The 67873-nt window shown below is 48.8% G+C and overlaps 21 protein-coding genes across 21 annotated transcripts; 13 read left to right on the top strand and 8 right to left on the bottom strand.

The window, feature by feature from the left end:
- Positions 1-211: 211 nt before the first annotated feature.
- On the top strand, positions 212-522 carry ABOM_009578 (uncharacterized protein; the record flags this gene model as incomplete). The annotated part of the gene is made up of 2 exons (XM_022536706.1): positions 212-289; positions 400-522. The coding sequence occupies 2 exons, from the start codon at positions 212-214 to the stop codon at positions 520-522; spliced, it is 201 nt and encodes a 66-aa protein (XP_022386306.1).
- Positions 523-1218: 696 nt separating this feature from the next.
- ABOM_009579 (putative RNA 3'-terminal phosphate cyclase) lies at positions 1219-2809 on the bottom strand (the record flags this gene model as incomplete). The annotated part of the gene is made up of 2 exons (XM_022536707.1): positions 1219-2641; positions 2694-2809. 2 exons carry the CDS (start codon positions 2807-2809, stop codon positions 1219-1221), a joined length of 1539 nt encoding a protein of 512 aa, XP_022386307.1.
- Positions 2810-3293: 484 nt separating this feature from the next.
- On the top strand, positions 3294-5900 carry ABOM_009580 (uncharacterized protein; the record flags this gene model as incomplete). Its single annotated transcript, XM_022536708.1, has 1 exon — positions 3294-5900. The coding sequence occupies one exon, from the start codon at positions 3294-3296 to the stop codon at positions 5898-5900; it is 2607 nt and encodes an 868-aa protein (XP_022386331.1).
- A 437-nt stretch (positions 5901-6337) lies between these two features.
- On the bottom strand, positions 6338-8000 carry ABOM_009581 (BAR and SH3 domain-containing protein; the record flags this gene model as incomplete). The annotated part of the gene is made up of 4 exons (XM_022536709.1): positions 6338-7258; positions 7325-7441; positions 7494-7811; positions 7890-8000. 4 exons carry the CDS (start codon positions 7998-8000, stop codon positions 6338-6340), a joined length of 1467 nt encoding a protein of 488 aa, XP_022386330.1.
- Positions 8001-9034: 1034 nt separating this feature from the next.
- On the top strand, positions 9035-10449 carry ABOM_009582 (uncharacterized protein; the record flags this gene model as incomplete). Its single annotated transcript, XM_022536710.1, has 2 exons — positions 9035-10038; positions 10089-10449. 2 exons carry the CDS (start codon positions 9035-9037, stop codon positions 10447-10449), a joined length of 1365 nt encoding a protein of 454 aa, XP_022386333.1.
- Positions 10450-12495: 2046 nt separating this feature from the next.
- Positions 12496-13521, top strand: ABOM_009583 (uncharacterized protein; the record flags this gene model as incomplete). The annotated part of the gene is made up of 1 exon (XM_022536711.1): positions 12496-13521. One exon carries the CDS (start codon positions 12496-12498, stop codon positions 13519-13521), a length of 1026 nt encoding a protein of 341 aa, XP_022386332.1.
- A 307-nt stretch (positions 13522-13828) lies between these two features.
- Positions 13829-14671, top strand: ABOM_009584 (aminoglycoside phosphotransferase family protein; the record flags this gene model as incomplete). Its single annotated transcript, XM_022536712.1, has 1 exon — positions 13829-14671. The coding sequence occupies one exon, from the start codon at positions 13829-13831 to the stop codon at positions 14669-14671; it is 843 nt and encodes a 280-aa protein (XP_022386335.1).
- A 986-nt stretch (positions 14672-15657) lies between these two features.
- Positions 15658-16671, bottom strand: ABOM_009585 (short-chain dehydrogenase; the record flags this gene model as incomplete). The annotated part of the gene is made up of 4 exons (XM_022536713.1): positions 15658-15699; positions 15779-16128; positions 16237-16448; positions 16517-16671. 4 exons carry the CDS (start codon positions 16669-16671, stop codon positions 15658-15660), a joined length of 759 nt encoding a protein of 252 aa, XP_022386334.1.
- A 1976-nt stretch (positions 16672-18647) lies between these two features.
- On the top strand, positions 18648-19991 carry ABOM_009586 (putative aminotransferase; the record flags this gene model as incomplete). The annotated part of the gene is made up of 3 exons (XM_022536714.1): positions 18648-18680; positions 18741-19213; positions 19274-19991. The coding sequence occupies 3 exons, from the start codon at positions 18648-18650 to the stop codon at positions 19989-19991; spliced, it is 1224 nt and encodes a 407-aa protein (XP_022386337.1).
- A 324-nt stretch (positions 19992-20315) lies between these two features.
- ABOM_009587 (uncharacterized protein) lies at positions 20316-21092 on the bottom strand (the record flags this gene model as incomplete). Its single annotated transcript, XM_022536715.1, has 1 exon — positions 20316-21092. The coding sequence occupies one exon, from the start codon at positions 21090-21092 to the stop codon at positions 20316-20318; it is 777 nt and encodes a 258-aa protein (XP_022386336.1).
- A 941-nt stretch (positions 21093-22033) lies between these two features.
- On the bottom strand, positions 22034-23152 carry ABOM_009588 (class I SAM-dependent methyltransferase; the record flags this gene model as incomplete). The annotated part of the gene is made up of 2 exons (XM_022536716.1): positions 22034-22920; positions 23068-23152. The coding sequence occupies 2 exons, from the start codon at positions 23150-23152 to the stop codon at positions 22034-22036; spliced, it is 972 nt and encodes a 323-aa protein (XP_022386320.1).
- Positions 23153-23990: 838 nt separating this feature from the next.
- On the bottom strand, positions 23991-29067 carry ABOM_009589 (putative nuclear migration protein (ApsA); the record flags this gene model as incomplete). The annotated part of the gene is made up of 3 exons (XM_022536717.1): positions 23991-24067; positions 24124-28612; positions 28666-29067. The coding sequence occupies 3 exons, from the start codon at positions 29065-29067 to the stop codon at positions 23991-23993; spliced, it is 4968 nt and encodes a 1655-aa protein (XP_022386319.1).
- Positions 29068-30964: 1897 nt separating this feature from the next.
- Positions 30965-32022, top strand: ABOM_009590 (U2-type spliceosomal complex subunit CWC24; the record flags this gene model as incomplete). Its single annotated transcript, XM_022536718.1, has 2 exons — positions 30965-31497; positions 31557-32022. The coding sequence occupies 2 exons, from the start codon at positions 30965-30967 to the stop codon at positions 32020-32022; spliced, it is 999 nt and encodes a 332-aa protein (XP_022386302.1).
- Positions 32023-35624: 3602 nt separating this feature from the next.
- Positions 35625-36680, top strand: ABOM_009591 (DUF3431 domain-containing protein; the record flags this gene model as incomplete). The annotated part of the gene is made up of 3 exons (XM_022536719.1): positions 35625-35872; positions 35929-36570; positions 36632-36680. The coding sequence occupies 3 exons, from the start codon at positions 35625-35627 to the stop codon at positions 36678-36680; spliced, it is 939 nt and encodes a 312-aa protein (XP_022386303.1).
- Positions 36681-37364: 684 nt separating this feature from the next.
- On the bottom strand, positions 37365-39613 carry akuA (putative DSB repair complex subunit Ku70; the record flags this gene model as incomplete). Its single annotated transcript, XM_022536720.1, has 6 exons — positions 37365-37472; positions 37540-37767; positions 37819-37922; positions 37981-38827; positions 38877-39485; positions 39545-39613. 6 exons carry the CDS (start codon positions 39611-39613, stop codon positions 37365-37367), a joined length of 1965 nt encoding a protein of 654 aa, XP_022386300.1.
- Positions 39614-40097: 484 nt separating this feature from the next.
- On the top strand, positions 40098-41482 carry ABOM_009593 (ferrochelatase HEM15; the record flags this gene model as incomplete). The annotated part of the gene is made up of 3 exons (XM_022536721.1): positions 40098-40319; positions 40387-40969; positions 41025-41482. 3 exons carry the CDS (start codon positions 40098-40100, stop codon positions 41480-41482), a joined length of 1263 nt encoding a protein of 420 aa, XP_022386301.1.
- A 637-nt stretch (positions 41483-42119) lies between these two features.
- ABOM_009594 (putative tetracycline-efflux transporter) lies at positions 42120-44023 on the top strand (the record flags this gene model as incomplete). The annotated part of the gene is made up of 3 exons (XM_022536722.1): positions 42120-42377; positions 42434-43802; positions 43938-44023. The coding sequence occupies 3 exons, from the start codon at positions 42120-42122 to the stop codon at positions 44021-44023; spliced, it is 1713 nt and encodes a 570-aa protein (XP_022386298.1).
- A 610-nt stretch (positions 44024-44633) lies between these two features.
- ABOM_009595 (pentatricopeptide repeat protein) lies at positions 44634-47426 on the top strand (the record flags this gene model as incomplete). The annotated part of the gene is made up of 1 exon (XM_022536723.1): positions 44634-47426. The coding sequence occupies one exon, from the start codon at positions 44634-44636 to the stop codon at positions 47424-47426; it is 2793 nt and encodes a 930-aa protein (XP_022386299.1).
- Positions 47427-47989: 563 nt separating this feature from the next.
- Positions 47990-49492, top strand: erg1 (squalene monooxygenase erg1; the record flags this gene model as incomplete). Its single annotated transcript, XM_022536724.1, has 2 exons — positions 47990-49163; positions 49224-49492. The coding sequence occupies 2 exons, from the start codon at positions 47990-47992 to the stop codon at positions 49490-49492; spliced, it is 1443 nt and encodes a 480-aa protein (XP_022386296.1).
- A 2565-nt stretch (positions 49493-52057) lies between these two features.
- Positions 52058-55539, bottom strand: ABOM_009597 (PAP/25A associated domain family; the record flags this gene model as incomplete). Its single annotated transcript, XM_022536725.1, has 4 exons — positions 52058-54450; positions 54528-54746; positions 54810-54881; positions 54930-55539. 4 exons carry the CDS (start codon positions 55537-55539, stop codon positions 52058-52060), a joined length of 3294 nt encoding a protein of 1097 aa, XP_022386297.1.
- Positions 55540-65527: 9988 nt separating this feature from the next.
- Positions 65528-67283, top strand: ABOM_009598 (uncharacterized protein; the record flags this gene model as incomplete). The annotated part of the gene is made up of 5 exons (XM_022536726.1): positions 65528-65612; positions 65685-65741; positions 65946-66050; positions 66107-66328; positions 66499-67283. 5 exons carry the CDS (start codon positions 65528-65530, stop codon positions 67281-67283), a joined length of 1254 nt encoding a protein of 417 aa, XP_022386294.1.
- Positions 67284-67873: the final 590 nt, after the last annotated feature.

The following is a 67873-nucleotide window of genomic DNA, read 5'->3' on the forward strand; positions in this document are numbered from 1 at the left end:
TTTTTTTTTCCTCTTTGACATTTTTCTTTTTTGGGAGTGAACCCCAGAAAAAAAAAGCAAAAAGAAAAAAAAAGACCAGCCCTAGAAAACCTCCCTTGACGGGATAGGGGATTTATTCTTCTTCGACGACCTAAATTGTGGTTATCAGCCAGCTATCAGCAATTTTCTTCTTTTCGGTGATCCAACTCGCTCTATAACCAACTACATCATCATGTATTCGTGCGCCAATTATCCTCGCGGTTGCCGTGGCCGCGTTAATATCCAAGGAGGAAAATGCGCCGATTGTGTGGTATGTCATTCGCTTCCAGATCTCCTATTTTAGACTCTCCGATCAGCATCTGAGATTGATTAATTCTCATGCAAACCTCCGAAATGACGCTAACTCCTGGCTTCATCTAGCAACTGAAACTCCGTCGACCATCTACGTCCCCCTTTGCCCAGCCACGAGATTACCGCAGAGCGTTGCCTTCGGAGATCTTGAATGACTCCCCTTACAGGGCGATTGCTCGGGAACTGCTGTAAACCTGCGATACTGTTTCTAAACCGAGATGGCACGAAAGACCTCCAGGATTCCGACCGGATATCCAGGGTCCTGCAGGTTGGGACTGAGTCCCAGGGACCTTTCACGCCAGTCTCAATCACGGCACCTCTCTTTCCTTAACCTATTCAATTATGCTCTGACTTGATGCATTGTTGGGAGTTGATCGATCATCGGATTCTTATACCATATACAAGGGCGGCTTTCTCGATTTTACTGGACCGGCGGTTCAGCACTGCGATTATCATTATTCATCTGTCTTATTTTCTTTTGTGTATATGCGAGGCAAACTGGGTACGGCATGAGTGATTTCCCTAATCAGCTGCTGGGAATGGCGATTTGGAAATTTCCATACAGTCATACCCCGTGGGAATAGAGCGCACAGCCATGAATCTGCTGCTGGCTGGCGGGTGGTGGCGCAGATGGATATCTTTTTCTTCTCTCCTTTAATATCTGCTTTACTTTTCTGTTCAGATATTTCACTTTCTTGTGTCTTGTGATGTGTACTCATTTTTTTAATATTGGTCGATTCTCATACCCTTTCGACTGTACGATTTACTGACAATCATACATTTACTATTATTTTTTCTTATTATCTGACTGGATGTTTCGTGTTGTCATTTCATTTCGATGTTCTTGACCTTAGGGCTTACTGTAAAGGCTTCATGTCATGTGCCCGGTTAACTCAGCATCTCTTCACAGACCCAACGCGCCGTTTGCATGTGAAGACTCCAATATCGTTCATCTTCATTCCCACGGCTGCTGTCATCGTTCGGTTGTGATATCGATCTTCCCAGTGCCTCGAACACCGCCAATTGATCTCTTAAATACCTATCCACACAAGGGGGATGCCCCTCTCTATTCACGGGGGTAGAACCTTGCCGCAGGCGAGGATCATACAATTCCTCTAAGAATCCGTTTACACATCGCTCCGCCAAATCCTTCACCACCATTACCACTTCCTCCGGACCGTTCCGTTGCTTATGTCGCGCTCGTCGCGCACCGGGATCACAGTTGACACCAAAGAGCGCATCGTGCCCCACCCTGAACCCTGTCGATGTATGTGCTACAATAAGTATGTATACGTGCGAGTAATGATGTGTGACCTCAGTCGTATGAATGTTGACAGGAATATCGTTGCTGTCACTCTCTGTGTGAGGATGCCAGACAGCGGCACTGGGGGTGAAAATGCACGACGGTAATTTCCTCAACCCCTTGCGGAGGCCCCGGAAGATTTCGTTTTCGACAAATTGACGAATTGTTCGAGTGACATTCGGTGAATCATCGTTGTCTCCTTCAGCCCTTGGCATATATCTCCGAAATTGCGTCCCACCAGGTCTTTGATTTCTTCCATTGCTGTGGACGCCTCTCTCTGTGCTCCTAGGGAACGGGTCGTCGGGGGCTAAAATGGTAATTTCAACCTGACTGATTGTCCCACGCTGATATTGAGAAAGGTCTATGGGCGGAAACCGAGGGCTCGACCCGGCTCTATTGCCATCTTCGCACAGCGTGAGCGGATCCGCAACAAGTGTCACCTTTCCCAAGCTAAAAGGGCCCGTCCCCCATCCCCGTTTGATTAGCTGCACAGAAAGGCGAGGCAATCCCACTCTGGCGAAATTAGGCACTAAAACCTGCGCCACGTAATCGTATGACGGCGAGAACGACACATTGGTCCCACCGACAATGGATAGAGTAATCTGGCGCTCGGGGATGGAAGAATTGGCTCCCGCGTGCAGCATATATGGATACAGTGCTTGGAACACTAGAAACACCGAACCTGCTGTTTTGAGAGCAATGTTGATATGTGATTCGATCGCTCCTCCCCGCTCATGGTCTCGATCTCTTGGCATCTGGACTACTCGAGGGGAGAAGCTCAACGATGTCGATCCTAGCTCTGCACCCACAACCGAGCTTCTGCTCACACATGCGAGGTATGTGATCGCGGCGAGATGTGAGCCTTTGAGCCCTTGCTTCCCTGATCGGTTGCCTCGAATATGGTCAATTTTGACGGGCCGGCCTGTCAACGCCGAGAGGGCGACGGCAATTCGCACCAGTTGGCCCCCTCCTTCGAGAGTCCTTCCATCCAGATGGATGGCTTGCGCTCTAGGATTCGTGCCATCCAACTGATCCATAATGGTGTGGCCTCAATTCTGACTGGCCCCCGTGCTGTGTGACGTCGAATAGAACAAAAAGACTCTGCTGCGTATGGGTGCTGGAACATCGAGTGCTATATTTAATAAACATCCAAAGGCGCGTGCCTAGGGTCTCCATTGTGTGGGATTTGTACTACTGACTCTTCGTATCGGAATGTGTCAGTGTGACATGGTCTGTACGAGCGGAGGAGAGCCATGACTCACAGCCACAGCCAGTCTTCGCCGATCACCATCTCGGACCTGAACTCCCGACTAGATTCAATTTTACACAATAATTAATATAACCAATATAACCAAAATAGGCAATCTCAGGTTGGATCCATAGATCCCGACTAAATTTATCTGTTAACACAACTTCCACCCTTGCCTCAGATTAGGAAGCGGCGTGAATGGTCAAGGCGTTGCAAGAACGACATGCAGCCTCTCATCGCACTTTCCTCGGATCCTAGTGGCCATGGGTTCTTCACCATGGATATCTCTCGTCCACCACAAAAGGGGTTTCGAGACTGCACTTTATCCGTCCGGGCAGTATCTATCCTCAACGTACCACTTTCATCGTTCTGTATCCGTACTTACGTGCTTTTGCTGTCATGTGCCCCAAAATGTCTCTCAGTGCGAGTGATCGTCTGAGGCGATCTAGATCAACTCGCTCCATCAGAAGGAGCCACCAAATGTCGGTATCCAATGAGCCATTTGATCCAGAAATCGCCAAACAACACGCAACCGTTGCGGCATCCCTGGCCATGCGGCGATCTACAGAGCGGTCATCTACGGACTCTCAACGCTCTTACGATCGCTTAGGTGGGCCTGGTAGCATGGCGGTGCCGCAGAGAAGAAACAGACCAAGCGGCGACACTGAAATCTCTGACACTGTTTTGACTGCTACTCTAACACAGTCCAGGAGTGACTCGGAAGAAAATAACAATTCTCAGCTTTCGCCTGCAGCGTTACCGCCAATTCGTGAATTCGGCGGTCTAGATGGTCGCAATTCTTCCTTACCTTCTTCATACCGCCGGCTGCGCAAGTCACGGTCAATGTTTGCAGGCGGACAACGTTATTCTCGCATGTCTTCTGGAGCACATTCTCGATTGTATGACTATGTGACTCTTGACAAAGCACAAGTACCCGAGGTGCCAAATCCAGGCGGGGCCTTAAAACGCTCACTTTCCTTCCTCCGGGGTAGCCATCCAACTGTCAATGCAACCCACCATATGAGGAGTCATGAGGCAGCAATTCAGCTAGCCCGTAGCCAGTTCCTGCAAAGCTCGGTGGATAGCACCGACCAGTGCAGAGCATCCTCCATCCACAGGCCCAAACGAGAGCATAAGCCATTCAGAAAAACCTTTCGAAGTAATAGCGGCGATAGCGCTTCCGGCATGGATGCATCTAGTACCCAATCTTCGGTGGACTCCTCTAGACATGCCATGTCCCAAGACAAAACGCGCTCATTATCTTCATCCATTAAGCGGGGTATCAAAAAGGTCCTCGGGCTATCAAAGCCTGTTGCAGATACTAGCCTAGTACAGGCGCCACCCGTTGGCCAGGCACAGAGCCAGGTGCTTTCGACAACATCCAAGGATGACAATTATCCAGCTGGGAATGATCGGAATTTGATTTGTGCCGATAGGCTCACTGGTTCTGATCGTTCTCAGATAGTCCGAAGTATCCGTAGTTCCGAGAGTCTTGCAACCAGCCGCTCGCGTGTTACTAGCTGGGCTGATTCAACCGTAGCAAATACTATCGTGACGCGCAAAACAGGCGAACAGAGCCATCTGTGTATCATTGATGAACAAGGTGATTTGGGACCAAATCCTTCATTACTCACCCCAAGCAACTCTCCTACACAGGATTTTTCATCCACTTCGGAACCAGCCATGCTGGAGCATTCCATTGATAGCCAACGCCTGTATGCTGCACTGATGAAGCGGATCGGGCAGAACCATGCACAGCATACCGAAGAAGAAATCTTCCTAGGACAAGTCCGAGAACATCGTGCTATTCCGACACGGGCATCTTCCCTATATCCTCGCAGTAGCAGGCAGACAATTCGTCGGGTTCCCAGCAATGAATCGTTTACGACCCCAAGGTCATATGCAACAGCCCCTGGTGGCACAGTAACTCCCCAGAAACGCTTGACAATGCTCGGGAGTCAAAGTGCCCTAGATGGCGATACTCGAAGCATAAACGTTATTGAGTCTCCAACCTTGGATATATCTAATTCTCCTAGCATTTACTCACGGACCACCAGTGGCAATTCCCCGTCCACCAAACAGCATAGTGATAAGCCGCGCTCGTCTGGGTCGGTAGATGAACTAGGAGTAGCTACAATCTTCGAAAGCCAGCGGTCAGCATACAGATCCCCTAAGCGGACCCCTGGTCTCCCGGAATCCCAAATTCAACCACAGCCAAGTGCCGACTGGCAGCAATGGATGCAGTCCCAAATGGCGAGGATCGAAAACCTCACACCGACAAAGAAGCATTATAAAGAAGACGCGCAAATCTATGACGATGAGGCTAACATGCCACGGCAGTGTTTATCCCGAGGGTTGGGGGGTGACAATGACACCTCGACGAGTCGCCAGAATGATTCAGATCAAGATCACCTTTTTGCGAGTAGAGAACCAATAACAACTTGCAAGATTTGGACTAGAAGTAATTTCTCTAGGCCGTTTAGTCGGTCTCCAAGTGTACGCACGGTGGTGACAGCCTCAAAAGAGCAAGGACTGGCTACTGCTCCCCTGTTTTCGATCCATACATCAGGACCCCCTAGCAGTGATGGATCGTCTTTTACTGTTGGTCGAATCCGCACACGGCTTGACCAGCATGCATCGTTACCCATGCAGTCAAGGCCAATCAACAGGCCCTGGATGCCAGAATCTCCCACACCTAAAAGAGAAGCTAGAGAACTGTCACGGCGATTGGCCCTGAGTGGTAAGTACGGTGAATCCTCTGTCAAATGGCCCCAAGCCCAAGATACAGGGCCCGTGCCTTTTCGACTTAGCCGTCATCGTGATAGCACCAGATTTAACAATGAGAACATACGAGCTGATACCCGACATGGCAACGTCAACGAGCGATGCCCATTGTCTCAAGGCACCTACTCACCCATGTCGAGCAAACGCATGGTGGAACTGTTTCTTAACAGTCGACGTCGACAAATGGGCATGGAGATGTCAGACGATAGTGCTCCGGATGGAGCCTTTCTGTAGAGAGGCATCGTTCAAGGACGGAAGATGTTGACTGTGGTAGCTTTACTCGTATGGCTTTCCATCCCTTGAGCTGTTCTGGGAGATGCACCTAGCATGAAGATGTTATTCCTGTAGTTATTAGAATGTCGCGAGTACATCCACTGTTAGTAGTTAGCTTATATCTCTAATGAGAGATCTGATCTTTCAAGGTGCGGCCCGATTGATGAGAAAGGGTATGTTCTTGACTACCATACCATCATTCGTCTCGTGTCTCATTATGAGGCTAGATTCCCAATATACTTCGAGTACCTATCTATCCTTTTACAACTACACAGCCAGCCGAAGATAATTACAAACCAAGAGCAATTACTCTAAATCCCTATTCAAATAATACAATCCCAATTCGATTTTATTTTTATCTTCTAAATTCCGGATATATTAATGAAAGAAAAAGATTCTCACTCCACATAATTAGCCGGGAAACTCCCCTTAACCCCCCGAAGCTCTCCCTCCCACCAATCATCCGTACTGTCCGTCTTCTTCAGAACCCGAATCCGATCTCCCTCCCGAAAGGCCAGATCGCCGGCACTCTGCCCACCGAAATCATACAGAGCCGTCACGAACAACCCCTGATTGGAACCGACCCGTTTCGGAGGTGGCGGTGGGGGCTTCTTCTTCGCGGCCGCGAGCACGCCATATCCCGGTGACGTGGCTGCGCTGTCGGACGGATGCTGATTTCTGCTGAAGTAGTCTGTTCGGGCCGAGACGTAGGATTCAGCTGGGGAGGAAGCTGAGGCCGAAGCGGGGGTTTGTGGGGAGAGATGGGTTGTCGGGACGGTGAGAGTTGAGGATGGGGATGAGGCGAGACTGTTGAGACGGGGTTTGGTTTCCATTACCGGGGTTGGTTTTGTGTCGTGCACAGATGGGGCGGAGAGTCTGCGGCCTGGGGAGGCTGGGGGTTGGAGGCTTGGTGTAGAAGTAGATGTAGATGTAGGACCGGCGGTGGAGGCGTTGCTGCTTGAGGGCCGACGGAAGTTGAGACCGTTTGGTAGACGGCTGCTGTGTCCGTTCCGTTGGTCGTCGGGTGATCCTGGGGATAGACGCACTGCCTTTCCGTTGGCGATACAACCTAGGGATTCAACTTTTTGTTGTGTAGGGTGGAGGGCCTGTTCCCAGTCGTGGACTATTTGTTCCATTGGTGGGGAGGGTGAGGGGAAGTGCTCCTGTTCGCAGTAGTTCTGGACCACTGTGTAGTAATGTGCTAGCATGGTGTTTTGGATCTCGATTTGCGCAGCTAGGAGTCTGGGGAGCAGTGAGAATGCGGCGGTTATAACTGGTGGTAGGCATTTTCGGACGTGGTCGTCTGCGGCTTGGTATTCCTGTGTTTTGGGTTAGTATGTGATGTGTATTTACTTGGAAAGTAGTTGGTCATCGTCTGTATGTACCTCTGTTGCTCTTGCGAGATCGCTTTCAGCTTTGGTCAGCGATGAGTTGTCTCGGTCCGATCGCTTCGTCTTTTTCGAGTAGCTATCTACGCGACTTTGGTAACGCTCATAGTCTAACTGTGAGGATATTAGTTGAAGCTACGTCGGAGTGGACGAGATATATGCCTACCTTGCGGTCATCCCGCTTTTTGATTGTCTTTTCCAACGGCTTCATGTAGTCCATAGCCTGCGTGGCGGGCTTAATGATACGCTCGTTGATGGCCTCGAGCTCCTGAAGGAGTTCGCTCCGTAGCTCTTCATATTCTTGAGCTAGGTTAGCGGTTCGGGCCAATGTTTCCCTGGGCGTTTGGACGGCCTTGTCGGTTGTGGAGGAGTCGGAGGAAGCAATGATGGGCGCATATAATCCTTCTAATTCACTGAGAATGCGCGCCTGGTAACTGAGTAAAGAAGACCAAGCATCTCGCCAGGCTTTAGTAGAATCGACAATCTGTCGATCGAGTGGTTAGCAGCGACACAATATGCGATTGGGTTGCAATTGGTGGAGTAGTTAACAGATCAAGCTTACTCGGCCTAATAATTTATTTGCTTCATCGAAATCTTTCAGGAGAATGGCCACCTGACTGTCGTCGGCGGATCTTTTCATCAATTTACCAAAATGTCTTTGTACGGATTGCATTGTGTTTTTGCCGGGTTGCTTGAATGCGGGGATGAGGAACAAAGGACAACAGAGTGAGTCTTGATCAGATTGCGGGCAAGGGGAGGAGAGATCCGATCAATATATGTACAATATAGGGTCCGTGGAACACAAGTGGAAGGCAGTAAAAATAGAAAAGAAGGGAAAGGGGGAAAAGAGAGGGAGAGAGAGGGAGAGAGAGAGGAAGAGTCAAAGGGTGTCAGCAAAGGGAAAAAAAAGAAGCGTGCAGGTAGGCGATGACGCAGCCACCATCTGATCGTCGTTTCATTTCACAGAATGACTGACTGACATTTGAATACTGGAGATGAACCCTGTAAGGCCAATGAATGGAGTAGTCGGTCTGTAGATCATTCCTCCCAATCATTGTTCTTCGTTGCTTAACGTCTTAGACCCTGGGTCTGTGCGGACACTGTACGATCAGTCGATTTATATCATTCAATTGAATCCCGTTGGGTTCCTGAGCCCTTCGGTACCTCTCGTACCATGGTCTTTCCTTCGACTGGTCTCCTGTACGATGGAGTACCAGTGGAACCAGAGTCAAGTCCTGTAACGTAACTCCCTTCAGGCTGGAACTGGAGACTGCCAAGAGGACCACCGGCTATAAATAAAACATCTGGACTTGGACGAGGAAGCCGTGTCATTCTTCCAGGAAGAAGGGAAAGAGAAAGATATCTTCATCACCATTTCAATGTCTGTCTCTAGAGTAGGGCAAAAGTAGTGTAGTTCAGGTGAGTACCTGTAGGTGTAAACTATCGGCATGCAATAATACCATACGCGTATGGTCGATACCAGAGTCTAGAACTCCCCCGCGACTCTCAGGCACCAGAGAGGTGTTTCCGCCTGAGGCCAGCCACGACCGCCTTTCTCACTGTTTGTACGGCCAAGCAAATAAATCTCTCTTTCTATCAACGTAACGAAGTGCCTACAATCACGTCGACCCCTGCCTCGTCCCCGCCCAGCGACCAGATGGTGCTCAGCCAGAGGGTCGCCAACCATTGGCCCTCTTCCCTTCGACCATGTCGACGCCCTTATCCTCTGCCCCGCGTGCTACCCCAGGCATGAGCGTCCCGGCATCCCAGAACACCGCGCCCGTCATCAAGTTTCGATGTCTCTACACCCACGATATGCGCCGCAAAGCCAAACGCTGGCAAGATGGCTACCTCAGATACCACACGTTCAATAAACGCATTATGGCCTACGATATTACGGGAAATTTTATTGGCGACCTACACTGGCGACAGGGTGACGCGATCCAGGATGGGGACGAGCTGGAACTGGATAGAGGCGTGTTGATTCAAGTCTGCGAGCCAATGGAGAAGACGGAGACCGATATTTCCGGTCTCTACGGCAATAAGAAAAGTCAGGGATCACCATCACGGCCGGAAGAACCACCGACGCCGTCTTTGCGCACGTCCACTCCTTTACGACCCTCAACCGGCTCTCAGTCGTCTCGCTCCCTCAATGATCTGTTGGGGATCAAGAAGACACCTACCGGACGTTTTGTCTCTCCGTATGAAGAAAGACATCCGTCGCAGCAGAGTAAAGATCATGCACAACCACCTGAAAGAGCTGTAAAGAGACAAAGGCTTGCACCGGAGAACGTACCACGTGCGCATGGTTCAGGCCGGGCCCAACCCGTAACGATTGATTTATCGGAGGAGCCTCCTGCAGTCAGGCCAACAGCTACAGCTGCAGATATTGAGTCACCAGTGCAACCCAAGAAGATTCCAAGCTCAGTGAAAGCTCCAGCCACAGTATCGCGGTCGGACAAAACACCGAGTAGTAGAGCTCAGCCCATTAGTACTGAAACCCAGAACCCCGTCAACAATGCTCCTCCACCTGCCAAGAAGTCCTCGACAATTCGTGTGGATGCTCCAGTCAACACTCTTAGGTTGTCCACGGAGCGTCCGAGGAGAAAATTGATGTATAGCGCCTTATTACCTGGGCAAACAACCGCGAAAGTATCCATGCCCTCCCCCTTGTCAGAGAAGACAAACGCGCCCGTGCGAGAGAACCCGCAGTCAGTACGTCCCTCATCTTTCTATCAGCACTATGGACTGACGACTCCAGGGAAATCAACCTGACAAGCCCCGATCCTGTGCCAACGAACCCTGATTTTATACCCTCTGCTTCAACGCTTGCTGCGTTGGATGAGATGCCAAGTGAATCCGCACGTGGCCCGGACAGGACCGCGGCAAGTCATGGCATACAAGGTACTCTACCAAAGTCCGGTTCGACTAGCCTTCGCAAGTCATACTCGGATCCCACTGCTTTAACAACCGCAACCAGTGTCCGACCGCGATCACTGCCTTTTAAGAGCCCGCTCAATCGTTGTATAGAGGAAGAGGAACCCCGCGAGCAAGGACCCTGGACTTCCGAGGCACTAGACCTTTTCGACTTTTGGCCGCCTGGGCGAGCGAAACCTACTTGATTTACGTTTATGATACCCTTCAGATTGTGTATACCATTGAGACCATCACAGATTTTCTCATATTACTATGCGTATGAAACCAGTGTCGTGAGATAACTCGCCTATGGCTTTTACGAGGAGTTACTATATTTTTGATACCCTAAATTTGACCTGTAAACAGCGGTCCTGTGAGTTACTGCATCCAGTTAGTTTTTTCGTTTTGGGCTTGATTGCAACGGCATAACATATTCGACTGGGTGAGCAGGGACCGGAGAGACCGACGATACCGACACATGGGTGCCGCGGTATTGGCGACCAGGCAACCGAGAGCCATTATGTGACTGTCGGCCGTCACACTTTTCCATTCTTTCTCCCATCCAGCGTGGATTCCTTGCCTGTTGCCTGATGTGTGTCCTACCCCTCCAATGCAGATGTCATACAAACCCAGTTCTCTGAACCAGAAAAATGTTTCAAGTGCTGTAAAGAGACATACTAGACCTAACTAATATAGCAGAGATTCCTGGGGAGCGCGTAGCTTTACTAGTTCAAGATTATCTAGGACAGCCTCTCTAAGGTTTCTTGACCTTTCTCGTCCAGATTTGGGAACTATCTTAGATTACATATATCCGTCCAGAATGCCTTGGCAATTTCGTACGCCTCGCCATGTACGCCTAAGCGCCCCCGGAGTAACTTTTTCCATTCGATATCCAAATCCAAAAGAGGCCGAAACATACTCATACCAAATAGGAAAGAAGGCAGCGTATTCCCAGTCAAGTATACTGACAACCTTTCCGTCTTGGACCATAATATTTCCCACATTGAGATCGCAATGAGTAAGCACATAGGTTTCGCACTTCGGTAGATGCTGCTTCAAGTTCTCCAAAGTTTGTTGAGAGATAGCGAAGCTTAGGGGCTAGAGCATCCCAGAGCTCTTGGTCAGAGTGAAACGGTCCACAGGGCTCAGGATCGAAAATTAATAAGCCTGGATAGCATGGGCTTTGATCGACAATGAGTATAGGTTGATTTAATGGATCGAAGCTGCTTTCGCACTTTCACTACTTGATCCGCGACATCTATTTTTTGTGGTTCTGACAAAAAAGTCCATCGAGCGTCTGACCAGCCATGCGTTTGTTCAAAACGAAGTACCGTCCATCTCGATCGACCCAGTCACGTTAAACCTTCGGGCCGGGAATGTTGGTATGGGTCGCTAAATAGGTTAATGTTTTGCCTTCAACTTTTGCTTTTGGACCCTCGTCGGCCCGGTCTTTCAGAATTACATCTGACCCGATGGACCACACACCCCGTGTAGATGCGCCGTAAAAGAGTTTGAAGTGGCTTGTATAATGGCACCGCTTTTCTTTGTCAAGTGTCCACCCGCATGTGATACAACTTTTCTGGAGCGGTTCACCTATTGTGGTCCGATTATATAGTATTGGATGAGTAGTGTCAATAGAACTGCCCATCCAGCCCATAAAGAGGAATATGGGCAATAGTTGCTCGACACAATGTAGCATGAAACATAACTTCCACTAGTCGTGACTAGCTTAGCATTTGGAACAACAAACATGCTATGTTGTACTACCGCGTGGTATTTAAAAATACTAAACCAATGATCTGCGCCACGTCATGTGTCCAGGCACGGGAGTTCCGTCTGTACATCATGGATGCTTCAACCTGGCGTCTCTTCAGCCCCAAAAAAGTACAAAAGAACAAGGCCCTCTTAAGACGATACATTTCCACGACCACCATCTCCGACCATGGCGAATGCAATGCGCTAGGTGAAACACCCCCAGTCTTCAAAATCGACCTCTCTCTCCCTCCATCACAAAGATACGTACACGTCGCAAGACAATACCACAACCACCTAGTTCCATAACAGGTCTCTTCGACCAACTCATCACCGATGCCCTCCCCAAATCCCTCTTACCATGGATCAAAAGACTATCACGTCTATTTCTGCGCCGCCTATACACCCACGAAGAAACAGAAGAAATCAAAGGCATCAGCCGCGTCACGGGAATAGAACTATACCTATTAGTCTCATTCAACGTGCTGCTGGACTTACTAATGGGCTGCACAAGCGGAGCAGCACTAACAAAACTCGACAACCCCGCAGGGGAGCAATTGCAACCTCGACTTCTCCATTTCCGGACCCTAGACTGGGGTATGGACGAGCTCCGACAGTTGCTCGTCTGCTTTGAATACGTCCGTGGACCTGATTACGATACCGTCCTGGCGACTAATATCACCTACATCGGCTTTGTGGGCGTCTTGACCGGTGTCAGGAGAGGACTTAGTGTTTCACTGAATTTTAGGCCGAACCATGACACGAGCAGTTGGCTGCGTAACTATCGCTATTATGGAAGTCATTTACTTGTGCTTTTCGGGATGCGACGGTCTATATCGTCTATGCTGAGGAGACATATCCTTCCTCCGGATGGGTTGTCTCCCCTGCCAGCTCTCGACAAGGTCTGGCCGACGGTAATCGGAACACCGTCTACCGCTGCATATCTGATCTTTTGCGATGGGGTCGATGCAGTGGTCCTGGAAAAGGACCACCGGACAGCTCACGTAGAACGACAATCCTCTTTCATCGTTGCAACAAACAGTGACCATGACACTCCCTCGGCGACGGAAAACGGACACCAAGGCGACCATGCCGGTGCAGCCCTAGGGACAGGGGTAGCTGTCTCGGTCGGGGACCTCATCGAAGACAGCGAAGAGCGGAGGAAGTTCATGCAAGCGCACTGGGACAAGAAAGTCAGGCAGGCGAGGAAAGTCGCTTCAAGCCTAGAATGCACATACTCAACTGCCCGCCAAGATCCTATGAGACGCACTCGCGCGTCTCAGAGACGGGGAGGCGAATCGTCACTTGAAATTATTCCGAATGGGTCCTCTTTACCTATTCCTAGCTCGGGTACGTTGGTGGACTCCCAAGTCACAGCTACGCTTAAGGAAGTTATTAAATGGACGACAACATACCCGACTACTAATGAGATGACCCATTTCGCGGCGGTGATGGATCCCACCGAGGGAAAGGTTGTCTGGATTAGGCGGTACTTGGAACCATTAGCATTCGATACACACTATTAAATTTTGGTTTCAGATACTAGATAGGGCATCCTTGATAACTACAACCACAACTGCTATAGGCAAGACATGTGGTCCAGGAGAAATGCACTTCATATAGATGAGATGCGCCAAATGTAGCGGGTAAAAGCAGCCAGCGATGGCGGCAGGACGGCGGTGCAATGCGAGCCGTTTCCAGCCGCCCCACTATCCGTCACAACAGATACAAACAAAGCGCCCACCCCCCCAATTCAACTTCAACCCACTTCAACCTGTGTCAGGTTCCTGCTTCTTTCAGGACCTATATACAGAACCTAGTCTTGTCTATAGGATGTCAAGAGAATCCGATCCTGAGGCCATCTGCCTCCCAACTGTCGCTGAGATTGAGGCCGCGACGGAAGTCCTAAGCACGCCAGATACATCCGCCAAAGTCGTCCGGGTAAACAAGCATTTCGCAGTAAAAATGGGTAACGGTGTACCTCTAATCGAGGCTGAGAATATGAAGTTTCTCGCAGCAAATAGCAAAGTTCCAGTCCCAAAAGTCTACGCAGCCTTCAGGGACCCCGGCACCAAGAAGACATATATTATTATGCAATATCTCCATGGCGATACTCTTCAAAAACTATTGCCATCCCTTACCCAGGCTGAAAAGGCTGCAATATGCAACTCGATTAAAAATGCGATAACAGAACTACGGAGTATACCGCCACCAGGTTACTTCGGGATGTTAAATCGCCAGCCTTATCTTGACGGGGTGTTCTGGACTAAAGCTTTAGATCCTAAAATCTCAGGTCCCTTCGAAAATCAGGAAGATATGAATCTTGCTATTCTCAGGAGACTTCGCCAGACAGAATCAGATCAATATATCCAATTATTACGGACTATGGTTAACCGGACATTGAAATGCCATCGCACTGTTTTTACCCACGGTGATCTTCAGCCGAAGAATATTATGGTTGAAAGGCTTGGAGATCGTGACGGATGCCCGGAATTTAGGGTCACTCTATTAGACTGGGAAAGCGCTGGATGGTACCCGGAGTTCTGGGATTTCTGCAACGCTACAATCGCCTGTAGATTCAAACCCGACTGGCTTGAACTTGTACCTGATATACTGGACCAATATCCGATTGAATTTCTTATGATGCAGGTGGTGTATGCTTCTGTGTTCTACTAGGTAGAGAAGTACAAAGTGGATAGAAACATATTCAGAGATAAGCTATATGTTCGAAAAGCAGATGCGTCTCTGGGACCCTAAAAAGCAAGGAAATCTCTAGTCCAGGTGATCAACAAAGGCTAAGGTTTTATTAGCTCACGCGATTTCTTGAAGGGAAGGCAACGAACGAGCATACCACGTCAAGGCCCTAAAATACCCCTTTGAAACGCCAACTTGATGACATTGTCGAGCCAGTGGTTGCATCGGTAAAGAGGTTTAGAAGGGTCCTTTCGTTTACCACCAAGCATAACCTGAGGCCCTGGCGGGGCGATTACGTTGCAGCACCCCCGTTTCGAATCTTGTCAAATCTCCAGTCGCGACTGTTCCGATCTTCTTCATGGACAATTCAGCTCTCAATATCTTAGGGGCCATTATCATTCCCGGCAGATGTGGTAGTTCAGCCTCATCAACATGGGCAGCTGGAATAGCATGATCTGCGTCTACTGGTATATTAGGGGAGAGGTGAATGCAGTCACATGTTGAATGACCAACCGGGGCAACCTTATGGAAAATAAGCCAACTCAAATTGTCAGGATGAACCCCTGGAAATCTGACTCCCGAAATCCAGGCCCATGTCAGGGAGGGTGGCTGCAACACCATCAGATACAGACAGATTAAAACGGCGACGGCGACGATCAGTGCCTTCCTTCATGATCAGCCCTAGCTGTGGAGAAAGCATGATATCATTGGCGTGGAGCGATTCCGTATAGCTTCCTCAGCAAAAAGGTATCTGTACGTAAGGAGACGGCCGATGAGTATAGTAGGTAGGAAGCATTATTGCTGTAATCAGGTGTGGCCTGCTGTCCACACGGTCGACAGGATATCGGGTATAGCCAGTAAATCATAGTTACATAGTTAATTAATTGCTAGCTATTAACCCTACTAGTAATCCATTCCCCCACGGAAGTTCACCTATTGGAAGCAAAGCCCAAATGAAGCAAGTGTACTTACAACGAATCCAGCCGAGTGATTTTGACGAAGATGTCGTCCTGCATAAGTGCATGCATTAGTGTCTTGTTAGACCCCGTGTTCCAACCAAAAAGAAAAAAAAAAGAAAACAGTACTAACCATCATATCATTGGAATCACCGCTAATGGTAGCTTTTGTCCTGTCGGCGTTGGCCCCACACCAAAAGCGGCCTGTCGCGCCATTTTCGATCTGGGCAGCGACCTGGCTGCTGTAGTCCATCAAGGGCATTCGCTCGACGCCGTCCTGGCCCTGTGCCCGTGCCGCAATTGTCTCTTCAATTGGTTTGTACAGAGAATTATCGGGTAACTTAAAATCTCCAAAATAGGTCTGCCCTTGAGTGCGAACCGCACCAGTCGGGATGCATAGAACCTTGACATGAAATGGGATCAACTCCAGCCGAAGTGTGTCAGCCATGAGCTCCAGTGCTCGTTTCGAGCCGGCATATGTTCCTATATCCGACGATCAACCTTAATGAACCTTGATTCATACATGCTAAGGAATAAAAAACAAAAAAGAAACAAGGCAAGAAAAGAAGAGAAAAGAAAAGAACGATGTACCCATGAATGGGACGTTCAGATAGCCAGAGATCGACGTGATGAAAGCGATTGAGCCTTGCGTTTTGATCAATAATGGGGCAAAGGCCTTGGTCACTCGCAATGGCCCCCAAACATTGATATCATAGAGGGCCTTGACTTGCTCCACGTCTTCGTCCAAGTAAGGCATGAAGTGATTGCGACCGGCGTTATTGACTAAGACGTTTAGGCTCCGCCTGTCTGAGCCTCAACCGCAGCTACGGCCGCTTCAACCTGGCTTGGCTCGGTCACGTCTAGCGGTAACAAGGTGACATTCGACACGCCACTCAGCTTGGTCATCTTGTCGAGATTTCGGGCAGTCGCGAAGACCTGATAGCCTTGCTTTTGGAAAGTGAGTGCCAGACCAGAGCCGATTCCATCATCGCTACATCCGGTAATCAAAACCGATTTGGCGGCCATGTTTGCGGGTTATTGGAATGACAGGATATTTGTTTTTGTTGGTTGTATGCTTTTGCGATATTGAGGGAGGTTGGGAGAAAGAAGAAGAAGGAGGAGGAGGAGGAGGAGGAGGAGGAAGAGGAGGAGGAAGAGAACAAATTTCGCGCATTTGAAATTGGCCACTCTAGTACGTTGATGCGGATGCTTGAATCGTCCCGTCGCAGGACCCTGTGCTCAAAGACCTCTTGGGGGCCGTTTTATCTTGATCCTTGCTGATCACGGACAGCCGACTGGTTGGCTAACAGGGACAGGGCGTGCTAAGCCTGGTGGCACGGCTGCTTATTACTTGCTACAGCGTACTACTAGTACTTAGTAGTAGCGTAGACCCCGCACAGTGACCCGGGGGACCGATCTTCTGGTCCGGTCTTTCCAGGAGGGCTCGGCTCGTCCCAAGGAGTGGAAATGTAGAGGGCATGATCTGACGGACCTTTCTCCTGGGCAACCACACATTTTCGACACGAGATAACGACCAAGAGGGCTGCAGGCAATGATGCGGCCAAAAGTTTAGGCAACAAAGAACTCCTCCAAGCCCCCACGCTAGTCTGGAGGCTTAGTGTGACTGGCCCTATGACAATGTGATGGAATATGAGCTTGTCCTAGCCTCCGGCGAGATTGTCACCGTGAATCAGCAGACATACCCGGAACTTTTTCTGACGCTAAAAGATGGTTCCAACAACTTCGGAATTGCTACCTCTTTCACCATGAAAACATACCCCCTAGGGGAGTTTTGGGGTGGTGTTATTGGGAATGAATCTACGGCTATACTGCAGCACTGCTGGGGTATCCGTCATCAGCAATGAATTAGCATACACTGAGACTGTGACATACCCCACGAACGATCTTCGAATTGACACCATGGCCTGATTCGCCAATGAAACGGACAGTTACCAGTCTTATAATCAGCGGTTAATACTCCGTCTACTCTCTGCCAAGACATTGGGAGTTTAAATTGACCTCTACCTGAGTAGACAAATTTGCCCACAGCCTAAAAGTCTACTCTACCATATATTCTCTTTGGAACAGGGGTGTCTACCGCCCTTTTAAAGATTTGGACTACGCGGATGGCTTACAGGCTGTTACTGCCGGTATATTTCTACACGAAATCGGTACCAGTATTAAGAAGTACCTGCAATAGTAGAGGAACTCCTGAGTTAACTTAGAGTCTCAGTCTAAGACAATATATTACTATTAATATAATAATATGCTATTTAAGAAAAGAATCAAAGCCCTGGTTAGGACTATGTTTATAGATATACTAATACTGTCTTATACAGAGTTTTAGTTTGGTAAAGAGTCCCCCTCAACTAGACTTAAACCAGGCAAATACAGAGATAAATATAACAGTAGTACTTCTGTTCATATATACAATTTACTCTAACCACTCAGAGTAGTAAAAGAAGGTGTTATCTATTATCAGAAATAGATTTTTAACCAGTAGCCACTCAGGATAACATTAGTGAGTCCTGGTATCGCACAGCAATACTCACATATTCAAAGTGAGATATTCAGATACCTTCCTTCCTCGTCTTCGCATTGGAAAAGTAAACTGCCCATCATACCTAGATATATAACTAGAAAGTAGATGACTTAGGTTCTGCTAAAACGAAATTATAAATTCGACGCATGGTGTTACGTGGTATGTACGTTATATGGGTTTTTGATGCGAAGGGTAGTGCGAACATATATAGTGCCAGCTCATTACAGGAAACCGTACATGAATCATGATTGAACCGAGGAAGATCATTAGACGGGGACTCGTAAAAGTGGGGTCAATCCCACGCCCTTCAGCATACATGTAATTGCTCGTAAGCTGGATCCCTGACTATAAATACCCCGCGATATGCTCTACAAGACGAAACACAAGATCGAGCCTTTTTGTCTTCTAAATACTCTAGGCAATACTCAAACCACCAAAAAATAACTACCCACTCGTCACTATGGTGAAACTAGAACCTTTCGAAGTCGACCATGTAAGCGGCCTGCCACATACCTCTGAGAGAAAGACCGTGAACTAACACGACCTATCATAGTGGATTCTGACTCGGGACACAGGTCCCAAGTATAACTTGGCACATTCATACTCTCTCCCTGTCACAATCAATGATCTCAAATCGCTGTCCGAGAATACAGCAACAGACTATGATATTCTCGCCTCAGTTCGATCCACACCGATGAACTACGGCCCTTCCTTCACTGGATTGGAGCAGCTACGGGAAAACATTGCCAACCTATACTCAGACGATTCTTTAGTACCGATATCATCTGACAAGATCCTGACGACTCCTGGCGCATCACTGGCGAACTTTATTGTGCTCTTTGCATTAATTGGCCCTAGCGATCATGTTATCGTCCAGTATCCCACCTACCAACAACTATACTCCCTCCCAGCTTCCCTTGGCGCGCAAGTAAGTCTATGGAAGGCAAAGGAAAACGACAATTGGAACCTCGATATCGAGGAATTAGAACGCCTCATCCAGCCAAACACAAAAATGATCGTGCTGAAGTAAGACCTCATGCTCTCCCATACACAATATATAACGTCAGATGAGCTGATCAACCCTAGCAACCCACAAAATCCTACCGGCGCAATCATCCCCAGATCGAGCCTCGAAGAAATCATCCGAATCGCCAAAAACCACGCTATAACAGTCTTCAGTGACGAGGTATATCGTCCCAGCTTCCACTCCATCTCTCCGGGAGACCCGGACTACCCGCCCTCAGCCCTTTCCTTTGGTTACGAAAACACAGTCGTTACCAGCTCCCTATCAAAAGCCTACGCCCTCGCTGGAATCCGAATAGGATGGATTGCATCCCACAGTAAACCCATCCTCGACTTCTGTATCAATGCTCGCTCTTACGCCCTCATAACAGCCAGCCAAGTAGATGAACAGATCGCATCGTTCGCACTGAGCCCCTCCTGCGTCCACAATCTGGTGAAACGTAACACAGTGCTAGCAAAGAATAACCTTGGCATTGTTCAATCATTCATCGATGAATTTTCGTCGCGCTGTCAATGGGTGAAACCGGTTGCCGGACCAATTGGGTTCATCAGATTTGCCAGGTCTGGTCATCCGGTAGATGATGTGGCATTCTGCACAAGACTCCTAGAAAAGAAGGGCGTACTCCTCGTGCCGGGGAGAAAATGCTTCGGAGATGGGAAGAATTTCAGCGGCTACGTACGTCTTGGATTTGGTGGGGATCCGGAGGTTCTGAGGGCTGCGTTGGGTGCTTTGAGGGAGTTTATGCGCGAGGATTACGAATCCTTGCCCCTGGCAGATTGATCTTCTATCCACTGTTTATCTGAGAAGTTGATTTCCTCTTTTATGTTTATTTTTGCAATGCTGTATGCTCGTTAAATGCGGTACTTTCTGTGCTTGTTTGGATTAACTTTACCTATACATCAGGCTTGACTTTTGCAGATGACTACTAATAACATAAACACTGAAATTCATATGCAAGAAATCAATTACGAGTCTTCATACTAACACCAACAACATAAATAAGGCATGTAATCGGTTCCTTCAGGAATAATAGTAAAAAAGTGGTCCCCCAAAGAAACCAAATCATGTGACCACCCAACCCTAAGACAATATGAACAACAAGCATCACCTCACGAGATCTTCACTTAAACAACCACAACAACAAGCACAAACCCCCAACTCAACTAACTCCCCACTCGCCCACTCCTTCCTAAAGACCCTTTCCTCCTCATCCCCAATCCAAATATCCACCGTCGAACTCTCCCTCCCATCCTGCATTATAGCCCTAGGCTGATAATCAACCACCACCTTCCCCTCCAGCTGCCCAATATCTCCACAGTTGGGATCAATATGATCCGAATCCCCAAGAACTGGGTCCATCCGACCAACATTAACATACCCCACAACCTTCACACGGACACTGGGCAAGACCTCCCGGAGCGCGCGAGCGATGTCAGCTATCTGCACAGGATACTGCATGCACAGCGAGTTCCGTTGCTTCGGACTAAATATGAACGCGAGGGGCTCGTCGTCGTCTTTGATGATTTGGTTGCATGCCGGGGGTCCTTCGCGGAGGGTTCCATCGGAGGTGAGAAAGCTGAGGCCGTGCTTTATCGGGTGTAGGACGTCATCTTCGAAGATTACCGGGCCACGGATTGGGATGGTGCTCTGGGAGAAGGATGGGCCGTCCCAGAAATGGGAGTTGTAGATGCCTTTCTCCGTGATGATCATAACACTGGTGCAGCCGTGCAGGTTTATCACGCCTGTTGTGAAGGCTTCCTCGCGGAACGGGGTTACTTCGGAGGAGGCGGGGCTCCCGTGTGGAAGGGGCTTCATTCTACGGACCAGGGTGCTGAAATAGGACCAGAATGGTTCTCGTCTTTCTGGGGCGTGAGATTCCATGCTGGAGAAAAGTTGGGGGGAGGGAATCGAGGGATGGCAGTTGGATATGAAAGATGAATGGTAAGTAGCTAAAGCTGTGGCAAAGAGTCTAAGAAGATCTTGGATAGAAGAGATATAAGCTGAGTATGAGGCTGTCGTCCGTCTTTTAATATAGCCGATTTTAGTCTACCTCCGTTGGTTGTCCTTCTAGCCCACATCCAGCATATGCCTTTGTTTCCTTAAGCATGTGGCTAGATCTACGGCAGTTATTGTGGATTGTTGCCTGTCTTTATTGCCGTCCTTTGTTTCGATGCTGGCATAATTAACGAAGGTAGTTGGTATACTTATTCTTCTGTGCACAACGTAACTAGCCGTGCGTTCTACTATAAGGCTGCATAGTGTTGCGAAGTGGCTTGCAAACTTCTGCGTCTTCCAGTATATTGCCACATGACTTAGGTATTGCTAGCTGGATGAAGCTATGGATTCAATATGGATCGTCATAATGCCTACGTCCCATTCATTATTCTTTATTCAATTTGTTCAGAGGTTCCAAACAACGCATTATAGACTTGCGACAATGACCAAACCGGCAAGGACTACCCCAAGTTTCATCGTTGAGGCCCTCAACAATGGATCCATAGATGAAGTGGATGAACCGAGAGGGAGACCCTGTTTCACTGATATATACCTTGTGAATGGGGCTGATTCGTCGTTTACAGTGGTCTTGGAAACCAAAGCAACGATGAAAGATTCTTGGTTCTTTGTATAACCTCATAAGACGACAATCTAGGGGGGTTATGTCTCCAGATAGCTAAACTAGATAGTGTTAGAGCCTTCTTAAATCGAAATATCACATAATTCTTATACCAAACCACCCCCATCACCATAAATACCATTTTCATGAAGACCGCATAAAGCCTGCCATAAACATAACGCGACAACACCTTCACCCATAATTCAACCTACCCCTTCTTCACAAAAACCCCAGCAATATACGGCATGCAAGTCCTCCCAAACCACCTCTCGACCTCCACAGACTCCCATCCCCCATCTTCCTCCGCCGCACCCCGCAACGCCTTCTCCGTATCCCGATTCATGCGACAATCCCCAATATACCAGCTCCAGCCCAAGAACCCATAAACGGCCTGCATAGCCCTCGCAACAACAGAACCCTTCGCCGTACGCCACGGATTAACCACATGCTCCACGACGAGAATCTTCCCACCGGGCTTAAGCAAAGCATACAGATCCCGGACAGACTGTTCCAAATCCGGCACAGAGCAAAGCACACGGACGCAGAGGATCGTGTCGAAGACGCCACCAGTTGTCTTATCAAGTGCGGCAATACCAGCAGGCAGGAGGTCTTGTTTCTGGAGAACGGGGACGAGTTCCGAGGCAGCGACGCTACAGGGAAGAATGTGGTACTTTTCACCTACGCCTTCGGCGTCGGCCCTGGAGCGCAATGCCGCGTGAAGACCGTGGCAGGGCTCAGCGCCGTAGATTGCTTTGATGGCTGGCGAGCGTAGAAGGGGCATTTGGGTTCCTGTTCCCGGGCCGACGTCTAGGACTAGACCGGAGGCGTGGGCTATGACGGGCGGGATTAGGTCTGAGGAACATTGGACACCCGTTTGGGTTGGCGGGGGTGGGGGTAGGGATTCGACGGTGTCTTCGCGGTTCGCTGCGTAGCTCATTAGCTTGGCTATCTGATTGAGTTGATGGTCGGGGGACTCACTGCTAAAGGAGACCCAGAATCGGCCGAAAGCTTCATCACGAAGCCTCCCGGACTGGAGTAGTGGCGCGAGGATCTGGCCTCGTTTAAAGACCGCTTCCAGATTCACTTTGATATGAACTATGGGGCATATTAGCTTAAGCTTACTAGAAAATCGGTGGCGAGGGGAATTGTGTGCATATGGGTGTCTACGCCATCGGTAGTGTGGCGAGCTGCTGCTGTACATGTGGAAGAAAATCGTTCTACGACGCAATCCGCTGGACTTACATGATATGGCCCAGAGTAGAAGTTGGCCTGGTTCCAGTAGCGATGTGAGCCACACCTTAGTGGTAGGCTCATTGATGGAAGCCATTGTTTCTCAATGAACAGGGAACTGGAAAGCTGTAGCAGGCGGTTCCGGTGGAATGATCTGTTTGAACAAGGGCAAGAGAAGTGGGATTGGAGATGACATGTGAATCGAAAGTTCACAGAGTTCTCAATTGGCGATGCATGACTAATCCTCCGCCCTGCCGCATTGGCCATATTCAATTACAGCTTACAGGATATCTTATCCATGCACGGTACAATAGGGGTCAAAGAGTATGTGGGCCCCACGGTATGGTTTCGAATTCCTCAACGGTGTCTAGATCAGTTCCTGACATATAAAAACAGAGTCAACACGGACACATGGCGTCAATGGTCAATCTTGCTGTCATTACAGATTGCAGAGACTCGATATCAAGATGGGAGAAAAGAAAAGCCAAAAGGATGATGGACTAATGCAAGATGCATACAAGATGGAAGTAGTAGCAATAAATAAGGACCAAGCCTAAGTGGAACGAACGGCATCAATATATCAGCTTGACAATGTGTATCAACAAAGGAAAGGACTAAATCAATAATTCATTTTGCAAATATCACGAATGAATGACAGGAACAGTCCAGACACCTGAGTGGGGATAGATGCCAAAGGGACCACATCCCCAAAGATTAATAATGACTATACGTAACACGAGGTTCCAAGAAAGTGTGCTCGAAGGGTGGCAACTACCGAAAAGCAAAGGGGAGCCAGTAATAAAATGCTAACACGTGCGCTCATGAGATTCGCATGCTATGAGGTCGGGGAGGGTCGAAATGAAGGAGATGCGAGCGATGCATAAAGAAGGTCCATGGAGAGAAGGGACGCATGTTCACAATAGAGGTCGACAGGCTCAGTGATGAGAGTGATGCCGGTTGGCACGCGGGCTGTACCGACTTGTCCTGGAGAGTGAGCTGACATCATGCTTGCCTATATTACAAGTGTTAGCGGATAGGTCACAACAGTCCAACAGGGCATGCTCTTACCATCACAGCAAGCACGAACATTCTCAAGTCGATCTGTCTCTTGTTCTTGCCTCTCCATCATCTGCCGCAGGTCCTCCTCACTGTCACGGTCGTAGACACTGCCATCATGGATACTAGATGTCGCATAGCTAGGGGGGCCCTTTCGGCCGAAAGAGCCCTTGAGCGTAGTATTGAGAATGGTACTGAGTCGAGACGTGGAACTGTTCCTTTGATCGGAATAGTGAGACGGGGTGCTCAAAGCCGGAGAAGCGCGACCGGGGGTCCCTGCGCGGCGCAGAGAGAGGCCAGAACCCGCTCGCTGTTTCGGCCAATTTCGGGTTGTGCGACTCTGCGATGAAGAGATTGACAACCGTGGTCTCTGGCGTGAGCGAGATCCTGACCGGAACCCTGGGTTGAATTCATCAATGTCTTCCAGGTCATTGGTCTCCTCCTCGCCATTTTCTGACCGCAGCAAGAGATACGAGAGCGCATTGAACCAGGTCTCGTGCCTCTGACTAGTAGTTGCGGTGAATCTGATCCGGCGGCCAGGGCTGACAACCTCCAAGCTCCTGCAATGAAGACCTGGAGGATATGGGTTGTCATCGGCGACAACTCTCACGGCTTCAATGGGAACGCTCTTGGTTTTACGCTCCGACTTTCCAGCACTTTGAGGGTCCTGCTCACTCCAGTACAAGGTACGGGTATATGGATGAACCCAGAAGTAACGACGGTGCCTAGTGTTGGAAATCTCTCCTGAGACTGTTTTACGAGTATACTTCCAAAGAAATTCTCCAATCATGGTCTGGGTGATGGCTTGAATCATGCGTGGATCTGTACCGGAGCCATAGCCATACGGTCCGCCAGCCGGAGTGGAGTGTGTATTGAACCGCTCTTCGATCTCGGATGCGAACGACGAGACCGAAGACCTCCGGGACACCTGGCTTTCGCGCCTCACTCTAGCCCGCGAAGTAGAAGACCTGATAGAGCCAACCTGAGCGGCTGAATCATTTGGAGTGCGCGGGCGTGGAGCGCGAAGAGCGGAAGCCGGAGCAAGAGGGGGCGCCATGAGACCTGGCGTGGCTGGTTGTTGATCAAGCGATTTCTTCTCGGCAGTCATAACAGCCTCTTTATGTTCAGCAGGCAATGGGGGATGGCTGTGGACAGTAGAGGCCTGGCTGGCTGCGCTGCCTGGTCGCCAGTTGAGAGATGCAGCTGATGACTGATGCTGGGGATGGGGTCGCGCCCTTGGCGTGGCAGCAGGTGAGTTGCCTTGCTCCTTGGCTTTGTCACTGTCGGGGGGAGACAAAGGCCGAGCCGTAACACGGTCCATGAGAATCTGGTCGATTTGCTTAGAAGACAGTATCGTCTGAGCACCTTGATCTGCCTGGTTTGACGATCGGCGTCTTGCATGGCGTGGGACAGCATTGCCGGAGATAGCGCTCAGAGGCGAGGGGACATCCTTCTTCTGGCCAGTTGTGCCATAATCAGAGCTATCATTCGCTACATCTTCGACAACCACAATTGGCAAGGACTCTGAAGTGGACTTGTCGACCATAACACCTCTTGTTTGCAAGAGTGGTGCGTTCTCGTCCGATGGCAGGACTGCGGGAATGATGGCCGCAGCTGGAGTGGCCTTGACAGGGAGTGTTTCGACGGAGCGGATGGTGGAAACTGAAAATTGCGGACACGCAGGGGCAGGAATCTCGCGCTCCTTAGGTGCAATGGGCTCAGTGGATTCGGGTGGTATAAAGGTTACTGTCAAATCTGGTACCTCATGCTCAGCTGCAGCCTGACCCACAACAACTGTAGACTCCAGCTCTGGAACTGGTTCCGGTAGCATCGCCGTAACAGGTTCTGTGTGCTGTGAGAAGATTGTTGAAACCGCTAGGCCAGGGATTTCAGTGTTCATAGCACGCTCCGCGACTGAAACCGAAGGCTCGGGCACCGGCTCTGGAAGAGTCGCCATTACCGGCAAAGTCTGCTCAGAGAAGATTGTCGATACTGCCAGGTCTGGAACCTCGGTGCTCATGGCACGCTCAGTGACAGAAACCGGAGCTTCAGGCACGGGCACAGGCACGGGAACGGGCTCGGGAAGTGTCGCCATAACAGGCTCGGTATGCTCAGAGAAGATTGCGGAGTATACCAGCTGTGCAATATCTGTGTTCGTTGCCTGCTCTGCCAGGGAGATTGAAGGCTCAGGCACGGGCTCAGGAAGCGTTGCCGCAATAGGCTGAGTTTCTTCAGAGAAAATTGAGGAGACAACCACTTCCGGTGTGTACTTCGGCTCTGGCTCAGGTAGCTTGACAGAAACAGGTTCTGTATACTGCAAGGAGATGGCTGATAGAGTCATCTCCGCGGGTTCGGAAATGGGTGCAGCGATCGGCTCGGTTGAGCCTCCCACAACGTATGACATGCTCAACTCTGGCAGCTTAGGCGCTACAGGAACGGTATCCTGAGTAGAGATAGGAGAAACTTCGAGTTGTGGCAGCATAGCTGCGGGAACAGTGAGCTCCCGCTCCGCATCTGTAGGCGAAACCACCTTCGAAATGGCTGGCACACTCGACAGTTGATCGCCATTCACTTCAGAAGACGTCTGAGGGGAGGCCCATTGTGCTCCAGCATGCACCAACTCGGGTTGCTCCCTCATTCCAGCAGCAATCTCGGAATCCGAAGAAGGCGGTGTTGCAAGCACATTCGAGACATTCTTGTCGCTCACAACGGCTGGGGTGCTTGGTTCCCAGGGGTCAGTCATGACACCGGAGTCAACCATTGCAGGCTTGGGTCTAGTGTTCAATGTGGCCTGGGATGATCTTCTCGAATCAGGCATCGAAAGAATACGTGGGGTGGAATCAGCGTCGTGTTCTATCGGCGGGCCGAACTCTCCCTCCTCATCCTCCTCACCGTCAAGTTCTGCGAGTTCTGCAAACAGGCTCTGACCTTCGGAGTCCCCAGGTGTCTGTGTGAAGCTCGTTGCGGGGGACTCACGTGAACTAGATGGTCGGCTACTAGAGGCCATTGGAGCCTCTCCAGAGGGTCGAATCCTCCTCATCACACTCCTCTTGTTCCTGAGACGGTGCCGAGGAGTCGAAGTTCGACTTGGTGAAGGGAACATGTCATCGGAGTCTTCATCTTCTTCCCCTGAAGTGGAAGCAGTGCTCTGGTAGGATTTCCGGTCACGGGCTTTTGCCAGGGTTAGGGATGAGACACGAGCACGAGGTGTTAGCTGGATACGGTCCTCTGTTTCAGTTAGCTCATCGGTATCCGTACTGTCATCGGCCATGCTCTCGACGCCTGTCTGGAAAGCTTCGCTTTCTGTGGTCGCCTCCCGCTCGTTGGCGGTCTCGAAAGCATCGTCAGCTTCAGTAGCAGTGTGATAGGCATCACTAGGCTCGTCTGAAGACTGCAGTTCGGGGCGGCTTCGATAAGATCTCAAAGCCGCCTTGTGCGATGGACTTGTGTCAGTGGCATGGTCTTCCCAATCTGTTTCATGAACCTCCTCGATCTCCGTCATTCCTCTCCTTCCAGCACCGAGCAGGTTCGGCCTTGCAGCCTTGCGTGTATTATCGGGCTTGGTCTTCTGGCGCTTGTTGGATGGCCCAGCGGGGGCAACAGCTTCGCGACGCTTCTGTTCAACCTCGTCGCGCGCTTCTTGCAGCATGCGCTTGAGCTCAATCTTTTCGGTTTTCTCTCGGTGAATGGTGCTCTTCAGATTCTGGATCATACGGTGAGCATGGCCCAAGGAACTTCGCAATGTTTCTGTCTCCAGTTGGTTGTGTCGTGGAGTGAACTTATTAGGCGATGGCGGCGGGGAATTTTCCGGTGTCCCTCTGCCATCCTCATCAGAATCATCATCCCGGTGAACTTCCCGCACGGTCTCCGCTTCTTGCTGTCGAAGCCGCATAGCGACCGCTCTCGCAAGCTCTTCGTTCTGGGAGTTCAGCTCTTCAACCTTCTTTTGCAGTGCAAGCCTTTCCGCATCACCTGAATTCAAGTTCCTGCGCAGGAGGTGGATTTCAGCGTCGTTCGCTTTCTGTGCCGCCGTCTGGTCCTCAATCAACTTCGCATTGGTTTGTTTCAGATCCTCCAACTCTCGCTCCAAGGTGCTCTTTTCCGTTGTAACGGCACCCAGGCTGCCGTTGAGTCTACTTTCGCGATCGGCAGCATCTTTCACCGCAGACATGAGCTCGCGGGTCTGAGTCTCCAACGCCCAGTTTTCGTCCTTGTAACGTTCCTCGCTCTCGTCTAATGCCCGGATTCGCTGCGTATATCCCTCTGCCTCAAGTTCAAGCCTTGACTTCTCCAAGTTCACAGTTCTCAGGGCCTCCTCGCGCTCCGCAAGCAGTGCCTGCAACTGACGGACCTGGGCAAGAAGGGAGGTGGAGATCTCGGTCGCAAACTCGATATCATGGACACGGCTCGACGGTTGGTTGCGCTGTTTTCGCGATGGCACACTCACCTTGCTGGGAGAGTTGGTGGCTTGGCCAGCAAACAAGGCGGGGCTAAGTGGTGACTGAACCTCATATTAGCGCTCCATATAGTGTGCCGGACTGGCAAATTGTATACCTTCTGGTCAAGTGAGGGGGTCCCCAGATGGCCATCATCACCGCCCGCGAGACGTTTTGGCGCAAGGAATGCCCGCGCCGTCTCCCGACCAATTTCCCTGTATTCTCTCTCCAGGTCCACGAGTTTGCGCTGCAGGTCCGGTCCGATCTGGCTCGCTTCTTGATGTTGCTCGACTTCTTTCAATTTGTCCTCGAGCTCCTTCTGCTGTTCAATGAGCGCTGTACCTAACTTGGATGCCTCCTCCAGTCTGCGCTCTGTCTCCGCCAAATGGGCCTCAAGGGCCCGTTTCACTTGTGCTGGCGAAGATGCATCCAGGCTGAACAATTGCGTATCGAAAGATGAATACCTATGCGACTCGCGGGGAACCACCGCCTCGGTGGGGGAAACAAAAGGATCGTCCATGGTGAAGATTAGTCAATCCCACTCTGCCGTCCGTAACACCGTTACTTGTGACGGACAGGGAAATTAACCAAGCGCCAAACAATAATTCGTAAGTGGTGCCTATTTTTGCGATGAGGACACGGTTGTCGTCGAAAGCTCAGAAACTCGTCACCTCGTTCGTCGTGTCCTTTATCAAGCCAAGGTCATCATCTGACCTGCACCAGAACTATTGATCTGATATAACCCCTTGCGCTCGGATGATTTAGCAAGCCGACCTGCGACCGAACGGTCCACGGATACTGTATGTCGAGGTTGAACGTGGGCAGAAGACCGTCGATCGGGGGCGGTTACTGTGAGAAGACCGGATCACGTTGATGGAGAGTAAAGTGGATGATGGACAGGTCGAAGAAGGGGATGTTCCGTCGAAGTCGCAGAGGCCGTCTGTTTATTTTGGAAGAGATCCGAGGATGGGGGTCTCCAGTAGCGTCTAGTCAATGCAAACGCGCAGTAGTCGTAGACGTAACCTTGTGAGTGCCGAGTGAACCAACCACAACGGACGGGCGCACGGGAGGAGTCAGTGGTTGATGACTTGTACCAAAACAGCCGAAAAAGGAAAGACAACAAGAGCTGATCAAATCGGGATTAAGGTGCGACAAGTCGCGCTACGCCATGCGGCGCATATAATATTATTATATGATAAGTGAAGTATGGAAAAAGGAAAAGGAAAAAAAGGGAGTGACAAAGGGAATGTAATGAAGGAAGGTAGTTAAGAAGATAAATAAGAAAAAAAAAAGAAAAAAAAAAATAGAAAGGAGAAATCGAGGTAAGGAAAAGAGAGAGATGTTCCAAATACAGCCGATTGAACAACGAGACGAGAACCGACTCGTTGAGCGGGGGAAGACAAAAGAGAGGGAAAGGAAGAATAAGAGAAGGAGAAGAAAGTGTGGGCAGGGGGGGGGGGGAGTGAGAAACTGGGGCCGTGCGGGAAAGACAGACAAGACCGACTATTTGGATCAGGTACCGATTCTACTCGTACTAGAAGAAAGTCAGGTATTACTTTCATGTACCAGGTTCCTCTCCCTGCAGGTACTGCGAGAGAGAGAGAGAGAGAGAGAGTATAGTAATTGGGTACAGTACCTCTGGATACGAGAATCATAGGTAAGTCAATTACTCCGGAGCAATTAATTAAATAATAATAAGAGGGGGGAGGCGAGGCACTCCCACTCGATCTGCCCAAGAACCTCTACTTTTTAGCTACCGAGCTGTAAACTAGGCTGTCCTCAATCTGATACGTAACAACTCTGAGTTGTTGCAGGGCTAATACAAGGCGTTTATTAAGGGGAAAGGACAATCCATTATCCCGGGGTGGGAATGCTGGATGACATCTCACAGCGATCTTGGTTAACCTCTCTGTCTCACGGTCGATCTTCCGGTTATCCTGGGAAGTTTAATTGTCTCGCAGCCTCAGCATCTTTACTGCTTTACTACTAGATCGCAGACTTGTCCAACGGCTCCTCCCGATCTTTTGGGTTGCCAGACCAGATTTGGGAAAAACTACAGCTTAACCCAATTGAAGCGTGTAGTAATGTACTAATCGGTAAGACACTACTCATTTTGGCACATCGCTGTTTGTCGGGTTTGCATTTCCACCCCCGTTGGGTCAGCCTTTGTTAGAAAGCATATGATCGCACGTGACATAGGGAAAGCTTCATTTGTCACCAATCACGTGGGATACACCAAATCGAGAAAACAGGAACGCCACCACCGCGAAGCAAGGTCACTTTATGTAACAACCCAATTATCCGACTTTCTCAGTTGCAACTCCCCCTTGATATATCCAACATTGGCAGTCAAGGGGCAATTGTGCGCATTGCCACCAACTCGCTGTTACGATACTTTATACCAGCAAACTGTAACCATGACGGACGAAACCCAGGTCGCCGACGAGGTCCCTCAGTTCTCCTTCAAAAAACGATCAGCTAAAGCCAAGGCCAATTTTCGCAAGAAGCCTGAAGCGCCGCCACCTGCTTCGGACTCCGATTTCACGTCATCCGATGATGAAGAGGGCCGCAGAATCAAAAGGCGACGCAAGAGCGCAGCAGTGACAGCCTCGTCTGCATCCAACGCACCCCGGAGGGACGGAGAACAGCCCGTCATGGCCACACCGACTCCATTGGCATCCAGCAATGATGCCACCAAGCATTCGAATTGGTACGATGACGAGTTGGACGCAAAGAATCTCTTGGGGAAGACACGGGCCCAGCCAACATCCAACGCCCCCTCTGTATCGGATGGTACGTACAAGGGCGCGGCCAATTACCAGTCTTTCATCCAAAAGAATCCCGATGCCCCAACAAAGCAGTTCGGACCGATCAAAGCCCCTACCAACATTCGTACTGTGACATTTATGGATTATACGCCGAACGTCTGCAAAGACTACAAACAGACGGGGTAAGTTTAACTCTTATCACACAGGCTCGTTTGAAATTTTATATCTAACCATAACTTAGCTGGTGCGGTTTTGGAGACTCGTGTATCTACGCCCATGTTAGAGAAAACGTCTTGCAGGGCTGGGAATTGGATAAAGAATGGGATAAAAACACCCAAGGAAAGAAATTGGATGGGAAAGTCGTCTCCCAACGTGGGGGTGACAAACTAAAGGATGACGACGATGATGACGAGGAGCTTCTCGAAAGCATCCCATTCGCCTGTATCATCTGCAAGAAGTCATATCAGAACCCGATTATCACCAAGTGCGGGCATTATTTCTGTGAGTCCTGCGCCTTGCAGCGATATCGGAAAAATCCATCATGTGCCGCATGTGGAGCTGGCACTGGCGGGGTATTTAACACCGCGAAGAAGCTGAATCAATTGTTGGACAAGAAGAGAGAGCGTGCAAAGAAACGCCGGGAGCAAGCCATAGCCGATGGCGAAGAAGTCAGCAGCGAAGAAGAGGAAGAGGCTGAAAACGTTTAGGGCAAGAAACCAGTGGGCGGAATATGTGATCTTAATTTATGGAGGCAATGAAGTCATGTCTATTGCAGCAGGTCTGCAATCTATGTATATATACTCTCACGGCTGCTCTAGGATATCAGCATTGAACAAAAGTCAGCTTATGAACAAAGCTCAAGGTTAGAATACCACTAACTACGTCGAGTACTCACCATCGCGGAGATTTATCCTCTTAACTAACCATGCACTAAGGACCGATATCTGGGCAAGCTACATGAAACAGTACTAAGTATTGAGTTACTGCATTTCCTAGTAGATTAGACACCTAATATAATATATTGTCCATCTGTGTCTCCTTTCTAGGATAATTTTATTGCCCCATTGTACCTTAGAGATAGATACCCATTTTAAGCAGCGACACGCAGTCCATCTGAAGGGTCACTCAGGTAAGATTTTCCCATGGCCCACATATCCGTAGTAGTCAGGTACTTAACACATACCTACACGAAACATATACCCTAGTCAAGGGTCTCTTATATAACTCCTTCTGAGAAGTATTCTTTGATGTCTCAGGCCAGACCTCTTCGACTTCTCTGCTCCCCGCCAGACAGAATCACTCTGTCCAAAGTTAACACTCAATATTGCATGCTCCCCTGCTGTGACTGATTAATGGGTACAGCTTTCTAGAAGTAACATTCTCGTTGGTGGACAATCGCACCGCGTTATACTCCCTCCCATTCCCTGACGTTCATGTCCAAGATCATGGAACCAATGAGTGATGTTCGATCAGTCTTCCTATAGCTGCGTTGTTCGTTCGGCTTCAGTACCATCTGCCCTGGGGAAGCGAAAACATAAAATGATAAGGTGGGACCTCGCCTTTGATTTGGTGGCCGTAAACAATCCAGTCGACTCGGGCCTTAACAAGCAAGCCTTTGTAGAGATCATCAATGATGCCGGTCCGCTATATCTAATCGCCATCGTTTCTTTCATAGTAGCCACAATCCTCCTCATTCATGGTGAGTTGAATGGGAAATGGAATAAGCCCTGTTCAGTTAGACCCATGAGTTACTATTACTCTAATAGACACAATGATACTCAAGTCAAAAGGACGAAGCCCAATAAAAAAAGGGAGATATGAAGGCCAAACAGCTGTATGGTTTCAGCTGTCACAGTGATAGTTCATTTATAGCCCTCGTTTTGTCATCCAAGTTGATGGACAGTATAATGCTGTAATGTAGCGAACACTAACTGTGGCCCTCAACGTAGGTCATCACATCGCAAATCTGGATGACTTTAGTAAACATGATCGGGCGTCTGAGAGAAATGCCAGCACAATCCCTGCAACAATGTCATTCTTCCATGAGCCTGTCACAAATTTATCTCGGGTGTCCCCCCTCCACTGCCGATAAGCACCTATGCCCACAACTCCATCATTAAAGGCAGGAATATAGATAAGCGACGAGCGGTCCAGATCGTCTTGTTAGCCTTCTGAGCGGGTTAGAGATGAGCGGTTTGCCGTGTCTGGCGAACTAGCCTACTTTTCCAAAGAAAATGGCCACCAAATTAATATTGAGACAAGTTCACCTTGCAGGGTTCGTTTGCATTTTGTTGGCTGGGAGTTATTCTCGTTTGTCAGACATTAAATCATCAGTTAATAGCATTCTGTCAGAAAGGTTTCACGCCCTATCAATAGCGCGGCACTCTCTCCTTGAGAGATATGGGGAAGTAATAAAATGGCCATTCAATGGTGTTGAGTATTATAACATGGACTCTGGCTCCAGAACACATTTAGCATGATATTGAATTAATGCTATTAGGACGAAACGATAGTAGTGGAGATAATGGATAGTTCTAGACGTGGAAGAACACCTAGACTAAGTACTAGTTGTACCTTCATGGAAGTGCCGTATTGGCCAGCTAAAAGAAAAACAGTTCTCTACTGTAACCTGAATACTAATTCATTCTGCTTCTCAATCTTCGGCTGTTTTCCTCCCCTTCCTCTCTCTCTCTCTATTGTATACATAAGTCGAATCGTAAACCCCCTCATGGTTGCATTATGGGTAGTACCAAACTTGAATAAAATGTCTGAACCTGAGCGTAGGGCATACTCTAGGCAACAGGGAGGATTTAGGGTAGCAACATGATGTTACCTAGGGTTCATTCATCACCGATACCACTCACATGTCAATGGCTGCCTATTTGAGCTGACATCGGTACATACTACTAGTAGGTATGCCACGTACTTTAATGTTTTGGTGGCCTTTCATTGGCGATGCAGAAATAGATCATTGCCATGGTTAGGAAAAGACATCGATTCGAATTGCTATGGCTGTGGAATGGGAGCCATGGGCTGACGGACCTGGAACCCTGCCGACTTCTGCTATTTTCAACTTTGGGGTTGATTTCCCCGCTCGCTTAAAAGTCCGGATCTGGTGTGACAGACTGATATGATGGTCCTCCTGAGTCTTGGGACTTGGTACGTACTACTAAATAGCCTAAGTTAACTTAACGACGCCACGTGCGGTCCATGGTTCTGTCAGCCAATCAAGCCCTCTCATTGGATTTAAGCTACGAAGCGCTTCCATTGGAGGTTCCAACGGTTCTCTTTCTTTGTTTCAGACCCAACCGTAGCTTTTTCCCCACGGTCAGTTGTGGGGGGGTTTCTATTCCAGTTCTTGTAAGGGTTTCAGTCTGTGTCCCACTGACAAACTTCGAGTCCAAGTTCAAGGGGTCGGGGTGTTGTTTCACTAACTTAAGTGGCAGAGGATCAAAGAAGGCTTGCCGAAAGTAACTTCAGTGTGCACTGCAGACAACTCTAATTAAGTGACCAGTGAGGGGAAGGACGGGGGTGCAACTAAGCCTGACGGGCCAGCGCCAAGCTTCCCCGCTATGCCCACCAGCACAGCCCCCTGGAGCCTATGATGAGCCCTCCCATAGTGGTGCCCTAGAGCTTAAAAAGCACTAACGCGTGGCCTAACAGTGGGGATCAGCACCTTCGACAATCCTTTTTTTTCCCTTCCTTCTCGAGCTTTTTGAGCGCTCTGACCTCTGATTTCTTAGGGCCGTTTGCCATCATGCGGTATATCCCCTCTCGGTCCATTTCCTTTCGTTTGGGAGACCCAGGCGCCCAACTCTTTTGAAAAATATCACCTTTATTCGGGAAGGCGGTGGCAGAAAATGGTGTGTAGATAGTCTAGATGGTCAGTAGCTGCTCCCTTTCTTTTCTTTCCAGAGCGCTGATTAACATTCCTATCTGCGAATCTGCCTTTTCTCTCTTGTCTCTCCTTTTCCATTCGATATTATTCTACTTCTTTTTTCTTTTGTTTTTTTTCCCTTTACTGAACTTTAATATACTAACCCTCACTTTCCTTCATTGTCAATTCCTTCTGACACGCTCACTTTTCGAACTCAATTGGTTGTCACCAGTATTCAGGTCTTCCAGTACTTACATGTATACTAGTCGTCAGTGAACATTCAATATCCTTGTGAACTGCGCTAGAACGAATTCGCCTTAAATACCGAAGCACCTCCCTTGGTGCGCTACTGGGTATCTGATATCCGAGTAATCACCGTGTGGCAAACGTCACGCATGAGCCATCGCTCATCTACACCCTCAAAACTTCACCATGAGATGCGGCTTTAGATTAGCATTATGCGCATGTCTACTGCTCATCATCCCAATATACATATTAAAGCTCCGTCTAGAGGAAATCTGCAGCCAGTATCGCGCCGGCGCATACTTAATAGATTGGCTGAACTCCAAGAAACCCCACCATGAGGGTCTATCCCACCACGCAAAATTGGGAGACAAAGTGATCGTGATGGCCAGGCTGGAAGAAGAGCCCACTGAATGGGTCGAGCAAGAACTTCCTGAGTACGATCCCCTCCCAATGGCCAATTGTTTCCTTCGCTAATAGGGGCCGCTTGAAGCTGGCAACGTGCAATTTACATTGTCAACCCCTCGAATAAAACGAAAGCAGATAAACACAAACTCAATACCTCTCTCAATAAAGGCCACGAATCTATGGCTTACCTGACGTATTTGATTGACAATTATGACAACCTTCCTTCCACAATCGCCTTCCTCCACGCCCACCGTGCCGGGTTCTTCATGGCTTGGCACGTCGATGCGCCTTTGCATGATAACGTAGCAGCAATGCGCGCTCTACAGCTTGATTTCGTTCAGCAGAATGGTTACGTCAACCTCCGTTGCAATTGGAACCCCGGATGTAAGGAGGAACACCGCATCAATCGCCATGTAACGCAAGAAGTCTGGGACGAAGTATTCGAGGGGACCAGCACCCCGCCCCTGAACTCAACCACATCTCCCGCCATCGCAGAAGGCCAGTCGTCAGAGGATCGACAAACCCAAAAGTTCCTCCAAGCGCCTCAACTTGTCGGCGCAGCATGCTGCGCGCAGTTCGCCGTGTCACGCGGGCAGGTCCTGAAACGACCCCGAGAAGACTACATTAAGTTCCGACAATGGGTCATCGACACGGAGAAAGACGACGCCAGTAGCGGGCGAGTCATGGAGTTCCTCTGGCATGTCATATTCGGCAAGGAGTCCGTATAGTAAGTGGCCATTGCACCAAATTATCTAATGGCAAAATAACTAACATGATATCTCCTCTAGCTGCCCAGACGAGGAACTCTGCTACTGCCAAGTATATGGCAAATGCTAGTATATTCCCGTTCTCAAGATATATATACTGTACATCAGCCACACCCGTTCGTATTATATGGGTTTTCTCGTAGATATTCGTCCCATAGACTTCTGTTTATTGCTTTGAGCATGCATTTCTGGGATTAGACAGGCGTTGTTAGAGGGCTTTCGTCCATTTGGATATACCCGTCTGTATCATCTTTGCTTCTGTTTCCCGGTACAGTTTAGAGAGTATGCAGATGTACTGAAATATATTTCCTATCCATATTCTATGATAATTCACACTAATGCGCGACTGCAACGCCATTCATACAATACATTGATGGGGCAACCGCCCTTAACTATGGTTTCGGATTCAGGTAAGATTATATACACGCGAGGACCAGAAGTCCCTGCAGCGTCTTCCCCATGCCAGGCACGAAATCCGGTGTCCTCTTGTTTACCCTTACAGATTCACATAGCCTATGTTTTAATACAGTAAATCTTTCCTCCGCTATCTTTGCCCCTTCCTTGACCTCCAGATAGTGTTTGGGAGTTTCGAACATGTACACAGTTGCTCTCCCCCGAGGTGACATTTTCAAGTAGGATTACGTAGGTAGTAGGTACTCTTGACAGTGTTCTAGTATTATGTATTTCTTATTACAAGTATAGAGAGCCCCTATCGGCTAAACTTTGTCTTGATTAACCAATACATAGCGTTGCCTCATTTCTGCTCCAGGTATTCCTCCACACGTTCAACGAGATCAGCTTTCTTCCCAGCAGCGGAGCGTCCATGCGCATTGAGGAAGTCTTTGAGGACAGGTACTGTAAGCTGCACATAAGCCACTTGCGTTAGTTACTCGTCCTAAGTACAGGCCTAAGGGGTAAGTAATAGTCACCTTCGATAGAGATCCCTTTTGGTAATGGGCTCGCACTACATCTTGAACGCCTTGCTCGTCTGTCTCCACCTTCGCTTTCTTGTATGGCTTCTGGGCTGCATCCTCGACTTCAGATGTTCGGTCTTTGGCGCTTCGTTTGGCGAGTGTGCTCTTCGGGCCATGTGCCGATATTTTCGCGTATTGCTTTTCCAATTCGTCGGCCCAAGACAATACATAGTCGCCCGTCCGCTAATAGAAGGTCAGCAAAAGCCCCGGAAAGAAAAGGGATGTGCGATATACCTTATCGATCTGCCGATATCTGGGTACGGTTTTGTCTTCTGGCTTCTCCGGGAGGTCTTCATCCAACGCCAGGGCTTGCAGAATGCGATAATGCCACTGGAGGGCTAACAGAGCAATGTGTTAATACCAGAGGTTTCATGCAACAAGTTGGCAAAAGCTTACATGGATTGGGATACTTGAAGGGGTCGTAAGACGCCTTTGGAAGTTGCAATTGCTGAACAATATACCGCATTTGGTCGATCAGTGGCTCAGGTGCAACATGAAGTGCGGCTTCGGGATTCTGACGGACATCATCGGCGAACGGTAGAGGTATTATCCACATTCCCGGGGGGAACTTCTGGACGCCGCTCTCATCTACTTTCTCTTCTCCAGCGATCATAGCCCCCAGAACTGGGCTTGCGTTTTTACGCGCAATGAACCAGACAAGTGCGGCCTTTTTATCCCGGAGGAGCGTCTGGTGCAAAGCAGAAAAGACTCGCGTGGAGCCCACAAAATCTTCCTCCGAAGGATAAATGAAGGAGGGGTGTTTGATATTGGCCCAGAATGGAAGTGCAGAAAGGGGCTTGAACCCAATTATACGGATGACAGGATCACCGAAGTTCCGCAGTGACTTCATCTCTTCAGGCGTGAAAGTAACCTGATCACCGCCGAACTTGTAAGCTTTCTTGATTTCCCACTTCTCAATCGTGCGAGCCGTGTCGTCAGCGATTTGAGTGGTCACTCCTTTCACGATTTGGGGTTGTTCACTGCCGAGCCAGATGAAGGAATTTCTGGCGGGGGCTTGACGCTTAAACAGAAGATATCCCGAGACTGATATTTTGAAGTTTGGTCCCAGCTCCAATGGTATGTTGGAGAACTGCGCACGCCGGGGGACAGATCTTGAATTAATACTGGACAATAGGGTATTAAGAAGTGAAATGCCATCTCCGGTAGCTGGAGAAGCCTTGGAATCGGTTTGCAAGTACGCCGGGGCATCTGGATCCGATGGAGAGGCCTTGTAGATGATGTCCTAATTGGTGTAAGCAGAGATACTTTGTTTCAAGTGAATAAAACCTTACATCATAGAATGTGGCGGTATCGAACTCATGATCTGGCCGAGAAATGGGAAACAGCTCAATAGTGACACCCAGGTCGTATAAGTCCTTTGCGCGAACAGTTGCAGCAGATCGCAAGCTTTTATTATCGCCATGAGGGTCATCATTATCGGTGACAATGAACAATCGCCGAGACAAGAAGTTGGGGGCTTTCGACGTAAATATTTGATTGGCGCAAAAGAGCACATTTGCCATCGAGACCCGCTCATCTGACGCTTGGAGTACATCTTCTGTTTCATCGTCATTCTGTGCCAGTGCTCGAAGATTCTTGACTTCTTGTGCAGAGGGAATATCCAGGTCTGTGAAAAGGTAACAGTGTGGGTATGAAAGGTCTCCTCGGCTATTCTCATCCTCGTCGTAGAATTTGGACGCCTGCGTCCCATATAGTAGCACACCGATCATGTCACGGGGATTAGAGATAATGCGCTGTTGCATGAGATGGTATGCACATTTTAGTGCGGCCGTTGTGGGTGACTCCGCGGATTTTTTTGAATCGGAAGATGGACGAGGCGTGAGCATGGAATCACTGACTTCGATAGCAAAGAGAACGGCATCTTTCACTGTTTTGTACCCCTATTTAATTCATAATTTGTTAGTTTTCGAAGTCTCCCGGCGTGTTTCGAAGTACATACACTCTCGTCAACCTCCTCCTCTTCCTCATCGATCTGGTCGTCTCCGCGATATTGATCCTCGTCAGCCATTGTGAATGCGTTGAGAGTCATAAGTCATAAAATGCGTCAAAGAAAAAGCAGTCAAGGACGATAGTTAAGTAATCGACGCGAAAGCACCCTTGAACAGCAACATTGGGACTTCCTTGGATGTCTGCCTGTCACTCTGCTGCCTGCGTTCCCGCTCTTTCGTCACCCGTGACGCGACACTTCAACCGGCCGACGCGGGGAAGACACGAACGTCAGGTGACATACGCCAAGACTTGATGACCCCAAGTCAATTCTGATTGGGTGTTAACTTCAGCTCCAACTCATGCTCCGGCTCCGTCATTTTACCGGTTCTGGACTCTCTGCTTCAAGTCAGCACCTTTTCTGATTACTATTGACCCTTGCCACATGGCCCATTAAAAGTTCTATACCCTTTTTGCTCCCAGACCATTACTTTGTTATCGCCTTTATTTGCACGCTTTGGCCATTACTCCTCAAAAAAGGATCGTCTTGCCATCTATCAATTGCAATGGCCCTCCGCCGGACCTTCGCGCTTCCTCGGCAACTACTGCGACCGGTAGCTCGCAGCTCGCTTGGATACAACACAGAACAGCGAAATGGCTTTGCAACAGCAGTACCTCCGGTCACTCAAGATGCAACTGGTTCCAAGGGTCCTACCGCAATGGTGTTCTTGAACATGGGTGGCCCCTCTACGACGAATGAGGTGGAAGACTTTTTAAGCAGGTTATTTGTACGTTTCCAAACTGACAGACATTCTCATGGGCCACTTTTAACGTTTCGCTCGCTCTCTGGTAAAGGCCGACGGTGATCTGATTCCCTTGGGACGACTTCAAACATATCTGGGACCACTTATTGCAAAGAGGAGGACGCCAAAGATCCAAAAGCAATATGCGGACATTGGGGGCGGCTCGCCCATTCGAAAATGGTCCGAATACCAGTGCCAGGAAATGTGTAAATTACTCGACAAACTCAACCCTGAAAGTGCGCCTCATAAACCTTACGTTGCATTTCGATATGCTGCGCCTTTGACGGAAGAGATGTATACACAGTTACTCGATGATGGATTCGGAAGAGGAAAAGGAGGACGTGCTGTCGCATTTACACAGTACCCACAATATTCCTGTTCGACCACAGGCAGTTCTCTGAACGAACTATGGAAATGGAGAAATCGCCTGGAGGGTCCGCGCGCCAATGGGAGCGAGGATCCCTCCGGCTCCATCCAGTGGAGTGTCATTGATCGGTGGCCGACCCATCCCGGGTTAGTAGAAGCTTTCGCAAAGAACATCGAGGATCAGCTCAAGACATATCCGGAGGAGAAGAGGAACAGTGTGGTCCTGCTGTTCTCCGCCCACAGTTTGCCAATGAGCGTGGTGAACAGAGGTGAGATTCGAGTCATCGCTCTAATTGCTAGACGTAAACTCTAACTCCAGATTAGGTGACCCGTACCCAGCCGAAGTTGCAGCAACTGTCCATGCGGTAATGCAAAGACTTGGTTTTAGCAACCCTTACCGGCTGTGCTGGCAATCTCAAGTGGGCCCATCGGCTTGGCTTGGAGCTCAGACCAGCGACACTGTCATGGAGTATGTGAAGCGCGGGCAGACTGATATAGTCCTCGTACCGATCGCCTTCACCAGCGACCACATTGAAACTTTGTATGAGTTGGACCTTGAAGTGATGGAAGAAGCCAACTCCCCTGGCGTGAAGCGGGCGGAAAGCTTAAACGGAAGCCCCATCTTCATCGAAGCCCTAGCGAATATCGCGCAGGAGCACTTGAGAAAGGGAGAAAAGTGTTCTCGTCAGATGACCCTGCGCTGTCAGGGATGTAAAAGTGAGAGATGCCTGGAGCAGAAGAAGTTCTTTGCCGGGGAAGAAGCTGCGTCTCTTGTAGTGTAACGCCTTTTTTTTTTTCTTTTTCTTTTTTCATTCTTTTTATAAAGCCCCTTCATGTTGTTTATATTGTGTACTTTAAGATTTTTGGAAAAGGATAATTCGCCATTCTCAAGGACATGGGTGATAAGCAATCAGCGATAGTAGTGTACGGAGTAACTAGTAGGTGGTATTTCTTGGTTTTGAGACTTGAGTATAAACGGGGCACCGAAATCTTGGGTAAATGATTATCAAGGGGTCAATGGCTTGACGCTGCTGCTACGATTGGCCCCAGGAACAAAATGCCGAACATTGAACACCTCGGCACCCGTTAGCCTGGTCAACGTCATGGCTGGCTTATCTGTTGCCTTTGCTCTCTCCACTTGTTCTGCTAAGCTAAGCTGACAAACGCTCCCCTCATTGACTTCTTCAGTCCAGGGAATCCCGATACCAAGGAATAATGCCATTGGTATTTGGGAATCATGAGTGAGACATTGCTTCTGTCAAGGTGCTTTAAAAGTAAAGTCTGTCAGAACAATCTCTTTTCCCCTTGCTTCCTTATTGCATACCACATTTCTAAACACTACACCTCAACACGCGGGCCGAACCTACATAAAAACTTAAGCCATCGACGTCTATAGCTGTTGATACTCTTTTGCCAGAAATGGCCAATCAAACAAATTCTTCCATCCATGCGGATGTTGGCGGGCAATTGCGAAGCAGGCCAGTCGCCTCTGGGCAGAATCATCCGCGAAACACTGGTGAAGATGACCCAAAAGACCCGGCGCAATTGCACGTCCATGAGCAGACGCCCCTCCTTCAACGAACGAGCGAAGAAGGTGAGGATGAAGGCTTAGACTCATCTAGCCAGGATTTGGCGGCGTTGAACGCTGGCCTCTGGCGGTCCCGGACAAAAGCAAGTGTGCGTATTTTTTCCAGTGCAGTTCAGCAGAAAGTGTCGCGTTCTGATCCGACCAGGTCTTTTGGTTATTCCCATTCCTCCTCTTGTATATGTTAGGCTTTGGCGGTGCTGCGGTTCCCAAGATTAACCTGATGGTCTCTCTCACCTGCAGAGACTATCTGGCCAAAAGAGCCTCTAGCGATCCTGGATTCACATACCTGCCTGTTCTTCTTGGACAGGACAACTCCCAGTGCCAAATACCGGAAGTTCAGTCCCTCGTTGCCCGCTTTCAACTGTATTACAATCTGGTAGTAGGTCTGCTGTCGGCACTGATTAGCCCTCAATTGGGCCATTTATCGGACCGCTATGGAAGAACGTCTATGATTGCTGTGAGTGCAATGGGAACGGTACTAGCAGAGATAATTACCGTCATCGTGGCAGCAAATGCAGAGCAAGTATCGATATATCTACTGCTTCTGGGCGCTACGTTTGACGGCTTAGGAGGCTCATTTACCGCTATGATGGCCCTGAGCACCTCGTACGCCTCTGATTGTACCATTTCGGGGAAACGCAGTGTAGCTTTTGGGTACCTGCATGGCGCCATCTTCACTGGAGTTGCAGCTGGGCCGTTCCTTGTGGCTATACTGATGAAGAAGACACACGATATAATGAGTGTATTTTGTTCTGCGCTGGCTCTCCATGTGCTTTTCTTCTTTGTTGTCTTGCTCGTCGTCCCAGAGTCGCTGTCTAAGGAGCAAAAGCAGAGAGCTCAGGAAAAACATCAGGTGAAGCTCGCCCATCAAGAAGATGTAGGCTGGTTGTCAATGAACTTTTGGAACCCGATGAAAATCATCGCGCCTCTGGCCGTCTTATTTCCACCGGCTGGGCGACCTAGCACTCTGTTCCCTAATCCCGGGGGTGCCAGTCCGGCATTGCGAAGAAACATCATCCTGCTCTCTGTGATCGATACGCTTCACCTCGGTATGGCCCTAGGCACATCACAGATTATTATTATCTATGCGGGATATATGTTCGGCTGGGGAAATGTCGAATCAAGCATATTCGTTTCCATCATCAGTTCCGTTCGCGTCCTCAACTTCTTCATTGTGCTCCCCATGATCACAAGGATCTTCCGTGAGGAACCAAGGGAGGACCTGGTTATTTCTGGTTCCGGTGTGCTTGATGTCGTCCTTATTCGTGTCTCGATTCTGCTGGATATGATTGGGTTTGCAGGATTTGCACTGGCAAATCACGGCTCGCTTTTAATCTTGTCGGGAGTCGTTACATCATTAGGGGGCATGGCCGCACCGGTGCTGCAATCGTCTCTTACCAAACACGTACCCCGCGATCGCATAGGACAGATACTCGGTGCTAAAGGCCTTCTACATGCTATTGCTCGAGTAATAGCTCCTTCCATCTGCAGTTTCATATATAGTGTGACGGTGGGTAAGTTCTCACAGGCAGTGTTTGTATGCCTGTCACTTGTGTTTGGGATTGCATTTTGTTGCACCTTATATATCAAAGCGCATGGTTCGTAACGTCTTGAGGCATTGCTTGTGATCTCATACTAACGTACAGCAGTTCGACTTGATTTTGACGATTCAAGAAATCATAATATCGATACCGATGACTACAGAGAAGCAGTTGAGGATGAACTTTTGCCTTAATATATAGAAGCTTCTTGATACCCCGATATCTACTTTGTGATATATCATGTATCTTAGGGGCTAGATACTCCTATCCACGCGAAACTCATGTTAGTTCTATAACACATAACGTTGGGATATAGTTTCAACTCTAAATTTCCATCCCCAGCCCTAGTAGTCCAGGGTTGCAGCGTGGATGCAGACCATACCAGCGGATCTTGTTACGGGAACAGAACGTAGCTAAAATAGCCATATCTGGTCGAGGTACGGAGTAGAGGGAGTGTAGTTTACTACTAGTAAAGTACCTATACCTGGCGGTGAAAACTGCCCATCCACATTCCAATGACTCAGCAGGAACAATGCAAGGTCACGTGCAAAGGAAATGGGTTCACCCGGAAAGGAACGAATGGGACCACAAGCGGTACGGCGGCCGGGAGAAACCAATGTTACTTGCAAACTTTCCGCCGAAAATCATCTATCTCAAAACTCCGACCGTCAATTGCGATAGTTCCCCAGCGTGGTCTCTTGGCTTACACTACTGAGAATTGAGCATCAATCTCTCAATTCCCCTGATGCTCTATCAGTGATATCCCAATTTGCCTGCTGCCGGCGGTGCACAGGTCCTATTGCCATGATCACCAAACCTACCCACGGCACTTCGGCCGTACCTTCTCGCAATGCCCTGCGTGTCCTTCGCAGGCTGGCCCTTGCCGGCTCAACTGTGGGCAGTTTCTGTACCGTTGCGGCTATCACATACGATGTCCATCGCCGAGTCCGCGTCGCAGAACGTATAATTGAGAACAAACGCGCCCTTCAAACCTCCGCACCTAATTACGATGCCACTTCCGCGGCGAGACGACTTGCTCGTATGATGGAAGTCGCAGAGGCTGGTGAATTCACCAGTATGCATGCATTCAAAGAGGAGGATCGGAAATCACGACAAGCGCAGAACTTGCATGTGGAGGGCAACGAAGGGAGTGAACGTGATGAGCTCGGCTCGAATGCAGGAGTTGGGTCTTTTGAGAACCCAGCCCAGGTCGACGCTTTCTTGGATGCTGCTCAATTAAATTTAGCTGGGTTAGTGAACACAAAACAGGATACAGTGAAACCAGGTAGTTGCGACTTTCTTCCGCCTGAATACACGCGACCTACGGAGAACCCCAACAGGTCCAGCCCTGTCATTGGCAAAATCGACACCTTTGCAAATGCATCTGAGTCGATGGATGTCACGGGTACATTGCAGGAAGGACAAAACTCTATCCCGAAGCAAATGCAAGATCTTCTCGATCGAGGGCGGCCTATTGACGCGGCGCAATTATTCTTGGACGCACACCCTGCGTCACTGAATGGCCTATCATCCGATAGGAGAGAGCTTGCGGTGCAGGCATTTTTTGTCAACTGTAAACAGGAAAATGTGTTCATCGCAAGAAGCATCTTCGAGCGCTTGGAGGAGGTGGACAAGGTCTCACCCAGACTTTGGAAGGTTCTCATGTTTGCATTAGCACGGAAGGGATGTATAGAATCAGTCGCAACTATCTATACTCGGTACATGCACAAATTTCAGCTCTCGCCGGATATGGTAGATGTGGTGCTACGATGCTTGCTTGAATCACATAGGCTCACAACAGCGAAGTGGTTCCTTTTTAGGCATCTGCAATTTGACCGGGATTGCGGCTTGTGTGGCGCATATCTGTCAGGCTTATGGAAAAAGACGAGGAGTATTGAGCTTTTGAACGGACAGTTGAAGAAGATCTTAACGACGCTTCCCCGTTTGGGAAAGGATCCTAGCGACAAACTCTTCAACCCAGTGGTTAAGGCATACGTTGAGTTTGGCCGGTTAGCAGACGCCGAAGCATTGGTGGAAGATATGACAACTACATACGAACTTCCCCTTCGCTGCCGCACAAAAGGCCTTCTCGTATACGGCAAGGCTCTCGCATGTGACTGGGAGGGCGTGGAAGCAGACCTTCAGGAGATGCACGAGCTTAATTTAACATCTCGAAGACGTGATTTTACCCCTATTTTTGATCGCATATTCCTTGAATATTGGGTGTCTCATTCAGGGCGCGAGATCCAGGACTTCGTCCACCGCTACATCGATAAGCTCAATATCGTCCCCGATCGGATCCTGTACAAGCATATTCTGGAAGCATTTGTGGAAAAGGGCGACAAGGACATGATAACTGAGTTCACAAGAATGGCACGCGAACGTGGTTGGAAAGTCCACGTCAATGAGCAAGAGTTCCTAGAGATGCTACGGTTTCGTCGTTTAGCACTTGAGGGAGCGCCCGTGGGCTTCTGGCAAATGCTGCAGGCTGCTCGGGTAAAATATGGACAAGCTGCTACCTCACAGCAGATTCTCGGTTACGACCAGCGCTCATTCCCTATTCCCGAGGTCAATACGATGCCTTTCACACAAAGTTCGCTGCCGTGGTATCAAAGAGCACTGCAGGATGTAACACCGTCAAAGCCCGTCGATCAGTACCAGAAGCTTCATAAACAGATGACGCATTATATGCACGTTGGGAAGATGACAGAAGCTCTAAAGTGCTTCCAAAATGCAAAGAATGCACGATTCCAGTTCAAACAGCTTCACGTCGAGTTGGCTGCCATTGCGACTCTACTTGAGCACGGTCTTGGCGAAGCTCGCGTGCTTGTCGAAGCTGAGTGGCGGGGCATCCGACATCTAATTCGATTCTTCCCTCAGTTCTTTCGCCAGATCATGGTAGTGGACGCTGCGTCGGAAGGGGACCTGATCAAGATGGCCGTCCTTCGGTTTTACCAGCTCTGCTGGTCGAACAAGCGAATGAATGTCAAGCACCATATCGCGGTGGCCACCAGTAGACGGTTAATTGTGCATAACAAGCCGGAGATAGCCATAGATCTCCTAGCGGCCATTTACATGTCCCGCTATACCCGCACGTTACCTTTCGATGGGGTCTGCATGAAGATGTTTTTGCGTGCGTTCGCGGCTATGGATAACATTCCCGGGGTTCGATGGTGCATCCTTAGTGGCCTTGCTCGGGGCAGTGCACTGAATCATGATCTTGTGGTTGAAGTCAGCCGCGTCATGGGAGTATTAAATCGCAAGTTCAGTCCTGACGGCCTCTCCACGAGGGAAGTGTCCAAACGGGCCGAGCAACTGGAGTATCTCGGACACATCGCCGACATGCTCGAGAAGAAGAGTGGCGGTGATCCTGCATTATGGGAGCTCAAAAGCAACCTGAACGTGAAGCGGACCTTCCGGCGGATGCTGAAACGGCCTCTTGACGAGAGGCGGATGTATAAGGTATCTGACATTCCAGAGACGATCGAGAGGTGGGACGAAGAATACGAATTGGAGGTACTTCTGGGTCGAATTGAGATCAACCCGAAGTCCATCGCTGCTCGATGGAATGAGCGAGTGGCCTTAGGGCAGATATGAGTCGAGGATCCGTCGTGATGTAGCATATATTCCCCTTTTGATTTTTGATGTACTCCTAATTTCCTTGCGTTGGTGTGTTTCCTTCTATTTTCTTCTATTTTGTATAGAATTGTATATATAGAGTTGCTTCACCGAGATGTACACTAGCGATATGGAACTATTTCCCAAGCCGACTTCTAGCCCTGCGTATCACATGTCAGGAGCCAATCAAGGAGGGTGAAATGAATATTATCATGTAGTAATAAGAACCAGGATGAGCGCTATCTTCACGAAGATCGTACGGTGCCTCGTACTTTAGGGGCAGCGGAGTTTAAGGGCGGAAAATCTTTCACATGTCACGCCACTGCGCCGATATCACGGGCCCTTCGTTGCCTTAACTTTTTCAACGTCTTTTCCTCCCCCCTTACTTATTTACACTGACTTCCTCCGCTCGCATTCCCTCTCCGTCTCTCCCGGCCAATTGTCCCTCGAACCTTCTTTCCAACCCCGGGGAAGGAATATGCTCTGCGGTCCCCGTCGATTCTGCCCAATTCGCTGACCTCCCTCGACCTCTCCCCCGCACAATGGCCACCGCCGTCCCTAACGGCCATGCTAATGCGACCCAGCCCGCCGATGCGGCCGAAGAACGCAGACGAGTTCACCACGACGCCGATGTTGTGATCGTGGGCGCCGGAGTGCTAGGATGTGCGCTTGCAGTTACACTGGGAAAACAGGGCCGGAGCGTCCTACTGCTGGAAGCCTCTATGAAGGAGCCGGATCGCATCGTCGGCGAGCTCTTGCAGCCCGGCGGTGTCCAGGCCCTGGAGCGGTTAGGCCTGGCAGAGTGTCTAGAGGGAATCGACTCAATCCCCTCGTACGGTTTCTATGTGTCTTATTTCGACCGATCCGTGACCATGCCTTACCCCAAGGAAACCCCGTCGTCGCCACCTCCGCGCGGCCGCTCCTTTCACCACGGACGGTTTATCATGAAGCTACGGGAAGCAGCTCTGGCCTGCCCCAATGTTACTGTCGTGGAGACCAAGGCGACGGACCTGATCACTTGCTCGCATACCAAGCAGGTTCTTGGTGTGGAGTGCCAAACCAAGGGGAAAAAGGATTGTTATTTTGGGCACCTCACCGTCGTCGCCGACGGCTACGCTTCCAAGTTCCGGAAACAATACCACTCCAATACTCCGACGGTCAAGTCCCGATTCTGGGCTCTCGAACTAATTGACACGAAACTCCCTGGACCTAACCACGGACACGTCCTCTTAAGTGCAAATCCCCCGATCCTCCTCTACCAGATTGGCACCCACGAGACCCGGATCTTGGTGGACATCCCAGAGAACCTCCCATCTGCGTCGGTCAAGAATGGTGGTGTCAAGAATCACCTGTGGAACGTGACCCTACCATCTCTCCCCGAGTCTGTCCAGCCAGCCTTCCGCGCCGCACTGGAGAAGGGCCCGTTGAGGTCTATGCCGAACTCATTCCTTCCCGCCGCACAGAACAAGACCCCGGGGCTGGTGATACTGGGCGATGCGCTGAACATGCGGCATCCGTTGACCGGTGGCGGCATGACTGTGGCCTTCAACGATGTACTTGTGTTCCGGGATCTGCTGAGTCCCGAAAAGGTCCCCGATTTTGCAGACACCGACAGGGTGTTGAAGCAGCTGAAGTCCTTCCACTGGAAGCGGAAGAACGGATCCTCTGTCATTAACATCCTGGCCATGGCGTTGTACGCCTTGTTCTCTGCCAATGGTTTGTTCCCTTACTCGTATACCGTATCTTTATCCAGCCAGCTACTAACATACTGCTTAGATGAAAACCTTCGCGTCCTCCAGCGAGGTTGCTTCCACTACTTCGATATGGGCATGTACTCCGAGCCAATGGGGCTCTTGGGCGGCCTTATCAAAAAGCCCTTTGTACTATTCTACCATTTCTTCACTGTCGCGTTCCTCTCCCTCTGGGTGCTTCTCCGTGAGGCTCCTCTGTACCAGCTTCCCTGGTCACTAATCAGATGCGTGATGGTATTCTGGACAGCTTGTGTTGTTATATTCCCCTACATGCTCATTGAAGCATTCTGTTAGTATAATTAGACCTTTGTATGCGTTTCCCCCCCCCCCCCCCCCCTTCTCTCTCTCCTTTTTTTGTCAGAGCGAAACGATCTCTTCTCGTCCAAATTATCACGGCTTTGTGTATGATACGAGTTTTACTACGCTTGCCTTCTCACACTGTAGTAATACTTCCACTTCCCTTCTTGACCAAACCGCTTATGATTTATCTGCTTTTATTGAGTTAGCTATCCTCCCACAGCGATGATAGATCGGAGATATACAAGAGCATGTACATATATCTACAGAAATACGCAATTAATATATACTGACCACGTGAAATCCGAACGCCAGTCACTATAAATAGAACCCCAACGAGTAAAACTAACACATGACAACGATCATCACAACCCGGACAATATCAACGGTTACATCAGGGTCCAAACCTAGCAACATGAAATCTACCCCTAGATACTTACCAGGATCCTCCTTCCAGCGGCACGCATGTGATCGTCTCAACCAAAGTATAGGAAGCCCACGGAGGAGTCTCGATCCCCTCGAACCGTCCCAAGGACAAGAACAGAAATACCCATCTCGCTTCTCATCCAGTGTGAACTCCACTCGCTCATAGACGGGTTTCGCTATTTCTCTGCGTGAAAATCGATGTTGAAGACAAGGTCAAGATCTACTGCGTTAACTATGTATGAAGCTGACATAATAGGCCTGGACCTACGATCGATGTTCTGGAATGTCACATATTCACTCGTATTGCGGGGTATGTACATCTGCATCCGTGCTCTGTAGGTAGAGTATGATTCGGTGGTTGGAGTTTGGGTCTGGGTTGGTTTCTGCCAGGGGTTGGCTTTCCTGGATAGTACCTTCTATTTTAAATAACTTGGGAGATTTTTATATTCATATAGGTATGTATGTAAGTATATACATATTTGTGCTCCTATGTTAAAACAAGGAATAAGAACACATACCTAATATAGCAATGACTCCCCCTCCAGAGTAACATTCCAGAGAGACAAGTAGTAAGGTTTGCAGACCTTGCATGCTTAAAATGCAGGTATGAAGTGTTCCTACATGTTTATATTCTTCTGACTTATCACAGCCATTGAAGGTTTGTTATCTATCCCCGTCTGGGACATATTCAACAAACATCAAACTTTTGGTTGGAGAGGGTTATTGAAATAGTCGCCTATAGAAGTGTCAATAATAGAAGCAAAAGCGATGTCACTATTAATCCGACCTGTCAGTAACCGCCGCGTGACGGATCAATCTAGTTAATCACATCGAGTCTAGACTTTTTTCCTTTGATGATTGGACCTTAGTTGATGACAGTATCTGGTACCGGACATTTTCTCATTTTTATCATTTTTCTCTTTATGTAAATTCCAACCTCTACTTTGAACCGGCGCCCAATCCAGACTGGACTCGATCGACATGATATGTAACAAAAACAGGGACAAATTATCTCTCAGAAAAGGAGAGAACGCAAAATATAACACAGAAACAATGACCCACTCGCCTGGCACCCTGCTATGATGGTATATGGACAATGATAATGATGATGATCATGCCGTTTGGATATAATCTGGAACAAACAAATGAAACAAGTAAAAGAAATTAAACACAACCAGCAGCAGTGGGTAGGAACGAAACCGGTCAATCAATCAATCAGTCCGTAATATCGAAATCAAAGGTGGATGTTTGTATGTATAAGTAAACTCGTTTAGTTTTGCTCGCTCTTGCTGTTCTCCCCTTTTTGTCTACCGCATTCCTCAGTTCGAGTTGAACCTGCTGGCGGTAAATGCCTCGGTGGCGACGCCTTTTCCTTGTCAGGAGTCCGTCGCAGCATAAGTGTGCAACAACAAAGGTCTTAAAAGAGAATAACCTGTGTGAAGCGCGGCCAGACATAACCCAGAATCAACTCGAAGCTCGATGGCTCCCCAAGGAGACGAGGCAAGCTCCAAAGGACACAGCCAAGGTCAAGAGCCATGTATCGAACAAGGATATAAAATCAGCGAACAGATATCATATGCAATTATGCAACTCACGCAAATAACCCGCGAACCAATTGTAACCCAGCCAGACCCCTCAACTGCCAAATTCCGTTATTTGACCTTGCGAAACGCCAATGTTGAACATGAAAAGAGCAGGGGCAAGACATAGACATAGACACAAGAATAAGAAAAAGTCGTATACCTGCCATTCAAAAGCAAAAGAAACAGTTCAACCGAAATTATGTCATTTTCAAAGAGGTATTGCCTCATTTTATACAGCGTCAAAGGATCCAGTTCAACTGACTTGAACTCCTTTTGACGATAATTTTGGGGTAACGTTCGATGGTAAGTCGAACGTCTCGGTAGTTTGCTGCGACAAACTGTACAAGTGCTATTGTATAGCACGAACTGCTGATATAATCGCATCGTGAAAGGTTGATCCAGAAAGCTCATGGTGAAGTTGAGATGCTGTGAACTCCAACAAGTAATCCTAGGTCCGCTCATCTCAATGGCATGTGACACATTCTGAACATTCGTAATTCATGCTACTCGGTGCAAATCCAATGAAGAGTTGTAGACGATCTCCTCAGGGCCTTCATCCGCCTTTTCTCAGAGATTCATCCGCAGGGAGGGGCTCGGCACCGCCATGGAAACCGTGGCGGTTTTCCGCATTCGACCTGGCATTCTTCTTCTGCTTCTTTTTGGTTGTCTGCCAGCCACTACTTGCGTGGTTACCATGAGAGTCGTGCGTCGTCGAGCCAGTGCCATTCGTCCGTCGTGTGGGATGACCGCCATTCCGTTCTTTGTCGCCTGGCCCACCAGCGTGGTGGGAATTGTCGGAACGGTTTTTGGGTTTCGACTTATGAGAGTTTCCATTGAGCTTCTCCGGAACATCAACGCCATTGGGTCTGCGTTTACCATTCGACGAGCCGTGTAGCTCGGGTCCGGACACCCCCTTCTCCGCGGTCGTATGCCTGAAACGAGACGAGTCCTTGTCCAATGTTTCCTGGTGAGAAAAAGCCGCCTTGTGCTTTTCCGGACCAGGCTTCGACAACGGCTCTGTCGTTTTCTCACTGTTCGAGAGATGTAGACTTTGTAGACGGCTTGACAGCAGACTGGGCTTCCCACCGTGTCCGTTGGTCAAAGCGTCGGCTGGTTTCCGAGTGTCGATTCCTTGTCGGCTGAAGTACGGAGTTTGATCAGTTTCCACCGAACTTGTATCTTGATAATCTTGAGAGAACGCGTCGGAGACACTGGCGGGAGTATCAGTATTGTGATCATCCGAAGTCGATGTGCAATGGCTCATGGCGCCACAGGGGTCATAGTTCTCGGCAGAGATAGCAGTATTGCGCGGTTCAGTCAGAGGCACGGACCCGTCGACAATTAAGGGACCACCCGATGCCATGGGTCGTGCCGTTGCCCGCTGCTGCGTTGACCCAACCTTAAAGGCCTGCGTAGAGCCGCTGTCCGGAGAAGAACCGAATGCTTCATGGGGGCCGAGTGTGGACAGATACTCGTGAGAGTTGGTAACGAAGGGCATGATGGTGCCGTTCGGCAATGCTAAGCCTACTGGTGTTTGCAGTGGAGACAACATGGCATTTTGATGGTATGTCTGCAATTGTGGTGAGGTGGCAAGGTAGTAGGTCATATACTCGGTTGGCCGACTTTCATCCAAGTATGGCGAGCGAGACACATTGGGCATACTACTAGGCATGAAGTTGCTGTCTTCTTCGCTCTGCGCACCATCAGGGGATGCAGGTGTATTACGCTGCTTTGAACCTTGTGGGGGATCTTGCGTCATGGAGTATATTGGGGCAAAGCTCGGAAGAGAGTGAACCGACCGCGCGGGCTGTGACTGCGCTCTGAGAGATCCGCCTGGGGAGCCGTTCGCAACTGACGATCGTCGTGGATTGCGCCGAAGCTCTGGCATAGCAGTTGGCGCTGATGGCGATGGCGGATTAGTTGTGCTATTGCCTTGCACGCCCGTGATTGTAACCGGAAGGTACGGGGTGCCGTAGTAGACATGCTGGCGGAGCTGCGTTCCGTGCGGCGCGTGGTTCGCTGTTCCGGACCTTGAGCGAGAGTTGTCGTCGCCGGTTGACTCCTGTTGCTGAGGCATCGGAAACTGCATGAATGGCTGACGGATAAGCACAGGTGGCGGTCTCCCGGTGAGAAGTGCTTGATTTTGAAGCTGTAATCGAAGTTCCTGTTCCTGGGCTTGGAGGATCTGAATCTGCTGGTAGAGATGGTCATGAAGAAGATATTGAGCTTGTTGCGCTTGCAGAGATAGTTCCGATGCACTCATACCGTTGCTGGCTTGGCGGAAGTTATTGGACTTATGCGGCGTATTTGAAGACCGACGGCTGCCATTGTGTCCACCACGAGGGTATTGGTTCGAATGTCGCCCACCACGGCCACCACCACGACCGCCCCGGGAAGACGGAGGTGCCGTGAGAACAGGTCGCGGTTGAGGGGGCGGCCGCTCCCACGACCGCTCTTCCTCGGGTGGATACTCGTATTGCTCACAACAGAGCTCAAGATCTCCTTGCGACAATGCCTTGAATGCTCTCCGTAGTTCGAGATGAACGCCTCTGAAGGATGTATCATCCGCAGTATTTCCCAAATTTCTCGACGTATTGAAAGGCTCTTCCACGCAGAGGCGATTATTCTGGAGTAAGTGCCACCCCTTGGCTTCCTTCGAAATCAGCTTACCCTCTCGAACGGATACGACATACTTTTCGTAGTTGAGCTCGTGGCCATAATACTTAAAAAAATGGAAAAGCAGGTCGCCCAAGCTTTGCTTATTTTTCCGTCCGTACCCAGCCAGATTGCTAACGTCGTCATCAAATGAGCAAACCAATCCTTCAGGCGAAATCTTCTTCTCATGGGGCCGAGCCTGAAGACTGGGGAGAATTGGAGGGTCTCGCGTTTGGAGGAAATTAATGATCAAACATATCCATGTATAGGAGCTTAATGTGCCACCCAATCCTGGGACAAATCGTCAACACCGAGGACTTTAGAAGAAATAAAATGCTGCTTTGAACTTCCCCACGGTTGAAACATACCGGCATCGCAGAGTATCCTCCGTTTCGTCCAATGTTTGATGATCATAGCCAATGGCCTCACACGCTCGTCAATCTCGACGTAGGTCCTAACCATACGCGTATTGTCCAACGCCAATGTGTTGTTCACGTTCATGTCGCAGGCTAACTGTAACTCCGGATCCCAGATCTTCACGATGGGAACTTTCGCATGAGATACACAAACGACCCGTTCCATGCCATCTATCAAAGATGTTAGCTGGGGATCGGGATCGGGATCTGGAGGAATCAAAGGAATTCCCTTACGCCGTGCAAGAACCTCCGCTAGCAAGCAGACATGCTCGAGCTCCTTATATGTCGTTGTTATACAGATGTCCACTGCGCCAAATTAACCCACGCACTGCAAATTACGCAACCTGTACATACCATCCGAGTCGCTTGAACAGAGTTTATTCCCCGACGACCCAAAAACATGGACCTTAATATCCCGACCAGGCCATTGTTCGTTGAATAGCCTTTCCAACTTGCGAACAAGTTGGCGTCGTCGATCATCACTCTCCGCAGACGGCAGTAATCGATCATATACCTCCAGCATATCGTCGGCGAGTCTCTTCTCTTCCTCCGGCTCCAACCGTTCCTTGAGACCCTCTCTTTCCTCTGGCAACAGATCGGCACCCAGGCTATACGGTATCCTTCTCCGGAAGAAGGCCATGGCGGTTTCATATTTACATCCAGAGAACGGTTTTCGTAAGGATGGCGGTAGGTGCGTGGACTCGGAATGGGTTGACCGAGGGGAAGTGCTTCCGTGCGGAGGGGAGGGGGATCGGGAGTGGAAGGAGAGGTTCCGCGCATGTTGATACGGCGTTGAAGGGAGGGAATTCGACTGCTGAGAGTTCAGTGGGGGCCTGGTAGGTGCCTCTGACGACGTGTCGGTGGACAAGTTCCACGGCATAGTCGAGGCCTTTTCCGACGCTATCGGTGACTTCCCACCTGGACCGGAAGCCAATTTAGCATTCCCATGGACGTCTGAGATCATATAGCGATTCCAACGTTGACTGACAACGTTGGCCTCCACGAGGGGTTAGAAAGTGATAATTCCGCCGTGGTCTGAAACCGAATAAACGCCGTGGTGTGCAAGTCCACCTAGGAAGTCTACTCCGGTGTCCAGCTTTTTCTCCGTGCGGAATTGGTCTTTCGGTACCGAACGTACAAATTCGCGATTATTTCAGCCAACGGAAAATACCTTCGGACGAATAACAGACTGGGAAAAGCGAAACTCTGCGAGAGCGTGGTGCACGTAGGGGAGTCACTGCAGATACCGGCCGGCGATGGCGTAGCAGAATTGACCTGTACTGCTGCGGCCCGAGTAAAGCCCTTGTCTTTTTTTTTCACTGGTCGAGAGACGTCTAACAAAAAAGGAAGAAAAGTAATGGCGAGTAAACGAAGAGTGAAATTTGAAGGAGTCCACAGCGAGGGTGAATAGAATGTCCGTCTCAGTGGCGACGGAATGTCAGGGTGCTGATGGGATACTTTACGTTGTCGATCGCCAAACCAATAGATCGAACAGTGTTTTAAGGGGAGAGAGCGATACACTCTAACCGGGAAGGGCTCACTTCAAAAACCACACAACTTCCGGGGGGTAACAAGACCGGGGGAAGACAGGTTTTCAGAAATGAAAAAAGAATCAGAGTGGGGAACAAAAGAAAAAAAAGAAAAGAATCCAAACTTCCTCTTTTTTTTTCTCCTTATTTTCCCATGTAAGGACCAGCCTAAGATTGAGACCGAAAGGAAATGATATACGGGGGAGGAATGGAAAGATTTGGGGGGGAACGAACTTGGAACTGGGAATCGAAAGTTCGGCGGGAGGGGGGATCAATCACTCACTGTCAAGTCACTTTTTCCTCCCACTGAGATGGTGAGCCTGAGCCAGGGGGCAGTCAATCAGCGTTCAGCGGTCATCCTTAGTCACTTCCACTGGTGCAGCTTTAGTGACCTGGGTGGGCACCGCCAAATCCACGGGGTTAATCCCGACCACGCTTCAGAATAATGGAAGAAGCCACTAAAAATATAGTCCTTTTCGGAATCGCAGTAAAAATTACATATAAGACAAGTACCAGACTAACCACCTGTCCTGGAACAGGAAACAAGAGACAGGCATCGCTCTGTCTACGAGAAAGAATTTATAGAAACTTGAACTGTTCTGGCTGTAATTTAAGTGCATGCCTCATCTTCCAACCTTAATAACTCCAGTTATAATCCTAGTTTGATATCACTACAATTATTCGGGAATGAGGGTATATACATCAATAGAGAGAGATATTAGCTTGATTAGGGCTTAAGAGTCAATTACATTTCATTCCTCCGGTTGCTGCTACCGACATAAATTTTTTTTTTCCTTTTCATTTTTTCCCTTTTTTTTACCAGTCAATGTCTTAAGTATTATTGTTGGAATTACTATTACCACATACCACATCATTGGAGCCCACCTAGCTGAATGCCTGGGGCAGCCGTCGGATGTCCACGCCAGGAATGGAATCTATACTCTAACAGTCGTCCGACACATTGGAAGGGGGTCCTGTACAATCTCAATGGGAATTTTAATTTAACAACAATCTAGTCGTGACGATGTAACCACCTCATCAAATGATCCAATCTCCTTCAGCCACAATTAATATGTTAATCTACATAGGTCCCCAGAGGGCGATCCAGACTGGGTGCTCAATAGTACAACTCCTATTTGATTTAATCCAATGAGAGCTTCTCCAGTCTCATCTGCTTTCCTTTGTGTCAAGAAGACTTGCTAAAGTTACCAGAGAACACTCAATGTCGTCTGTCGTTTCATTGTTCCTCCGAGTCTCTCCCCCCTGAGCCCCGCGTTTGTCCCTTGTCTCTTTCATCAGTCCCCTGGGTCCTTGTCGGTCGAGGGCTCTCAGTTTCTATCAGCGAATGGGCCGAATTTAATGCGAGAGTCCCGGCACGTGTGCCGGGCCTCCAATTGAAACATTTAAGGAGCCGGCCCACTTTTGGCGGACAATCAAAACTTTCTTCCTTACAACGGGTGAACTGTTCTTGACTATATTGTCGAGTCTAGTCTCGCTTATGATTGTTTAGTCTAGTCGTCAACTATTCTGCTGCCGCGGGAATTATCACAACCAGCAATGCTCAAATTTACTCAACTTGGTCAGGCGCATGCCCCGCCGACTCGTCCTCAAAACGGATTATTCTTCCGCTCCGCACGCCAGCAGATGAAGAATGTGTATGTGTCTTAGACATAAGGAATCCTGTATTTTTAGTTCCCAGTGCTGCATAAGATCGGCGTATAAGTACTCCTCTCTCGGCATACTCGGACAAGGCAAGAAAGGATCCTCCCCTCGATTCTAAGTTTGGACCAACGACGCTGCCGGCCTTGCGAACAACAAATTCCGAGCTGAATAAGGCGAGAAATCAGCACTATTCAGCTTGCTCCTTCTCCTGCGTGCCAAATCTAGATCATCATCAGGCAGTGTTCGCCTGTTGACCCATGGGTGACTACCAAAGTCTAACCCGGTCCGGGCGGTCATAAGAGTATGTCCTCAAAGAAAGACAAAGCGGGAACTAAGCCACCAGCGTGATAAGACGTTTACTCCAAGCTCCGTGCGTGGACGTGATGGGCTTAGTTTGACCGGCCAAAGATAGACCTCGTTGGCGAGGGCTGCTTGTCAGCTGTCAAAAAATACCAAATTGACTTCCTGGCTTAGATAGCGACGCCTATATAAGTCGGGTTATTGCGAAACAAATCAATGGTGATCTAACCAACTCCAAGATATCCTCTAAGCCAAGTACAACAGCCACGTCGACTTGCAGGACTCGCTCAATATGCATGTAAGGTGGCAGGCAGCTTGATGCAGGTGGTCGCTAGTACCTTGGGTACGTCAGCATCCGTAGTACTACTGCATATTGCATGTCATCCAATAATAGCCGGATCATCACAACAATAGCGTTGGGATCTAACACAGAACCCTTGGTTCTTCCGATAGGTCTGGCATCCTCCTATAAAGAGGGCAGACCCCTCGAGATTCAAGAATTGGCCTTCGCACTAGTGATCGTGTAAGCAGAAAGTCCACCTTACCTCCAGGTATCTGTGACACTGTAGCAAACTCACGACGAGATTATGATTGGTGAAAGTAGACCGTATTTTCAGGCTAAGTGCAGGGGGCCTGAGGACACATCTCTTCCCACCTCTTAATATCCGAGCTCCTGGCTAAATACAATTATGCAGACCATAGAGGCTTAAGACATTAGAGTCATCGTAATAAAAAAGCATCTGGGACTGACAATGCTAAATACGGTCGCGCGTGAATAGTGAGCTCATTTGTTATTCTTCCTACATAACTTGGTATCACACCCTACCATTAAGAGATAGCGTTGTCGGATGTCATTCCTAGAAAGCTCAGGATATCAGCGAGGTGCGCTTTGGTTTCAGAATCGGGGTGACAAGTAGCTTATGTCCACGAGGCGCGGCATAAGACTGCTTGGTACCCACCACAGAGGGTGTACATTAAATAAGTGATGTACCAGTGAAACACAGTCCGAAGGCCTTGTTGTCACTACATCGCCTAGCTCCTCGGCTCTCTATGTCGGATACTACACTACCTCTGGGAAATCCTTCGAATCCATGCTGACCAGAATGTAGTGTACTCGGGATAAACCAATCACTAGGCTATTCTTCGTGCACAGTTTGCTCTAGAGCAGCCGAGTTGCAGTACAAGGGATGGTAGAAACGACCGCTGAAATCATTTCTGTCGAGATTGAGGCTATGTTTCGATGCATAGCTTGCGCTTGTATCATCTGGATATTGGTCCCCGATGTCGAAGGCGGCTTGCTATTCCTCGCACGCGTTTTGGCCACGATGGATGAGTGCGGAAATCCAGATGAGGATACCTTTGCCATCGCGGAGCTTACAGCATTCAATCCATGCTACTATTCCTGCAGTATCCGGACTACATCTTTTGAAAAGAAGAATATGATGCAGTAGTGTCCGTGGCTATAGCAGCCAAGTGTTAATCCTCAAGAATGGTAAATTGTAAACAGTTACCCGGAGTGAAACTAACCCAGTAGAGATGATTTGCCTTTTGCTACCAATCCATATCATCTACATTTTTACATTCCATCATATCGATTATAGCAGCATACCAAGGGCCAGAACATGAGAGAAAGGATAAGTAACAAACCACTGTTGGCCTGGGGGTAAGGGAATCGACCGTTCCTAAAGTGCCGGGGAATACATATTAACGGTGTACATAGCTTCCATTGGGCGGTGCATATCACTTCTATCAGAATTCATCTTTGAAGGTGACCAATTTTGTGCCATCTCTGTGGTTGCTAGTTTGGCCTGTATATTTGCATAAAATGTGCCTGTCATGTGAGTCCCAATCGATATTTTATATACTATACGATAGACAGAAGACGTAACCAAGACATTCCTTACTCATTGATCTTATATAAGTAGGGTCTTAAGGGAACAATCGTAAGTTATTGAGATTTCTGGAATCCTTTTCCTAATTGAGCCAATACGGTGTCAATTAACTTCAACTGTAAGAGCACTCTTATATGTTTGCGAACTTTGCCTCAGGACCAAGTAAAAATACCGCGTACACAAAGGTTGCACACCACGATTCTGGACATGCTAGTTACTAAGAATATCACAACCAGACGTCGGTGCTAGCCAAAAGTCAACATTGATAATATATTGCTTCTTAAATGTGTGTTGTCGTCATAGTTTAGGATAGCGTTTGAGAGCAATTCTCTCTACGTATACCGACTTATAGACGGACTTGAGTATTGTGAATTCAGAGAAGTACTTGAGAGGCATTGGAAGCAGGGTATTGAATTTCTCCCGGTGATCCTGGGAGTGAAAAGGATAAGGTGGTTTATAAATCGTTTGTCTTAGAAGACAAACAATTTACAGTGTCCACAAAGGATCGAGTTTAGATAGATTACATACATGCGTCGTACCTTTCGCAGACATATCAAGGAAAAAATGTTTATAGTCCATAATATATCATTTGTCCTTGAGTTTTAGCTGTGATTTTGATAGGTCTGAATCTCGTGAAAAGTGACATATCAACGTTTGTGCGGATAATACTAGTTGTGAGCGTATGACACCGAGCTCAGCGCCACCGGCTGGCCAGCTTCCTGTACCGTGCCCAGCAGGTTCCATACTAGCGTCATATTTCCACTTCTTGCGAGTGTTTTCCTACTCGTCTGACGGCCTTAACTCCCGAACTGTGTTCGCTGCTGCTTGCCCTTCGGCGGCGCCGCTTGACAAGGAAGATAACCAGGATGGTAGCAACACCCTTCCAACGCCTCCAACTATGGCCCCAACGGGTGTCTCACCCCCATCTATATCATTAGGATGTGGTGTGGATGTCGCACATGTCGTGGGAGAGGATGCTCATAGGTTTCGTGCCAGGAAATTGGATAGTGCGGAGTCTGCCTATTTTAAACGAGTAGATGTAGCTTCAATTTCCCTTGAAACTGCAGGAGGAATTGTGTGCCGATGCATTTCTGTCTCCTCTTCATATCATGAGCCGGTAAAGAAATTGAAATATTGTAGGCCAGGTATATACTTACATTAAAAGTTGTTGGGCTTTTCTAAACTCGCTCTAAAATCAAGAGAAATACTCAATACTTTAGGAGCATTATCTAAGGTATATGCAGCATTAGACCTACTGATGACAGAAGGCACTTCACCCATAGAAGCTAGAGTACCGCCGAATATAAGCTGAACAGGTCTCATGTTTATTTCTTAGAGCTGTCAGTTGTTATCTGCAACCTTATACATGAATCTCCCTCTATCTGACCGATTTACGCGATCCAGCGTATACTCTCCATAACAGTAAATCGTATCATTGTCCCTGTTACGCCAAAGTGTCTGGTGCTTCACCTTGGGAACGGTTGGGCCCACCAGGTACAGTCGGCAACTTGCCCCATTCCCGACAATCTCAAGTATAGGTATAGAATGGATTGACCCACGATGCGATTGTAACGCCTATCTCCAAGTGCCTCCTTCCAAATTCCAAGCCTCGACAATACCCTTCAGGCAGATCCGTAAGTACCTCTGCAACTGCCAAAACACAGGCTAGAATCAGATTTATAGGGACCGCCAATTCAAGAGTGTGGCAACAATGCGATCCTCAGGCTAATGAACCCCTATTGCCATTTCCGCAGTAGGCTGTCTGACAGAGCATAGCCGCTGTGGATCGTTTTCCTTTGATATTTCAAGACGCTAAGATGACCACTTGGGGGAGTAGGAAATAGACATTTGTGTTGGTGTCTGAGTGGCCGTGGAGTACACTTATACAACTTGACGGCAAGACAGATAAATGACTAGCCCACTCCTACATCGTCTAATCCTGTGTGCATTGGACTGGGTATAGATTCCTTCGCTAGCTCCGATCCAGAATAGTATACGCAGGGACATATGATCATCACACAATGGATTGTTATGTTGCCAGGGTCTCACATTCAGGTGGGACCGAGGTATAGGCATCAACCCTGTTCTAGCATTTCAGAGACTAGTACGTCTGTCTTGGCACAATCAGAAGAACTTGATCTTAATCATCTCATGGCTTATTAGACAGGCTATCGCCTGTGTCATATTTAAGGTGGCCGTTTCATCTCGAGAAAGCGCGTGCCGACCCGCCCCGAACCGTGCACGGGGCGAAGAAGTCTGTTGATAGTTCAATAAATGAGGTCAAGAAGTCAGGTGCAGCGTACTTGATGTCTGTTGATGCTAGAGAAGTTTGCTCTTCTCGATAAACCTTAGTAGGGAAGCAAACCTTGGAATATGAAAGTAAGTCTATAAGATATAGCGGGTGCCGAAGTCTTGTACAAGGGACAGCCTCCTTACTTCGTATTCGTTGACGATTTGACTACCGGGGACTTTGCTTATTAGAAATTGAGGGCGTCTCGGCTCAGAGTTACCTCCAGATCAGCTTGAACAAGAGCATATGCGAGACATGCAAGGCCGGTGATCTCTGCTGAGCTAGTTGTCTTATTCAAAGTCCAATCCTAAGCTATGATAGCTTGAGATAAGACAACTTCCTATCTTAAGAAGCCTCAGGGCGGATTTGGACGATAGTCGATTGGGCTATGTGTAGATAGTAATATGTTGAAATGAAATTTACATCGCGCAAATATATACGGCCAGGTAACTAAGTGGCTAGACATTGCTTTCAACTACAGACATTTAGTATGGACAATGGGATTGTTTTAGATTAATGTAAAATCCTACCCAACTACTAAATGAAGAGGAGCTTGGCGGGTGCAAGACCCATATAGCGGCCCTCTCATATGCGGGAGTTGTCAAAGCGGCGAATTCGCCCATCCGTAGGCAAAGAAAATATACATACTAATAATCTAAAGACATAGGGGACCCCCTATTTTAATAGGCAAGCAAACATAGCCGGGCTGACATCATACCTCGGGAGAGATCATTGCTGCTCATCATGGAACATAGGAAACAGGCCACATCCCTACACAATAGGCAGGGATGGATTTCAGACAAAACATGCTCAAGCTTTAAAGGAGTCTCAGACAATTGAAGTCTTTGGAGCCAACTGAGATGTGACCCGCAAAGAGGACTCGCGCTAAACTCAAAGTAGCGTACCCTGGAGTTCTAATTTAATCTCCACGAGGAATGTGGAAGTCAATTTGGGTTTTCATCACTAATTATGTTCGTTATCAATAGAAATATGGATTGACTATGCCCACTACTACGTAGTACTTGTATGACCTTGGGGGTGGCACCCCTTTACGGTACAGTACGTACTAGTATTCTGGTCCCGATCACATCCAATCTGGCTTGAGGTTCCTTTTTGAAGGAGTCTGAAGTTAATATCGACCCCGAGTCCTCCGTATAGAAATGCCTCAATTCCCACCCCCACGAGGTAGAATAGCTTTGCCAGTGTGATAGAAAATACCAGATAATATTCTCTAGAAGTTACTAGTGTCGCATCGTCGCTAAGACAAGGTGAGAATAGTGCTACTCACAATGTCTTTCGAATCCAACCCTATTCACAAGAGATAATACCCAGATAGGAGTACTTGACTACTTTGGAGAAGTACCTCTCGAGGTGGGACGGTCTCTATCAAAAAGGTTGACGGGCCGCGCTAAGAAACAAGACAAGTTATTACAACCAAGAATAATCTCCGGTTACCGGCTAACCCTCAGACAACCCATACGCCATCGTGCAGCGGCTTCTCTGGGATAATGCCTTTTCATAGGACTGCTGAGCCGGAACATGATTTCATCTATTTCCAATTAGGCGTATCAGCAGACTCATGGAATCATAATCCTCCTTAATAGTGAAGACTTTACCATTGCGGCTGTCTAGGGTAATTAATTATCTTGGTCTTCTGTAAGGTATCTTCATTTGGTCCAGTAACTGTACTGATCGATACCGATTTTTGATACAAGTGGAACGGTCCCGGGGAACACCGACTCTTTACCTTATAATTCCAATTATGAGATGTCAGGAACATAAAAGGGTGTTCCAGTCCTTCAGGGTAGTTCTACCTACAATGGAGGAGTATCTGGTGAACTTTCAACCAACCTATAAATTACTTTTCCTTCCTTTGAGTAGAGGGAGGAGAATAGCAGGTGACCAGACAGGTTAAGGAGAGGTGGTGAGAGTTCACAGTATTAATTACCAGAGAGAAAAAAAATGGGGACCGGGAAGAAGCGATTCAACAAGCCGAGTTTCCATCACCAACCAGAACAAGCCAAATCCATCCGATGCCCACCCTACTCTTTTTATTGTTAATAATAATTTTGTGTTTCTCGGGACTGGTGGATTGATTGTGTGTTGTGGTGTGGACGAGAAAGTGTGTTTGTGTGCTTCTCTCCCAAGGTGTGTGGTAATTTTTCTTCCTATCTGCTTTTTCAATTTTCAATTTTCAGTTTTTTATTTAATTTTCCTCTTTTCGAAGGGTGAATACCTTTTTTCCTTTTTCGAGTCTGGAGCGTTGCCCAACTCCGTAATACTGTACAGTAATTCGAAAAAACGATCTCTATCTTTTCTTATCCCCCGGTCAAGGGAAAAAAAAAAAAAAAGACAGAGAGACAGAGAGAACGAAACAATCACGCTTTTTCGTTTCTTTCCTTTTCTCCCCCTCTTTCTTGTCCCCTCACGGCCCCAGTCCAGTCCAGTCCAAGTCCAAGTTTCTCTCTTTGGCTTGTCGCACCTGCTCTGTTACCCGACCACTTCCTCCTTCACCCTCTCTCGTCTTCCCTCCCTCCCCTCCCCGGCTTCCTCCTCCCTTTTCACACCTTCTCAGTCCCTTTGATTTCCCCACGCCAGACTCTTCGTCTGCCGTGCCTCTAGGGTGAGAAGTCGCTGTCTATTGCTACCATTCTGCCTCGTTCACTCGTGGTAGAGCCGTCCGGATATTTTGTTGGGAGGATAATCACTCCTTTTTTTGTAAGTCCACTCCCTTACCGAACAACGCATTGGCATTTTGGGCTGCGCATGTCAACCCGCCTTCACAGAAGGTTTTGTTTTTATTCAACAAAAAAAAAGCATAAAGAAGAAGAAAGAAAAAAGAAAGAGAGAGAGAGACCCCTTGCTCTACTATTTGAAAAGAGACGCAAGTCTTTCCCCTAAGTTTATTGCAGTCGGGGTGTTCCAAATGATTCCGCCCGTGTTCGCTGTCGGTCGAGAGAGAAGCCAAGAAATCATAGAAAAAAAAGTTTCTGATACGGAGTGCTTTAAGAAACATTCTGCATCCTAAAATCAGTCCGATCAATGTCATCGTTGGTCGCCGTGCGCCTTCTCTCTCTATCGCTCGCACACCTGGTTTATCTATTTGGAACCTCCGCTTCAATTCGCAATATCCTGTCATTCAATTCCATGTTGTCTTAATCTGGCCCGGGAGCTTACGCTTACCCTCACTTCGCAACAGTCTCCCCTGATCATCTCCGAGCGGATCATCAACCTTCGCAGCTTCCATTTCGTTGATCGTCGCGATTCTCGTCTGTGAATATGTCTTACTACGAACCTCAGGGTTGGCAAGCGCCCGCTGCGCGCCAGGTATCTTGGGAGCAACCTGCTCCCCCGTCGCGTTCGGGTATGGTTTGATCATAAGCCTGGGCGATGATGCTCTTGCCCCATACAGTGAAGCTAATGCTCCGACTTCCAGGATCGAGCTCTGTCTCTCAACGCGACGAAGTTCCTGCTTTTTCCTCTCAGTTTGACGGTATGACTGTGTCTTTTCCATTCTATCATTGCTCCAACATTGGCTTGAGAAGGACAATCTGCGAAATACCGGCTATTGGTGGTTTTTGGTTGGGTTTCGTGATGTGGTCATATATCACGTCATGCTGGTTGCCGTGGATTGTTATCGGCACTCTCCGTGTCGCCGAAGAAACAGAGTTGAACAATGACTGACTCCTTTTCTTAGAGGTGGATCGTGCTATCGACAACCTTGTCAAGAGCGGAAAACTGTGGTCTGCTCCTCGGAGGGACTCGATGCCCATGATGATGGGCCGCCCGTTTCCCGACTACGGTATGAAACCTTAGACTACTTTATTGTCACCCATCGATATCTAAACATGGTTGCAGATCCCCGTGTGTCCAATACCATGTCCCAGCGTCACCACTCGATTAGCGACTTCGACGGAGCCAGGATGCACCCGAACCCCAACCTTCAGGGGTTCTATGCCTCCCAACGTTTTCAGGGACGCCCAAATGAAGTAGAGCACATGATGCAAGCAAAGCGTCGGATGGCGGCACAGCGTGAAAGGGAGCTCCGCAACTATCACCAGGAGCAACAGTACAACCGAAGTACGTGGTAGCATTTGCCTTTGGAGCTTTTCTTCTTTTTTTTGGCTTCTTTCTCCAATATTCCCCATGACTTCTTCCTTTGCCCACATGTATCGGTTGCATTGTATAATACATTGGGACGTGGTTCCTTTCTTGAACATGAGTTTTAATATTCTTTTCTTTTCTCAAAGGCCTGCTTGCCGAAATGTCTGGAAACAAGTCCGATCGTTCGCTCAGTCCGGCCGCCATGAGCGAAGAAAGCCGTCGAGAACTCCTAGCTCGCCAACATAGGGCTTTGTACGGCAACGAAAGCCCCGCCTTCTTCCCTCCTGGCAGCTTTGCGGATGACAACCCACGATCGGAGAGCCAGGGCGGTGGTACCCCAACATCTGCCACGGGTGTCCGTGGCCCATCCCCGCGTGGTGTTGATCCCTTCGGGATGGCCCAGACCCCGGTCCAAGGTAGTACTGATAACGTTGCTCAAGCCGGCGCATCTCTTCAATCCCCTTCTCGCGCGACCAGTACGTCTTCGCCGAGCTCGGGCATTAACCCTGTCTTCGGCAAGTATGACAACGTCGAGCAACCGATGACCTCGACCTCTTCCCCCGGGAGATCCGACTCGCCCTCCGCGAGGCAGGCGCATTCGAAACCAACCAGCGGTCCCATTGGCTCCGTGGGCCCTATCGGCTCTCGCCCGGTCCAGCCAGCGGGTCAAGTCCAGGCTGCCAACCCGGCTCTGAACAAACGCTCTACGACACCCCTGCCGTCTCCTCTTGGTTTCGGCTTCACACCGGGTGACGCAGGCGCAACCAATAATCGTTCGGCCTCGTCGGCCTCGAACCCTTCCGCCTCCGCTTCTGCAGGAACTCCCGGCGTGAAAGAAGCTAGCGGTGGTGTGGCGCTCGGCTGGGGTAATGGCGGCGGCGTTTGGGGATCGAAGAACGGACTGGGCGTCCAAGCCTCCGTCTGGGGTTGATTTACGAAACAAACGATTCGGCTCCAATTGACGCTTCATCATTCAATATGCGTTCGCTTCTATGTCGTGGCGTTATAAGAGAGGGTTCTATTTATGATTCAAATCTTGGGAAAGAGCATGGTACATATATGGGAGAAGTGGTGCAAGATACGTTCTGTTTAGCGCTCCGTCATATGTGGACAGTTAATTGGTACAGGTTGGTTTACTGACTATGGAACTTGGTTGGCCTGTTGGTTACTGGAGTCGGTATTCCCCCTTGGTGTGCTTTTGGCATTTTTGAGTTCATTCATCGTTTATCTCTATGTCTGGTAACTTGGTCTCTATGACTTTGTCCTTGCATTTGTTCCATGTTTTCACTTTGGATATTTCATTGGCATTTGGGCCTTTTTCTTCTTTTTTGGTTGGGGTTTGTATTTACATGCTTGTGAGTGTATGTCTCGGGCTCTTGTTTCCAGCTCATTCGGGAAGGTTTCCGGTGTTACATGTCATCGTTCGGGTTGTGAGTTTGGCCAAAGCATGCGATTCTTTAATTTTGCGATAGGTATGGGCACCAAAAGGTTGAGTTTCGCTATTTCTTTCTTCTGTCACCT

Source organism: Aspergillus bombycis (genome assembly GCF_001792695.1).
Source record: "Aspergillus bombycis strain NRRL26010 chromosome Unknown contig00086, whole genome shotgun sequence".
NCBI classification, from domain to species: Eukaryota; Fungi; Ascomycota; class Eurotiomycetes; order Eurotiales; family Aspergillaceae; genus Aspergillus; species Aspergillus bombycis.